Source organism: Triticum aestivum, chromosome 2D, assembly GCF_018294505.1.
Source record: "Triticum aestivum cultivar Chinese Spring chromosome 2D, IWGSC CS RefSeq v2.1, whole genome shotgun sequence".
Lineage (NCBI taxonomy): Eukaryota > Viridiplantae > Streptophyta > Magnoliopsida > Poales > Poaceae > Triticum > Triticum aestivum.
The window spans coordinates 2,873,022-2,936,836 of record NC_057799.1 but is presented as its reverse complement, the minus strand read 5'-3'; the positions used below and the strand labels follow the sequence as shown (position 1 = coordinate 2,936,836).

At 45.4% G+C, this 63,815-nt stretch overlaps 1 protein-coding gene and 3 pseudogenes across 1 annotated transcript; 1 reads left to right on the top strand and 3 right to left on the bottom strand.

Moving 5' to 3' along the window:
- Positions 1-9,872: 9,872 nt before the first annotated feature.
- Positions 9,873-13,272, bottom strand: LOC123048122 ((E)-beta-caryophyllene synthase-like). The gene is made up of 7 exons (XM_044471287.1): positions 13,140-13,272; positions 12,800-13,064; positions 12,274-12,637; positions 11,965-12,183; positions 11,717-11,852; positions 10,305-10,556; positions 9,873-10,212 (listed from the first exon to the last, which is right to left on the bottom strand). The coding sequence occupies exons 1-7, from the start codon at positions 13,257-13,259 to the stop codon at positions 9,922-9,924; spliced, it is 1,647 nt and encodes a 548-aa protein (XP_044327222.1). The 5' UTR covers positions 13,260-13,272; the 3' UTR covers positions 9,873-9,921.
- Positions 13,273-16,537: 3,265 nt separating this feature from the next.
- On the bottom strand, positions 16,538-48,797 carry LOC123048121 (desmethyl-deoxy-podophyllotoxin synthase-like; annotated as a pseudogene).
- A 651-nt stretch (positions 48,798-49,448) lies between these two features.
- LOC123048120 (G-type lectin S-receptor-like serine/threonine-protein kinase At2g19130) lies at positions 49,449-53,535 on the bottom strand (annotated as a pseudogene).
- Positions 53,536-57,030: 3,495 nt separating this feature from the next.
- On the top strand, positions 57,031-58,394 carry LOC123048119 (uncharacterized acetyltransferase At3g50280-like; annotated as a pseudogene).
- Positions 58,395-63,815: the final 5,421 nt, after the last annotated feature.

The window sequence follows — 63,815 nt, the reverse complement described above, 5'->3', positions numbered from 1 at the left end:
TGCCCTCTAGCCTCCATATTGTTGATTACTATAGAGGGAGCAAGATATGCAAAATCCGCTAGAGTTGCTCTAACCTAACATGTCAAGTGTTGGCTTAAAACCAATAGCAATTTGAAAAGACAAAAATGTTATTGTCGTGGCTAGCAACGAGCTAGTACAACTTACTCTTGCTTATATGGACAAACGAATGTGTAGAACCGAGCGCAAAAAATAGGGTTGTCTTAACTTATCTTGAATATTTATTTTTATATTTTTGTATGTACTACTCTCTCTGTAAAGAAATATAAGAACATTTAGATCACTAAAGTAGTGATGTAAACGCTCCTATATTTCTTTACATAGGGAGTATATTTTATATGATTGCGACTTTTGGTCAGAGTGGAACCATATGTTAAATAATGATGATGTCATTGATTACGTGATGGTATAATATCATGTGGAGTAGGTGTACGTTCACCAAGTCAAATGAAGGCTGGCTTCTTAAGTGTTTAATATGAGATATAAGAAGCTAATCACAGGGCCAAGCTAGGATCATTAGGCCAGTCATTTCCCCCGCCTAGCTAGGTATCTCCAGACAACTTAAATTACTTCCCTCGGAATAAATACATGATGATAAAGGACCCATCACTACTAGGGATAAGCCTAGCAATAGCGCGGGCCGGAGCGCTACTGCTACGGCGCTATAGCTAACTTTTAGCAGTAGCACGTTTTTCCCATGCCACTGATATTTGTTGGTAGCAGTAGCGTTTGTTAGTAAGACGCGCTGCTGGTAAGTGCTCGCTGATGCTAAAATCACTCCCCTCGCTACTACTATTAGTTTCTGGAAAAAAATTGCTGCATATTTCCTTTGTATTTGTAAATTGTTATACAAATTTTGATATAGTAGCAATTAAGAGATTGTTATATCATTATGATCATGTTGAGTTATTATATCATTAGGTGGAAGAAACACGGATTAGATTCATGTGACCAAAAGTTAGATTAGTCGTCCTACTAATCCAACTTTTGGTCAAATGAATCTAATCCGTGTTTCTCCCACCAATGATATAATAACCCAACATGATCATAATAACTCATCATCGTATTCATATAAGAACTCATACAACATCATCAGTATAATAACAACTCATCATCATAATCATATAAGAACTAGCTCATCATTCTAGCACAGTGCAACACATAGCTCATCATCATCCTCATGATAACAACTCATCATCATAGTTATATGAGAACTAGCTCATCATTCTAGCAAAATGTAGCACATAAGTACCTAAGACCCGCTACTCTCTCAAAGGTAAAATAGCATAAAACAGGTAAACCCCTGATTCTCCATTATGGGAGAGTACAGATGAACCTGTCTCCCATTTGTGGGATGCGCTTGATGTTGCCCCCATGTAGTTCTCTGCGATCATTCAGAACTTTTCTCCGCTCTTTGATTGTGAGGATGACATCTCTTCGATGAATCGTGTATGCACTGCGGTGAATCTTAGGCCAACTTGGCCGTAAGCTAACAACTCTCATGTCACTTTTCATTTGCATAAGACTAGGTTTACAATCCGTTGGGAGTTTCGGTTGAAGAACATCATAATATCATACTTAATTCCAAAATATAATTTAACATTGTGGCCGACATGCTAGCTACCCTAGTGGAGCGGGCCAAGCTGGATGGTCAAATTAGCGGGGTCATTCCACACCTGGTAGAAGATGGTCTATCCATTCTAAAATATGCAGATGACACGATTCTATTTATGGATCATGATCTAGATAAAGCAAGAAATCTCAAGCTGCTCTTATGTGCCTTTGAGGAACTTTCTGGTCTCAAAATTAATTTTCATAAGAGTGAACTTTTTTGCTTTGGAGATGCTGCAAAATCTGCACCCGAGTATGCCGACATTTTTGGATGCCAGCTCGGGCAGTTTCCGATTAGGTATCTGGGTATCCCCATACACTATCGGCGTTTAACTATCGCTGAGTGGAAGCATGTGGAAGAGAGACTTGAGAAATGTTTAGCCAGTTGGAAGGCCAAACTCTTGTCTTATGGGGGGAGATTGATCTTGATCAATTCTGTCCTAAGCAACATGGTTTTATACATGTTGTCATTCTTCCACCTGCCGAAAGGGGTTCTACAACGTCTAGATTACTTTAGATCCAGATTTTTTTTGGCAGTGCGATAACGAAACCAAGAAATATAGACTGGCTAGGTGGAGCGTATTATGCAGACCTAAAAGCCCAGGGGGCCTGGGAATCCAAGACCTTGAGATTAAAAATATCGCTCTTCTCAGCAAGTGGGTCTATAAACTACTCACTGAGAATGGAGTATGGCAGGAAATCATTCGCAACAAGTATGTGGGATCCAATGCAATTTCTCAAATTCATTGGAAACCTGGGGATTCACATTTTTGGAGTGGTGTCATGAAGGCCAAGGAATTCTTCTTCCAATTTGGGACCTTCTTGGTTAGGGACGGTGCTCAGGTTCGTTTCTGGGAAGACACCTGGCTAGGGAACACTCCACTAATGGTGCAATATCCGAGCTTGTACCGGATCGTCAGACATAAATTTGTCACGATCAAACAAGTATTAGGACAGGAAAACCCCGATATTTCTTTCCGTAGGGATCTTTTGGGCACTCGTCTGATAGCGTGGAATGAATTACTCACTCGCCTGGAGGACATTCAACTGTCAGATGAGCCGGACACTTTTCGATGGAACTTGCATCAGAATGGCAAATTTTCGTTCAAATCCATGTATGATGCAATGGTTCATTGTGATGTTCCTGTAGATAACAGGAAATTGTGGAAGCTAAAAATTCCCCTAAGAGTGAAGATTTTCCTCTGGTTCCTTAACAAAGGAGTCATCCTAACTAGAGATAATCTGGCACGATGAAACTGGCATGGTTCCAAGACATGTGTCTTTTGCCAACATGACGAGTCTATCAAACACCTATTTTTTGAGTGCAAGTTCGCTCGGGTAGTTTGGGCTATGGTCCAAGTAGCTTCGATTTATATCCACCACGTAGTGCACGGAATATGTTCGGCAACTGGTTGCGGGGTATAGATAAACAATTTTCTGCACATATTCTTGTGGGAGCGGCGGCCTTATGCTGGGCAATGTGGCTTACCAGGAATGATGTGGTTTTTAACAATAAATGTATCTCATCTCCTATACAAGTTATTCATGTTTGTACACGATGGCTCCGTACTTGGTCTATCCTGCAGAAGCCGGAAGACAGGGACATTTTTATGATGGCGTCTACACGGCTGGAGCGTACGGCCAGGGATGTTTTCTACCCCCATGGATGGCAGTGTGATTTACGGATAGGATCTACCGCTCCTTAGGGTGGACACGATTTATTGCTTGGCATTGTATCAAATTATTTTATTTTTAGGGTGCTCTGGACTTTTTGGCTGTGTGCATCTAGCTATGCAGAGGCCGGGCTTTCTTTCAATATGATTGTATCACCTCAATATATCTATTCAATGAAATGTCCTTTATCGAAAAAAAGTTCTAGCTAAGCGGCGTTGAACGATCTCTTGGTCAAAGAAGTTGAACAGTTTGGCAAGATGTATGGAGATACGGCGGCGCGAGCCGAGGAGGTGGTCAATTGGTGCGAGGAATGGGAAGGCGTCAGAGACGTTGGATTTTGACCACTCCTCTAGTACCGGCACTATGAGTCCCCTGAATGGTTGGGCCCCTGGCGCGCTCAAGTACACCACATCCTCGGAGAAGAGAATGTTTGATATGACATTGAGCACCGTGCGGTTCATGGCCTCCCTGATTATGACCGGCCTGCCACTGCCAGAGCATGCCCTCAAGTACTCGGTGAGACGCCCGGCCTGGCATTTCAAGATGGGCCGGATTGTGTCCAAGCCCCGGTTGGAGGAGAAGAGGGCACCCATGATGACACGGTCCTGCTTCCACAGCGGGTTGGAGCTGGGAAGGAAGACCATGGACGTAGCGCCGTACGACATGACGCGGACGGTGTCCGGCACAAGCCGGGACGCAAGGGCTGCATCATTCTTGGCAAGGGACTCGTGAGCGGCCGCGGCGGATGACACCACGACGATGGTGCGGGTCAGACCAAGACGGAGGGACAAGATAGGTCCATAGGTTTGAGCGAGGGAGGCGAGCGCGGTGTGTGGGTTGTTGCGGAGCGGGCCGATGACATAGAGCAAGTTACCGAGAATGGGGTGGCCGGCAGGGCCGGGGGGCCGAGGAGGAGAAACTCTCTTTCGGCTGTGTTTGTGCAGGATGTGCACCACATGAATGGTGATCACCGTGGTTACTACTATACAAGCAAGCAATGCCGACAACCACATTGTTGGCGCTAGCTAGCTGTATGGAGAGTGCAATCATGTGTTGCGTGTTTATACATGAATCTGCCTGCCCACTTGACAAGTTGGCGCACCATGTGAACCACGTCTCAGGCTGTTCCTTGTCTCCTAGTACCACTCACGCACTTGACAAATTGGCGCACCACGCGAACCACGCTTCACATTTTCTCTTTAATTTGATGATTCGGCGACAAGCAGCAGAGATATCTCCAAGCAAATCGTGATAACCGTTTTAGATTATGACACGTTACGTGGGTATAGTAACATTGAAAACAACCGTATGGAAAATGTTAGTGCAATTACGTCTTTGGCTTTTCTTCCCATATTCCTTGGCGGCTAGGGCAATTTCTAGGTTCGCCGCCGTGTCTGTGGATTCACTTCCCTCTACCCATAGCTATGGCGGCTGCCAACGAGGAGGGGTATCCCGACACCTCCCCTTGGTTAGTAGCTTTATGGTTTTTTAGTCCACACAGGTATGGTCACCACTTTAGATTATGACACATATGTGTGTACATTGAAAACGATATATATTGGAAATATTAGTGCAATTAAATTGAGTGCCCCTTTTGGTGCTCAGGCTACATGGACCCTTTTTTTTAACACATATAAAAATCAGATTTCAAAGATTAAAAAAATTATGACAAAAAATCCACATTGACATCTGTTTATTTCTGACTGGGCTACGACGGATCCATTCTGTGCTGTGCTGCCTGCGTCCTCTTGGCCCGGCTCGCTATGTTGTCCTCTAGCTTAACTCTCGATCCGTGCCGCTGCAATATGATAATCCATACAGGCAAAACACATAGATTATCCCTACGCAACAGAATGAAATATTTTTTCCCTATATAGTGTATTTTTGATATATTTTTTTCCAGTTTTGATGGATGCAGTGTTGAAAAAACTGGATTCGAACGGTCTACTCAGGTGCTCTGCTCCCCGTCTCTTTTCCCCACGAAGAAGCTGCTCGTCCAAGCTTGGTTACTGATGGTTTGTGAAACGGCTGGAAGCTGCCGTCCAAGACTGACCTTCCTCAATCCGTGCTCTCCAGGGCCCAGCATAGGGTGCAGCCTGCGCGCAACAAACCGGACAGTAAGCTCCATCATCACCTGTGACTGCACTGAGCACGTACCACGATGGTGATACTATGTTCAGGGGCGTAGCCATGATTTCGACATGGGGGGGGCAAGCCAAGCTAGTCAAAAACCCGATACGAAAAAAGACTTGCCTCCGTTCCTAAATATAAGTCTCTTTTAGCGATTTCACTACGAACTACATATAGATGTATATAGATATATTTTAGAGTATAGATTCACTCATTTTGCTTTGCATGTAATTCATAGTGGAATCTTTACATTTATGAACGAAGGGAGCATGTTGCATGTAAGTTTGGGCCAAGTGACACGTTGTTGGTACGTTGCATGCAAGTTTGTGTCAAATGATACGTTGTTGGTACGTTGCATCCAAGTGTGGGTCAAACAGAATATACGCATAATCACACAGACGTTTCAAGGCCAAAAAAGACAAACATGTTCTTTACCTATAATACTGATCTCAGACACAATCAGGGTTGGTAACGACGGAAATATGTTGTGGGCATATAATATAAAATTGAGAGGATAGAAACATATAAAGTATCTAGTTCTCAAACCTAAAAGTGTGTACTAAATCTGGGCTGCATATACATTTTTTAAATATTGTTAAATGGCATAGACGCATGCTTATCATGAAACCGTCTATCATATTATTATTTTTACGGCTGATCATAATATCTATCATCACGGTTTATTATGCCAGGTTGTGCAGCAAAGCTACAAAAACGTGCTTTCAATACCATAGTACACGTGCCTAGTTTAAATTTCTTCATCCCGACATAGAAACAAACACATACTCTCTCTGGCCCATAATATAAGAGCATCTTTGATGTGGATGTAGGAAGTAGTTCTCACCTTGGTACAACAAAAAACAGCCCGTGCATTGGGCTGCTTATCAGTTTTCTTTAGACAGCTTCTCAGTGATTAATTTGACTACTAACGGTTCATCGTGTTGACTATCCAATGCTATGGGCCCATTAGGCAGGTTGGAAGAAGCCCACAGATAACAAAATGAGCGGGGCTACGTGATAGTGTGTGCAGCCTAAACCAAAAAAAAAGGAAAAAAACACAAACCTTCCGACATCTTTTTTAGGGACCTTTCGTGGGACTGGAACCGTCGCGCGTGGGCCAAGGACCGCCGCGCCGCAGTGATGGCAGCCTATGTGCTGGGTCTAGTGCCTATGCACATGCTCGTGCGGGAGAGAGAGAGAGTACACAACTAAGAGGGCAGAAAACACGGTTTACAGTTTGCGGAAAACGCATTTTAAGGGTCAGTTTAAGCTGCGGCCGACAGACCCCTTAAACTTAAACTATAAAATCAAATATTCATGTATATTTATTTCTCACGGTCTTCTCCTTCCTCCCGCTGGTATCCAAAATCAGCTAGCTTGCTTCTACGAAACCATCGGACAGCGTATGAAGCGGCCAAATACGAAACCGCCGCCGTCCAGCTAGATCGAAACAACCAAATACGAGGACCCCGGCGACCAAATACAGCGCACCAAGCCGAATCAATCGATTGAATCAGCTAGCTAGCTAGCTCGTTCGTCCGCCGAATCGATCGATTCAACTAGCTAGCTAGCTAGCTCCTTTCGTCCGCCCATTCGAGCTCGTAGCTAGCTAGCTCCTGCGTCGGGCGGACGGCCAGCGGGCGTGGTGGCCAGGGCGGATGGCCGGCGGGCACGGCGGCCGAGGCGGACGGCAGCGCGGCGGCCGGGGACGGGCAGACGGGAGCTATTCATGAAGGTTTCGATGGCAGTTGGATTCACGCCAACTGTCTTTCGAGTATACAGCACCCTGTTCGATTGCCTTCAAAATCCTTATTTTCATGGGGTTGGTGGGGATGTTTTCCGCGCCCCTTAAAATCTTTTATGGGTCAAAGTTGATTACGGGTTCTATTTCGGTTACTTTTTCCGCCTAAAACTGTAAACTGACGATTATTTTACGGTTTTATGTTTTAAGGGGTCTGCTAGAGACCGCGACTTAGCTAATTCGAGTACTATGGTGGTGACCAACCAACCGCTTAGCTTTCCGAGCATGAGAGTCGATAGGGGCCCGCCCCCGTCACGATTTCTTACTTCACTGTTGTCGCAGCTGTGTCCGTCCGTCCACTTCAAGCGCCTTCCTAGAAACTACCAGGAAATGGCCATACAACAAGCTGGGTCTAGTACCATTTATTTTATGTGAGGACGCATAGTACATGCCACAGACACGCGTGTGCTCCCTGCTGCAATCCTCAACTCGTAAGACACGTCAAGATTCAAATCATAAGTTGCAAGATTTTGGCGTAAATCGAGTACTCAAGCAAAATAGTACAGTACTGCTAGAGAACAGTGCATGTCCGATCCATATCAGATCCATTTCAGGGCTAGATGAAATATAGATTGGCTAGATGAGATATCATGTGTAGACCAAAAGACCAGGATGGATCAGGGATCAAGAATTTAGAGATAAAGAATAGATGCTTGCTTAGCAAACGGCTATATAGACTATCTACTGAGACCGAGGGCATGTGGGTACAAATCTTGCGGAATAAATACCTATATACTAAGACTTTGGCCCAGGTAAATGCAAGGCCAACGGACTCACCCTTTTGAAGGGGGTTAATGAAGACAAAAGTAACTTTCTTCCATCGAGTGAAGTTCCTAATTGGTAGTGGTACCACTACTAGATTCTGGGAGGATACATGGCTAGGGGAGACGCCTCTGGCTTTACAATACCCTCCCTATATAATATTGTGCAACATAAGGAGAATTATGTCGCCATGGTATTAAACTCGGTACCACTTAACATCCAATTTAGGAGATCCCTCGTAGGGGAACGTTGGACTGCTTGGCCAGACCTGGTCCGTAAGTTGATGGATGTTAACTTTCAGACCAGGCAGATAAAATTAGCTGAAAGTTAACCACGAATGGATTTTTCTCTGTGAAATCCATGTATGTGGACTTAATTGATTCCGGGACATTGTTGTGGTTTTTGCACATATGGAAGATTAAAGTTCCACTCTGCATCAAGATCTTTATGTGGTTAGTTCACAAAGGAGTAATCTTGACCAAAGATAATCTGATGAAAAGAAATTGGGTTGGTAACCCCAGGTGCTGTTTTGTGATCAAAACGAAACGATTAAACACCTCTTCCTCGAGTGTCCACTTGCAAAATTATTATGGCGATCAATTCATATAGCTTTTAACGTTCATCCTCCAATGAGCATAAACACGTTATTTGGGAGACGTGGCTTAATGGTAGACACACACATAGCTAAACATATTCGGACAGGGATATGTGCATTATTCTGGGCTATATGGAACACCAGAAATGATATGATTTTTAATGGGGCAAAATTCACTAACTTTTTGTAGGTTATCTACAGAGTTATAGCCTGGATCTGTATGTGGTCGTTACTCACTCATGCAGACTACACGAAGCTTATGGTTATTGGGTGCAACCGCCAGGAGACAGTAGCACGGGCTATCTTCAGCCGATTTGGCTATCGTCGGATGTGGCGTTTTCTTGCCGGTTGTGGCGTTTTACAGATTTAATTTCTCTTTTTTGCTCGGATTTTGAGCATTCTTGGATTTCAAGACCTTGTTTACGATTTATAATAACATGGCTGCATGCATTGACTGATGCAGAGGCCAGAGGTAATCCTTCTTTTCCAAAAAAAGATCCATTTCAGGGATTCATAGTCGACCTAACAAGTTCACACTCACATATGTTAGATATGTCACGTTGTGTACAAGGGCCACTGGCCAAAGCAATATACTGAACCTAGTTGTTAGGAGGTTAGACTAGTTAGATCTCTCTCTCTCCCTCTCTCTCTCTCTCTCTCTCCCTCTCTCTCTCTCTCTCTCTCTCTCTCTCTCCACGCATTGTAATCTCCTGGTTGTTAGACTAGGGCTTGGCCGTGACTTGTAACACACCCAAATAATCAATATAAGCTTGCGGTTCTGCATGTTGAGGAGACTGAGACGCTTCCATATCGCCTTACAACATACTCTCTTTCTCTCTCAAGTTCATTGTCTTCTCCCCAGCCGGTGCTCCCCTACTCTCCACTCCCTGCCCCTGCTGCTCTTCACCTCCACCTCGCCCTCTCGGATCAGCACGGCCACCGCGGTTACCAGATCTTGACCAGCTGTATCGTACTGATGCCACATAATTCCGCGCTTCCATGTGCCTATTGGGCTCCACCCCTGATCACACATCCATTCCAAATTTAACCATGTTTCACGCTTCACCATTTTTTCCATGCACTTAATATAGTATTAATAAATAATGCCCCTTCACACAAATCTTAAGTCACAACATAACATTTATTTGAAAACACAATAGAAATTGCTTAGTTCTTACAGGCATTCCATTCAATCGTCGACCAATGCATGCATTTGGTAAGTGCATTATTGCTATGATACAAACACTACATAGGATAATATATAGAGTATCGTGTATTTTTTATATATAAAGACCATGCAAATATGCCACCATATATATGTTTAAATTAATTAAACATCCATTGGATGCACATATACTGAGTCCAATGTCCCTTTCACCGAATAGCCGAGGGTGTATCCGTCATCGTGCTTGTATAGGAAATCCGTCACCCGTGCGAGATTGGCCACTCTTGACAAGACTGCCAATGGATGAGCCGTCGGCTGGATGCAGCTCTCACAGATGTCCATCCATGCTTGCTCAACTACTTCATTAAGCTTTTCATTTGCCTCCTCTACCGTGCACCCGTTTTCATTCATGCAGGTCTGCACGGTGGATACCATATGTTCCGAAGCTTGTTCCCGCTTTTAATGGTAGAAAATAATATTTGTATAAGATAATTTATCTTATTTATAGTGCAAAACTAGTAATCATGTTTGCAAGACAAATTATTTACCTCGTGGGATACAATGTCATTCATCACACGGGCGATGATGCAGACGGCTCTTATGATTGTTGGGTATGCCCATGCCCATTGTATAGTCTCACTTGACGTGATGTCTCCCATTAATAGGAATGCAATGTTTGATATTTGCATACATATAGTGCTTGGCGCAGAAATTTTTAGGTGCTCTTCGAGGTTCGCTGGAACATACTTCTGGTCCCGCCATTTCACCTCAGCATGGTAGCAGTTTGCCGCATCAATAAACTACAAAAATCCACACAAAATTCTAATCTCAGTTATTTACATACAATACATCGAGGAAATCTATCTTTAATAGCCTTTTATGGTCTTACCCGCGCCACTCGATACCACAACTCTAACATTCTTTTCTTATGTTGAATCATAAATTGAACTTAATGCGCATCATCTGTTAACAAAGAATTGAGACATGACCTACATGTATTTGTTGCAAGCGTGCAAAACATATACTGACAATGACCACACAAAACTTAACACAAAAATCGTACTATTTGGCTAATATGCATGAATTGGCGAGGTGACATGGTTTGTATGGATAGATTAATACAAAAACGTGTAACTTATGGGTATATGCATGACTTATGATCTCACATAATTTCATTCTGTACTTATAAGAATCAAAATCATTTATGGCATCCAACAAAAAGGCAGCAAAATAATCTCATGAGAATCACCCACATCTGATCACAACAAAAATAAAATGGAAAACTGCAACATTCAGAAGTCGCCATTGACATATTAATCCCTCTATCCGGCTCCAAAAGCGACATCAATCCATGGTGGCTGGCAACATCTCTGACAAGGCTAGGTGGTGCTTCCTCTCCTCCTACACATTGCTACAGCCATGGAAGGGGTTGTGGGTGACGCCCCAAGCGGTCCAAGAGCTCAGCGACATCCGGCCCAACCTCCATAGTTGTTCGGATCTGGCTGGCCCCAGCCCCCAAGCACCACTGGTTGAGGAACTTGCTGGGACTATGGAAGTGAGAGTGGTGAGAGGTCAGGAACCAGACAACAGCTGGCCAGTGGGTTTGTGGAGGCTGCATGCCATTGCAGAATACGGGTGTACACCCACAACCATGTGTAGGAAAGGGATTGCTTTTTATTTTTCTTTTCTTTTAGGAAGGGGTTTGAGTTGAGTAGTGCAGGAGGTATGCACCCTAAGTGGAGGTGAAGATCTAGCATGTGGAATCCATCGACTTATCGATATTATTTCCCCATCAATAACGACCAACATGACTAACAGTTTGTACTTGCTGGAAACATATATACTATTCTTGTGATGAGTTATTTTATTGAAAGCTAGATTTTAATTGTGGAAGATATTTAGTAATTTTGTCTCACATAAAATTTTAATCAAGTGTACTAGAGATATGATATGTAATTACCAGTTTTTTCACCAATTCAGCATGTTTGTTTTCCTGAAGTTTCAGATCCTCTTCAATCTGATTTATGGAAGCAACTGTACCCTTGTAGAAAGGCCTCATGTATGCTGGGGCATGCTCAACTGCATGCTCGTCCCACCTATTGTTTTCAAGCCAATTACAGTACATATATGCTTACATATGGTGTGATTAAAATAAGTTACAAGTGTTCTAATAAAAATGGAATGAAAAGTATCGCGGCAAAAGTCAACCTGTTTATTGCTGTAGTGAACATGTTGCTTTCTTCTGTGGTGCTATAATTGTCGTAGAAGTCGTCAAAAACTGAGACAAGCGTAAACAGCTTTGTTAACACGACTCTTGGGTATGAATAATGAGGCTCAAAGAGAACTCCCATCATCCAAAAGTGAATCTCAACCATTCGATCACGCGCCCAAGTTAGGTGAGTTTGGATGTCAAATCCGTTCCACCATCTGTAAAACAACATGTGAATATGGCTCCAACTAATAATAGTTAATTCATAATATCTAAAGGTGTTACTTATAAGTACTGGAAATCCTTACATGGTAAGATCTTTCAGCTCATCGCAGTACAGACCTTGCACTAGGTTGTAGTCCAGCTTTGCAAACTCAAGTATGGTCTCATTTCTTGTAGAATTTTTTTCGTAGGCCGAGATGTAGCGCTTTGTTTCAACTCTGTTAGTCCCCCTGAAAAGTGGAGTTTCCAGGTGGTGCCTAATTTCGTCTGCAATTGTCGGGTCCAAATGGTTAACAATAGATTTTAGGATCTTCTTTGTGGAACTCATGGCAACGTCAAGTATTTTTTCTCCATGGGTTCTGAGGTATGCAGCATTGTAGAGGCCCAACAAGGATGTAGCATCAGTGCTTCCAATATTTCCGTTCTTGTCTATAAACTTAGAAAAGACATCTGCATATATATGATTACATCCAGATATTCAGGCAACTAAATAAATAATTGATTTTTTGCCAACAACATATTTTCCATTGCACGAATTTAAATTTGTAATAACATAACTCATATCTGCAAGTTCAATTTTATGTACCACAACATTTACCCATTTGTACGTACCGGAAGATACACAGTAACCATGTTTCCTGAGCAAGTAAAACTGCAGAGAAGCTGTACGAAGGTCCAAAGGTTCAATAATATGTCCATCGTATATATCACACAACAGTTCATCAATCTCGTTTCCATAGTGATAGTCAACCCCAATACGCTGCAATGTGTAGACAAGCTCCAGCTTCTGAGTTAGGTCAGAGCATTTGGCGGTGTCTATGATGATTTTCCTCACCTCTTCCTTTTTTGCTTCAGCCGTGCCCTCCATGGACCGATACTGCAGAGACACATTGCTTGATGAGATGAAAAGGACATAGTTTGTTGCGGAGTGCCTTTAAGAAAAAATACTTACCTGTTGTGGGGTACATGGCTTGTAATTGAGGAAGAAGTCACCCCATTGGCTCGCCGGGTAAGGTCGGGGTTTGTGCACGTCGTCCTGTACCAGAGGAGGTATAGAGTTATTGGTTACCATTTGCACGGCTAGGATTTGTCACTGGGTATATGGCTATGAATGTACTGATCCCAAGCTTTATATAGTGAAAGCACGTGAAGGGGTCAGTGCAGGGCTGAGAACAGAACAAATATATTCTAGCAACATGAATGGTTTTTTATGTTCCGTTAGTAAACATGCACAAGTACGACTTTGCAAAACCACCTTGCCCAGAGACCAGAATACAATGGTCACAATTGTTTTCTAGTTATGAAGAAAAAAAAATACAATGGAAGACTAGTCACGGATGGTGACGTACTATGGCTGAAGAAGATTGCTCTGGGCGCAATGGCTAAATTGTGGGTGCATGACTCCACACGCTAGAGTTCAAAAATCACATGATTCTTACATTTATTCTGTACATGCCTCTTTAGATTATGGTTCTTAGAAAACTATCCCATTGCTATTTCATCAATAGCTAATCATATACTACGATATTAATACTTCGCTCGCCGTATTCTCTTTCAAAGATTGCTGCAGACCACGCTCTCTCAAAGATCGCTGGAGACCATGCTGCAGTTGGCTATAAATCTATATGGACCAACCAATGTGTAGGGGTGAACGCAACAGATAGGGTTGTCTTAATTTATCTTTGTTATTTTATTTATATTATATGTACTCCCTAAAGTTAATACAAAGTTGAGCCACTTATTTTGCGACGGAGGGGGTACTATTTTATATATGATGCCACCTTTTGGTGAGAGTGAAACCATATGTTAGATAGTGATGATGCCATTGATTACGTGATGGTATTATATCACGTGGAGTAGGTGTACGTACATGGATTGACCACCATGTCAAATGAAGGCTGGCTGCTTAAGCGTTTAATATGGGATATAATTAGCTAATTACAGGGCCAAGCTACGATCATTAGGTCACTCATTCCCCCGCCTAGCTAGGTAGCTCCAGACAAGTTAAATTAGTTCCCTCAGAATAAATAGATGATGATAAAGCCGCTGGTAAGTTGGTGTTCTTTATCCAGTTGTATTTTTGTGCAAATAACTTCATGCAGTACAATTCCACTTTAAAACCCTGTGTTCGCTTGAAGGTGTAACCAAGTAGCAAGCTATCTCAGTATCACCATGCCTCCATGGTGGCACTTCCTGTTATCTTCGCATTGTCAGCAACCACCGGGTCTTTTCTTTTACCCCTATGACATGCTTGATTCGGTTACATTGCAGTTTTTTTTTTTACAGAAAGACTGTAAGGGATGCCCATATGAGAGAGTGGGAATGCATCAGGCCCTTTCCACCGCTAGGCTATGCCTTAATTAGTCCGTCGGTTGTATTGTTGTCATGCTGAAGTATTGTAGGATCAATAACCTCATATATTATTACCCTGACAGCAGGAATACTGCGGGTTATCATTCTTACCAGAAACACCCCAAAACTAGAAACACCCCAAAATCATATCTCACACAATATCATATCCAAGAAAAAACCCAGATAACCAAAGAACATCTCCAAGAGAATATCATACCTAACCCAGGGAACTCGGCAAACAGGCCCCGCCATAACGGCTCTGTCAAGTGTATCGAGGTTGGACAAGTGGCTACCTGTTTGACAAGCACCTTGTGATTGATGAGTGCCTTATTCCAATGTTGCCGAGTGTGGTGCGTTTGTCGAGTTATTTTTGTTGGCTCTCAACAAAGATAGAGCTATACCATGTCTTTGTTATTTGTTGTGTGTTTTTATATGGTACCCGGCAACTTTGCTGGGTACCCCTGGAAAACAATTGGCAAATAGCTGTACACTAGGCAAAAAAATTGATTTTTTTTCTATAGTGGTCGGTACTTCAAATGCCTCAACACATGCTTACATTGCCTCACGGAAGCTTCAAAGAGTTGTTGAGTACTATGATCCCATAATACAATCCATTGTTGTTTCATAGAAACAACATCTTTGGGGCAATGTAACACTTGTGAAATATCAACTTAATCCTGATATTTCAAAGAGTCTACCAAATTGCTGCCACCCCATACCGCAGGGAAACAATTTTCTGATCACCCCTATAGTGTAGCCATCCTAAAATCTCCCCGAACAAACCCAGGGAGAAGTTCTAGTGTAAAATTTCTCTCAACAACAGTCAAACAAGAAATGATCAACAGGTGCAAATTGACCATTATAAAATATAACATCGGGGTGGCTACTAGACGTCTTATAACATATAACATAATGGCTCCCTGTTAATATATAACATAGCGGCGGCTATTAGCCGCCTTATAACATATAACATAGTGACTCTTGTTGGTAACCCTCAAAACAAATGTTTTATATTATATGACGTAGGGGCGGCTATTAGCAGCAGCCTTATAACATATAATATAGTGATGGCTAATTAGCTCGGACAAGGAGCAAACATATGATTTTCTACTAACTCACACGGCAATGCGTCATCGATTGGTATGTATTCGAAATTTTCCTTGGTCTACTTTATGGTTGAGAATAGAAAACGAGCTTCTGATGGGTACTAGATGGGTGTGGTCGTGTTTGTGTTGCGAAATACTCTTTGACTAATTATTAATTATGCATGTACTTACAAACTTAAAGCTAGTTTACAGCTTGGTTTAAAATAGCGGATAAGCTACCTAACTGCTAGCCAATATGTTACTCAGCCAGGCTGCCCAGCTGAAAGAAAGTGTAGATCAAAGTTTACTAATTTTTGTTACACTTATTAGTAGAGGTGTAGAATAAGTTTGAACCATGTGCAGTATGCAGTAACTTCAAAACTCCGTCTCCGTCTCTAGATGGTATATTTCCCCGACAATATTAGAGACCACGTATTTTGTGCTCCCTTCTTTATATATTACATGATAGAAAAAAAAGAGCGTTGTGAGCTCTCGCTCTCAAGGCTACATGGCAGGGGCACTAAGCAAAAGGAAAAGACATGCACCCCCTCACCTGAAAAAACTACACCAAAAACTACCAATAAAATCCCCATCAAAAAACACAGGTAACAAAAGAAAATCTCCAAGAGAAGATCAGCGTCATCGCCATTAGTGGCACTAAAGAGCCCCACTTGTAGTACACTGAGGACCCACGCGACACATTTCATGTAGGCGGAGAGGCAGCCTGGCCCACTCGCAGAGGCACGAGCGTACCATCATAGATATGCTGTAGAGAGACCCACCCACAGCCTCACCCCTACTCCACGTGCTGCGCCGTCGCTCATGGAGTGGAGCTGGTAATGCAAGAATCATGGTGAGCAAGAAAAGTATGTGGTCTGCTATATAGTGGCAAACTTGCTCAGACCTTTTTGCATAGAGGTACTTGTAAATATTTATACAGAGATAATTCTTTACATAGCTAATGTCACTCGGAATAAAAGTTGAAAATAGTTTGATAGTGTAACTTTTCCAATGAGAGCCTTATTCTTATTACAGTAATGTATAGAGATACAGGGCAACACAGGCATCCTGGTTCAGTAAAGGCGTCGTTATATGCATATGCATTACCATGTCTATATCGAAATAGCCTTGGAACGTTTATATGGAATGGCTATCAACTGCAGGTCCAATTTTCTCCTTACACTGACCCCAAATTTCTCAGACATATCCACTGACTCTGCACTTGCCCCTCCAGGAAGCACCCAGTCAAAGTGGTAGAGTAGGTTTGCCAAGACAATCTCCACGGTCGACATGGCAAACAATATCCCAGGGCATTGCCTTCGCCCAGCCCCGAAAGGAATGAATTCAAAATGCGTCCCATAATATTCGACATTGCTGTTCTCAAACCTCTCCGGCTTGAACTCTTTGGGGTTGTCCCAATATTTGGGATCCCGAGAAATTGCAAAGACATTAACAAAGATATTAGTGCCTTTAGGCATGTTATAGCCCATGATTTCACAGTCCTCTCTCGTCTCTCTGGGGACGAGCAACGGAGCCGGAGGATGCAACCTTAACACCTCCTTGATGACCATCTGCATGTATCGGAGCTCATTGAGGTCGGTACTTGTGATGACATGTCGACCTTGGCCTAGCACTTCCCGGACTTCTTGTTGTGCTTTAGCCATTGCTTCAGGGTTGTTCAATAGCTCTGACATAGCCCACTCCACTGCAGTTCCGGTGGTCTCAGTAGCAGCTCCAAATATGTCCTGTAAACAACGATGGGTATTTACGATTTATATTGTAAAGAGAAAAATTTCAAGTTGAAACAAAATATGTCCTATGGGATGAACCACTGTGTATGTGTAAATGCAAACATAAATCGTTTCACCTACAAAAGTACCAGTAGTACCAAACTATTCGGGATTTATTTTGACTCTGCGTGCCAAGAATCTGATGATGCATATGACGTATATACTATATAAAATTGTAAATTGCTTCATGGCATGACATGGTCCATCTACTCTATATCTTTTATGTCGTTATATTAGTTGAGCCCATGTGTTGAAAAATGATTGAAGTCAACATCAAAATTTTCTACGAAATCCCCAATCAATAAAATTATTGTAGATTCTTGAGGAAAAAGTACTCACAAAAATGACGACTCCGATAATCTCTGAAGTTAGAGGGAAGGTCAACGAGTCATCTTCCTGCAGCCTGAGTAGTACGTCCAGTAGGTCCTCATCATTGGTGCTGCGGGCATGGCCACCGGCAGCTCGCGCAGCCTTGCGCGTCTCGATGATCTCAGTGATGATGTGCTGGATACGGCCATAGCTGCTCCTCATAAGGCGCTCACCATTGCTGAGCAACCGCACCAGCCGTGATGACGGGAAAAGGTCCACGAGGCAGAAGCTGCCCATAAGCTCGTTCACCTTGCTTAGCTCATGGAGGTACTCATCCTGCCGTGTGAACTTGCCGCCGAAAACTGCTCGCGTCACGACATTGCTGCTGAGTGTTGCCATCTTCGCGCTCACATTTACGGTAGCACCGGCGGCGGCCATGGAATGGAGGAGGTTACCTACCTCGTTGGCCTTGATGCCCTCCATACGCCTCACCTGCTTGGAACTGAGAAGCTCCACGATACAGATCTTGCGCATCTGGCGCCACCGATCCCCGTAGGGGCCGAAGATGATGCCCATACCGCCACAGCCCATGATATCCTGCAACGGACTGCGGGGCCGGCTTGCGAAGTCGAGGTCGTTGGTCTTCATAACCAGTGCCGCTGCCTCAGCGCTGGAGACGATTACTGTTGGGACCTCACCTAGCCTGAGATGCATCAGCGGCCCATGCTGGCGAGACATCTTCATCATCCTGCGGTGTGGGAGGTCACCGACGAGGTGGTGGAGGCTTCCGATGATCGGGAGAGTCCACGGCCCGGGAGGGAGTTGCTTCTTCTTGGGGTTTCTCTTGCTGCCAAAGAATATGAGAAACCAGAGGGCTAGCACCGTGGATATGCCTATGAAATACAAGCTTAACCAGCGCTCCATCTCCATGGCCAGCAGCTTGGAAGTGCAGTGATAAGATAACCAATCTGTTGGCTTCTTGCTGCTTGGAGAGACGTACAATATATAGACCAATTCACCCTCAAAAAAGAATATACATAGAAAAATAAATTACTGGACCTTTTCAACGGCCTATTTACGGTGGCATTTCATCTGTAAAATCTAGTGCCACAAGAAGATTGCAAGGGAATTGAGACTTGGTACCCCGATATAAGGGGTTCTCTCTAACACCTCCTTGGAACATATGAGACCATACAACAACGGGTGCAAGTGCTCACTCACCTCACCACGGCACGCCAAAGAGCGTGCGCTTTAGTTCACCGTGTGGAAAGAAAAATCAATTATTAAGATTATGAGTCACATACTCCCTCCATCCAAATATATAGCGACAAATATGTTCTTTTTTAGATTGCCTTTGATATTGATAAAATTATCAATATATGATATGTACGATATAAAATTTATATCATTAGAACCTACTTTCACATATGAATTTGACAGTATGCTTTGTGTAACATGCATTCCATATTTTTGCTCTAACCAGTGGTCAAAGGTAACCTTGAAAAATGAATTAGGCCCTATATATTTGAAGAGCGGGAGTATGTCTGCTCTCACATGCACCATTGTCATCATTTTTTTATTGGTTTGCTGCTCTCTGTTTTCCATCCCGGCGACCACGAACAATTTTTCTTATTGTATATAATTACCGCAGCAGGCATCCTAATCGTGGACAGAGCCGCAATGATTCTTGGTGCAGCTCGTTTGTCTGATCAATGGGGACAGGGATGCCGTCAAGGACGGGGACACCATCCGGAGATACATCATCGTCCTTGGTGTCACATTTGTATGAGTGGCCAACAATGATACAGAGTCCACATGCGCATGGCAACGATGCCCTGTCGCCCTGCGCCACCTGCGGGAGCTTGTTCTCCGCCTACTAGGAGGTTGAGCTAGTACGAGGAATTGTAACTGTAACGCAACAACATTGCAGGAAAGGGAGGAACAAGAGATGCGACGGATGGAAAGGGATAGTGGCCGGAACCGGATCTGGTGAGAGGGGGCTAGGGATTGGCTAGTGGGATGAGACTTGCCTGCTCCTGGGGAGCACGGATAGCCGTAGGATGAAGTGGGAGTACGGATGGGAGCATGGGGAGGGAGCAGGCAAGCCGGATCCTGGCTGGTGTGCCCTTACCTATGTCATTAATGGGCATTTCTAGCATGGGGAGAGGGCGGTGCATGTTGGGAAACGGGAAGGGTGAGATGGAAATGGTGGGGCCGTGAGCGACATGCCATTAATGTGGTAGCTTCTTACCGGTGGGGAATGGTGTCGGGGGGTTTATACCATAAACTGGGGAAATTGAAGAGGATACTAGAGAAAGATGTGGCTAAAACTACACTCCCACGCGTTGGTTGGATTGGGCGTGCTGCAAAATAGGCCCCCACATTCTTCAACTACGGAGTCTACACCCCATCTTTTGGAGGAGCGCCATCCGAAAATTATGGAGGCAAATGAGCTTATGATGGTTCTGTTGGTATAGGTTTTGTGCCTCTAGCCTCCATATTGGCAATTATTATAGAGGGATGAAGATATGCAAAATCAACTAGAGTTGCTCTAACCTAACATGCCAGGTGTTGGCTTAAAAGTAATAGCAATTTGACAAGACAAAAAATGTCATAGTTGCAGCTAGCAAGGAGCAAGTACAGCTTACTCTTGTTTATGTGGACCAACCAATGTGTAGAGGCGAACCCAAAAGATAAGGCTGTCTTAATTTGTATTTGTTTTTTTATATATTTTATTCGATGGCAACTTTTGGTTAGAGTGAACCATATGTTTAGTAATGATGATCTCATTGATTACGTGATGGTATAATATCATGTGGAGTAGATGTACGTTCATGGATTGACCACCACGTAAAAGGAAGGCCGGCTGCTTAAGTGTTTAAATGGAATATAATTATTTAATTACGGGCCCAAGCTAAGTTCATAGGTCACTAATTACCGTTTAGTAGCTCCAGACAACTTAAATAGATGGTGATAAAGCCGTTGGTACGTTAGTGTTCTTTATCCATTTGTAGCTTTGTGAAAATAACTTCATGTGGTAGAATTGAACTTTGAAACCTTCTGTACGCTTGAAGATTTAACCATGCAGCGAGCTATCTGACTATCTCCATGCCTCCATGGTGGCACTTCCTGTTGTCTTCCCATTGTCACCAACCACCGGTTCTTTTCTTTTTCCCCTGTGACATGCTTGATCCGGGTGCACATTGCTACCATCATGAAGTACTGTAGGATCAATAACTTCATATATTATTACTCTGACAGTAGGACTACTACTGGGATATCATTTGTACCAGGAACACCTCAAAACCATTTAATGTGAACATTACTTATTTTTCATTTTTGAGCAATATCAGTTTCCAGTGCTCAAGCTTTCTAATCTCCTATATTAAATAGACACAGTCTGCGTTCACACCAATTACCAATTTTGTAACACCTGAGTGCCGGTTTGTGTTTTTGCACACAAGCTATAGGCAATGCATCTTCTGAAATCTAGAAGGCCTCCATTTATCGAGCACTACTTTGTTCTGTCTTTATTCCGAGTTTAATGATTACTTTCGTTTATTACTGTTAAACCGGCACAGCAAAGGTAAGAAGGAGATTATGGGTTCCTGTCTACTCTGAGTAGAGGCACATTATGGAGAAGGTTTAGATGCTAGTGGAATTTTTGAGGTATGACTGCAATGGAGAAGGTTTAGATGTTGGTGGAATTTTGGAGGTATGACTGCAATGGAGAAGGTTTAGATGCTGCTGAACTGCCCGAGGCACCGAAAGGAAGATAGAACGGCACATAAGGACTGCCACACACTGACCCGAGGACTCCCACAATTAATTTGTGTGCCTAGAATACTGCAGAATGTTCAGTAAACAAGGCCCCAGTGAAGTGCAACTCTGTGAGATAGCTACATGTTTTTCAGCTGAACTGGAAGTCTGTTTTTCAGCTCTAAATGGAGGCAGAACAAAGTAGTAGCGTTCGGCATCACCAACGTGTGTCCTGAACGTGTGCTCCTGCTCGCTGTCGGGAAATAACTTGTCGTACAGATGGAAAAAATTCATTGTCGGTGTGCTTCTCTGCTGCTCATTCATGTTCGTGTGGGTGTCAGTGTGGGCATGTTTGGTTACCTGCACCCTTTTTTGCCACATTGCATACTTCTCTCAGTTGGGCCTGGCTGAGCATATGGAGGCTAAAAACCAGCATCTGCATGTTGATTGGTTGCCTACATTGCATCAAGGCCCAGTTGGGTGCAAGTTCTTTGGTTGCCTGTTTTTGTGCTTCGGGTGTGAGCAGATGCAAAGCACGGCTGTTTGATTGTGTGCAAGTACTTGATCTGCTCACCCCTTTCAAATGTGGTGGAGTTACCACCCATTTGACGGCACATAACACACAGGGGATGATCAACACAAGAGCAGCAACGAAGAATAGAGCACAAAACATGAAAAAATGCAGCTAAGCTAGTCATAAGTAGGATAATACTATGTATAAGTTTAAAGAGCAAGGCATCCCATGCCCCTGCTCGACCCGAGGGGTGCTGCTCCCTGGGCAAAATATTCACATGTTCACAGCATAATAGTCGTTCAAACTTAATAGTTCACACCTAACTATTACGGATCAGACTTGACAGAAGAACTAGAGGGACTGAGTGATGTCGCTGACGCAGCTGTGCTTCGTGCACCGGACCGTGCAGATGTTAGAGTTGTTGGTGTTGTAGATCTGGACCTTCAGCCCTAGGCCGGAGAGCTTGAAGACTACAAGGTCGCCGGGAAGATCTTGTGTCGGTCGCAGAAGTACTCCCAGCCACGCCCCAGCACCATTTGCCCCCTGAACATCTGGACCTACACCCAAAACTCGCACCACTTGTTAGCGAAGAGGTTGACGACGCGAGGAGGGCCGGTGACCAGCCATTTCTTCATCACCGACCTGAATTTACGCGGGATGATGAGCATGGCGATGTCCTCCTGGTCAGCGATCAGCACGTAGAACTTGATAGGTTCCTGAGCACCCTCCTCATGGTCGGTCCTCGGCCTCCTACCAACGCCCAGCGGCATCCTCATGAACTCCACCCTGCCAGGGAGCACTACCCTCTTCAGCCACCGGTTGGTGGGGATGAGGTCCCCCGCCCCATCTACGCCAGTGGTAACCTACGCACCACCGCCGACAATGTCCCACTCCGCCTTCATTATCTTCTCAGCAAGATGGACATCAATTAGAAACACTTATGACACATGATCAAAGCTAACAAGTAGGACATCATCTATGCTCACTAAACACAGCTTAAAAAGATCACTACTAAGTACTAATACATGCATGATCAGTGGTACTCTGATCAGTGCTTATAGTTATCGATGCTTAAAGTTATCAGTTCTAACACTGATCAGATGAAGCCACCACTCACATGTCCTATTTGCACCTACTATTTTTTGGCATTCAGGTATGTCCTAGTTGCATGCAACATGCACTCACTTACCCTAGCAACAAGAGCAAGGTAACAACAGTAGCAAGAAGAGTACCATATACACTACTAACAGCAGTAAGAACTAACAACAACATCAAGAACAATAGCATAGACACTAGTAATAGCACTGAGAAGTAACAATGTGGCAGTAGAAAATAACAATGTGCCATTACAAACTAACAATTTGACAGTACAAAGCAACAATGTGGCACTAAAACGATGCAAACTAACACTGCATTATGAACAACCTAGCCATGTGGGATGAACAAAAAGTAAGCATCACTACTGCAAAACCGGGATTTATCACCGGTTCGTAAGGGCCTTTAGTGCCGGTTCCGCAACCGGCACTAAAGAGTGGGGACTAAAGGTCCCCTCCCTTTAGTACCGGTTAGGCACGAACCGGCACTAAAGTGCACCCACGTGGCACAAGCCAGCGCCGGGGGCGGGGAGCCCTTTAGTACCGGTTGGTACTACAATATTTGAGGGGGGTTTTGGTTTTATTTTTTATTTTTCCTTTAATTTTGTTTTTTTCCATTATATTTTTTGTTTGCTGGTATTTTATGATACTACATATTGTACACGTTATGCATATATATATATATATAAATATAATTTCTCGTAGGCAAAATTGTGTCTACCATAGCTTGCTGCAGACACACCTATCACAGCCGCATGTCCTGATTCTAAGATTCGTGCACAGCGGGAGGTGGGGAAATTATGGATGGGTAATGGTGAGTTTTGGCAGCTCGCATGACAGGGAAAGGCTGCGCGCGAGGGACAGCACTTCTGGTGGTCCAACTGAGGTGCACATGGCTGAGATGGGTAGAATTGGTGTGTGAAGCTCACTTTTGGAGCGATGGAACCTCTGGCCAAAACGGATAACAGATGCAGCGGCCGGTAGACCTTGTGTCAGCATGTGGTCACGTGACAAGCCCATTGCCATGGTAACAGATTGAAATAGTAGCGCACGTCAGGTGTGAGGCGTCCTGTACGGATGTACAAAAGATAGTACATGTTGTATTGTATATACAAGCAAGATTACAAACCAAATCGGTTGACTTCGGTGTTAGCCAAATACGTACACATTAGTATGTTTGGAGATGGGATTGAAAACATGAGGGGCGTCCTAGTGTGGTTTCGGTCTAATTTTTCTGTAATTATAGGATCATTTGTAATGTGGGATTCAAAGAGCAAAAGTATGCTTTGTCTCTTGGGAATGTTATATGGCTCAACGCTTTACCAAGTGGTGATGGTCAACCATGCATGAGTTTTGCATGGCGACACATCGACATGTCTGCTTAGTATGGAAAATGTGCATGGTGTTGTTTTGACCGTAATGGTTATCTTATCAACCGGACGTGGAAGCATGGTGCATGGTGTCCGTTTAATAAAACTAACAACTGCTCATAATGACAGACGTCGCTGATATACCATCAGTCTAAGCAATAGAAAATAATTCAACTCATACAAGAAGGACTAAACGCATAAAAGAACTGAACAATATGCCCATGGAACCGATAGTTACAAAGTAGAACCTTCGCCAATGAAAAGAACGAGATGAAGTCAAAGAACCAACCACCGTGTTAAAAGATTATGTGCGTACATGAGAAGGACTAACCCTTGGAAGAACCGAACAACATGTCCATGGAACCAATGGTGACAAAGTAGAACCGTCGCCAATGGAAAAGAACATGATGAAGTCAAGGAACCGGACACCGTGTTCAAAGAGTCAAGTTCCAACGAACCCCTATATGTCTTGCACACGCAGAGCCGAATTATGAGAATGTAGGGAACTGGCAACCAATGTGAGGTAGAACCGATGGACATCACGACAGAACCGAAGTCTAAGAAATTAGAAATAATTTAAACGATAACGTGCGTACACGTGAAGGACTAAGCCACGAAAGAACCGAACAACATGTCCACGGAACCGATGGTGATAAAGTAGAACCGACGGTGAAAGAACCGAAGTCTAAGAAATTAGATTATAATTCAACCAATAGCGTGTGCACACGCGAAGGACTGAACCCATGAAAGAACCGAACAACATGTGCATGGAACCGATGGTGAAAGAACCGAACAACATGTCCATGGAACCGACGATGGCAAAGTAGAACCGTCGTGAATGGATAAGACCGGGATGAAGTCAATGAACCGATGGATGTCACGATGAAACTGAAGAGACAAATTATTATTTTTGTGTTATGAGTGGACATAATATGTCTTTTTTTGCGGGCGGTGTGTCGTTTAAAATTAAAGTCTATAAATAATTTAAAAAAAATTGTGAATGAACAGTAGAAGACAAGCTCGCAATTTTTCATGCACGTCCTTGGGTGTATGAAAAAGCACTTAAACATTAGATTTGTAAATACATTTCCCTCCAAAAAAAGATTCGTAAATACACCATCATAGGTAGGGACAGGTACAACTCAATTCCTAGCAAGTACGATGCATGCACAAAACACACACACACACGGTATAACAAACGCAGAAACGATTGCATTGATTACCTTTGGTGTCGCATGTTGCTCAGGCTTCGACCAGCTGTGTCGTTCCTCTGCCCGTACGCACGCGTGTTTAAATTCACACACCGATGAGACGTCAGCTTCGCATCACAGACCAACGCAAAAACACGAACACACAAGAAAAGTCTGTCCGGTTCCATGCATGGCGGCTGCAGGCTCGAGCGATAGCTGCGTTTGGACCCGCCGTTTCAAGTGGACCGAACCTACTATGCGTCCACGCCGGTGTCACGTGCAAGAGAACGGGGCTGTAAGTCCTACGCAGCGGAACCTGCGAGAGTGCTTTTTGTTAACGTGTGGAACTTCAAATAGACACGCTCGTGAAGACAAAACGGCAGCAACACAGAGACCTGGCCCATAGGTCACAGTCCTTTGTCAGCCCATCACGAATAAAGCGGTCAGACCAGGCCTGCCATCCACATTCAATAATTCAACAAACGGGCTAGTTATGGACCTGGACCAGACTACCAATTCGAATCACGAGGTGCTACCGACGGTTCTGATAGCTATTTCCCCATCAAGCTACGATAGAAAATCCTATTCCTATATATATCATCGAATCGAATGTCTCACAACCACCATTATAATTCACACATACACATGCATGTACAATTTCTTCAGGTATATATACAATTTCTCCTACATGTTGCCTTCCTGCCTTCGGAGCACGATGACAAGTAGTTCATGGGGCGGTAGCGGGTAATAGTATTCTCTTTTGAGATCTATAACCTGGTCGAGCAAAAATCCCGCTATTTCCTCTTGAAGTGCTCATATGCGCTCCGTTGGTAGGAGCATCTCCCGCACGTCATGAAACTGTTAAGAAGGAGATTAATATCGATAATCATGTAAAAATTGTGAATAGTGTTCTGTGAAACGTACCCATTGCTGTCTATCAGATCTGCTCCTTTCAGATGCCATCATGTGAATGTTCTCGCAAACGTAGAATGCACACACATCACGCCCCGGCGCGTGCTTCAGGGCCTTTACGAGAATTGAATTTAATCAGGTAATAATTAATCAAGCATGATAATTAATTAATGATATTGAAATAAGAATTAAAGAGATGGTAGCTAGATAGCAGGTACTACTTAATTACTTACCTTGGTTCGATACCAAAACAGCTTTTCTGCCCATTTTCCTGGAGTCACCTTGATGAACTTTGCCCAAGCCCTGCCCGCCGGCAAAGAAAATTAATAAAGGGGTTATTAAATAGTTCATATCAGGAAATGACGAACCTAAATAGGCCGAGATATAGTTAAGAATGATTGAAATTACCTGTTGACTATCCCCTTCAAGATGGTGTAGTCACTTTCTTTTTTAAGTAGTGAGTCCAGTACTTCAACTTTTCTTTCGTCAACTTTAATGTCTAACAAGATCCAGTGGAAACTGCATGCGCACACGTTTGCATGTCTTAATTAAGCGGGCATGTGCACAACACTAATCAATTACCCTAAACCCTATACACTTAATTAATAACAGCTAGCTAGCTAGTAAGCAAAAACAAAATTTGTAGTACAAGACAGTGTGACTCACAGGAAGTTGTAAGAAAGTAGTATATCTTCATTGGTATTGAGGCGCTTCAAGAACTCTAGCATGCTTTCCTCTAAACTTGCTCGATAACTTGGAATTTTCCATGTGTATTCATTAATGGTATTTGGGTCAATGAACCCAATGCCATAGCGTCCAGATTTTTTCATTTCATACATCTTCATCCTGCATAATACCACAGAAAAGAATATAGTGAGGATAATTACAGGTAATGATTGATCAAAATGATCACCACAGCTAGCTTGAGACTTAAATTACAGAAAGAAATCACTTACAGACAATAGCAACTGACGATAGATTTGTCGAGTCCATCTTGATTGAATAACTGAAATAGTTCTGAATACTCAACGGACACAGCTTTCTCATGGAAGTAATGCTCCTCCTTGACATTCACCATGAGGGACTCTCGATTGGAAATCTTGGTAATGTTCATGTACCACTGATGCAATTCATACATTCTCGTTGGGAGGTTCTTGACCTCGTCTGGCTCGACCAAAGGTTGGCCCCGGACATATTTCCGTTTTATTTCCTCCTCTCTAAGCGGAGACATGGGCTCGATATCGAGGAGTTGTCCAACAGTGATATTGAGCATTTCAGCCTGCATTATATGCTCCTCGGTTATTACCACATTGCCTAGCTGGGGAACGTTAACGGTTTGCCCACATATATATAGGGCACAACAAGCGGGGGGATCGATTGCGCCGCCTGTTCTCCCAGCTTGGGAACAGTTTTCCCGCATTTTTTGACAGCTGCTTGTTGGCTCGAGCTTGAGCTCGCTTCTTTCTGTAGTCGTGCTCGATGTGCCTTCCTGTTTTGGCGCTCATAGTCTGAGTCAACAGGCTTGGGAGCTGGTTTTCTTGCCATATGAATAAAGTGGTCAATAACTTTCTCAGGCACTTTCTCCCTTGGCGGCAGTGCCGGTTTCGGTCCAAAATGGGCATCCACTTGGGCCCGCACTATGGCTTCGTTTTGCTCCTCGGTCATGTCGTAAGGCCTCTGAGGAAGAGGAGCGAGGCTTGGACCATATTTATATCGCTTGTCTCCGCCTGTACCTCCTGTACTACCTCGACTCGTACCGCTACGCACCATAGATGCGGCGTGTCTCTTCTGCGATTGCTGAGGTGGCGGAGACGGCTGACGTGGCTGAGTTGGAGCAGGAGTCTGCTCATGCATTGGTGGACTTGGAGGAGCGGAAGTCTGCTGACACGGTGGCGGACTTCGAGGAGGAGTTGGCTCACGCGTTCATGGACTTGGAGGAGCGGGAGTCTGCTGACACGGTGGCGGACTTCGAGGACGAGTCGGCTCAAGCGTTCGTGGACTTGGAGGAGCGGGAGTCTGCTGACTCGGTGGCGGACTTCGAGGAGGAGTCGGCTGACGCGGTGTCGGTGGCCTTCGAAAGATGATGCAATCCTTTCTCCATAGGATGATACGATGTATGGCCTCTCCCAGTGTGTGCTCGTCGTCACCTCCAGGAATATCAAGCTCTAGCCCCGAATATTGGTCCACCACCTCATCAACCAAGACACGAGCATAGCCCGCTGGAATCGCGTTGAATGGATGGTTGCTTCGGTGGGATTTGTAAAAGCAACGGCGTTCGCCACCTTCATGGATATGTTCTTCATTTTGAAGTGTAGCTCACAGTTAGTGTTCTCTATGATGTCATCCACAGGGTATCTATCCAGCAGTGCGTCGCCCGGGGCGGAACCAACGCTGCTTCTCGGCATGGATGGGACGATGCTATCCAATGCTGGACGATCATCCGCTAGCTGCTCCCACAGCTGAGACCCCCTTTCCTGGCTAAGTGAGTCGATCTGCTGCTGCTGCTGAAATTTGAGTGCCAAGTTCGCGTGCCTTGCTTATAGGCCTTGAAGGCGTTCTACGTCCTGCTTCCTCTGCTCCTCCTCCAGCTTCCTCTTCTTCTCCTCCTCCATCTTCTTTGTTGCACGGCACCTGTAGTCGTCGTTCCATTCCGAAAAGCCCTCATACCAGGGAATAATGCTCTTACCTCGTGTTCTTCCCGGGTGTTCAGGATTTCCCAGGGCGCGCGTAAGCTCGTCGTTCTCTCTGTTGGGCGTGAACACCCCCTTTCGAGCATCTTCTATTGCGTCAAGTAACTTTTGTTCGGCTCCTTTTAGACTTGCCTTCTTCGAAACCAGGCCTGTCTTCGTGTCCAACGCCCCCCCTGCGCATAGAACCAAGTTCTGCACCTGAGGGGCCAGCTCCTAGTAACCGGAGTGACCCCTGCATCCTCATCTCTTGCTTAGACTTATCCCACTTAGGCATTGCCACCGCGTAGCCACCTGGCCCCAGCCTATGGAACTGTGTCTTTTTTGGGGCATTGGCCTTTTTTTTCTCGACCGTTCCTTAGATAATTCTGATTCCTTGAATTTCATGAAAGCGGGCCAGTGTTCTCTTTGCTTCTCCAGTGTTCCCTTGAATCTGGAGTCTTCCTTTCTGCAGCGACGTAGTTGGCCCATACAGTTTTCTTGTGGGTGTTGAATGCAATTGCCATCTTCTTAAGAGCAGCGTCCTTGACTTTCTGCACATCTGCATCAGTGAAATAATCTCGTAGGGTGAAATGTTCCATCAGAGATTCCCAAAGCTTTTCTTTTGCTCTGTCATCGACCCAAGTAACATCTGGACGTTTAGTTTTTGGCTCTTTCCGTTCTTGAATGGAGATCGGGAGTTGGTCCTTCACAAGAACTCCGCACTGACGAACGAACTTGTTGGCAATGTTCTTAGGCGTGAGGGGTTCGCCACTAGCTTTGATGGAATCGATGTTGTACTTTACACCCTCCTTCAACTTTTTGCCCGGGCCTCGCTTTGTCCTGCTGTCTGTAGAAGCAGATTTGCTCAATCAGGAGGGCTGAAAGAAGAAAGATTGATTCGTTAATATATCTTAAAATAAAAAAAACATGTGATGATCACTAGATGCCTGCTTATATAAATATACCTCGCCAGTAGTCTTTGTTATTTCAAGATCAACATTGTCTACATCATCATAATCATTGTCTGCATCATCATAATCATAATCATAGTTCATGACTTCATCAGCTCGGTCGTCGAGATCGAATACCTTATCATCACCCTGCCCGGTATTGTTCAGATATTGGGAGCCGTCATCTGCTTCATTCAGATCATCTGGCCTATTAGGGCTGCGTATGATCTCGAACATGGCCTCCTCTCCCTCTCTGCCGGTATTGTCCGCCATAGCTTTTAACTAATCCAGAAGAAATATAAAACAATTTAGTATTAAAACAATCTCGAATACATCGTCTTGAATAATATAGAATCTCGAGTACATCGTCTCTAATAATATATATAATCTCGAATACATCGTCTCGAATATTATATATCGAATACATCACTGGCTAGGTAGCTAATAAAGATTGAATACTACAGAAGAATCTAGGCCACTCGCGGTTCCTGGGGCGCGGGCGGTGGACACCCAAAGAGAAGGAACCATCACAGGATCATATCTCCGGTCATCTGCCCAAAGAACCTGCCAGGTATTGGAGAACCTGACATCCATAGCAGCCATGTAGCGATGGACGTGCTCGTCCTCCTCCTTGACACGGCGACGCACCACCTCCGGCGGGGCCGGCTCCCTCTGCACCGAATGTGGCCCACGCGAACGCCACCAAAGAAGATGGGACCCGAGGCCGGGTTCCTCACCGAGCGGTGCGCCCCTCCAGGTAGCACCTCCCAGTGCCAGCCCGGCGGAGCCCAGTCCCGGACACGGGTCAGCCGGACGTCGTCGCGAACGGGTCGACAGCGAGGATGCGGGCCGTGCATCGTCGAGAACAAATACTATATGCCCGCAAAAAGTAACATTTTTTAAATGATTGGATTGTGATAACTAAAATTCTATATGCAAATTCTAAATTTTTCTATAACTGAAATTATAAGAAACAAAAAAAACATCGATCATCGTCTAACAATTTGACATTAATCTAATTCATCTAGCTAAGACTAATTCTAAAATTTCTAACATTTCTATATAACTAACATTTCTAATATTTCTATAACTAAAAAACAGAAAAATTGCTAACATTTCTATAAATATTTCTATAACTAAAAAACAGAAAAATTATAACATTTCTATATAACTAACATTTCTAATATTTCTATAACTAAAAATCAGGAAAATTTCTAACATTTCTATAGATATTTCTATAACTAAAAAACAGAAAAATTTCTATAACTAAAAAACTAAAAAACAATGTGTGTGTGTGTGGACACATGGCGGCCGGGGCAGGAGCTCACCGGCGAGGCGAGACGACGGGGGGCGGCGACGGGCGGTGACGACGGGGATTGGGACGGGGCGGCGACGACGGGGACGGCGACGGGCCGGGCGGGGACGACGGGGCGGGGCGCTGCGACGGGGATGACGGGGACGGCCGGGCCGGCGATGGCGACGGACGACGACGGGGACGGCGACGGGGGCGGCGACGAGGGGCGGCGGCGATGGGGCAGAGGAGAAGAAGCAGAGGGAGAGATGAGAAACTGAATTTTTTTGAAGTGTTTTCTTATATAGACCCCCCCCTTTAGTACCGGTTGAAGCCACCAACCGGTACTAAAGGTCTGTTTTGGCCAGGCGAAGCGGCGGGAAGCGCACCCCCTTTAGTACCGGGTGGTGGTACCAACCGGTACAAAAGACCCACCCTTTAGTACCGATTGGAGCCACGACCCGCTACTAAAGGGGTTGCGCTGGCGCAGGTGCGGTGCGGCAAGTTTAGTCCCACCTTGCTAGCCGAGAGGCGTCCGCACTGGTTTATAAGCCCAGTGCGGTAGCTATCTCGAGCTCCTCTCCAAAGCAGGCCTACTGGGCCTACCTATTCTATGCTGCCCTGTGGGCCTACTAGGCCTTTGCGGGCCTGCATCCTGGCCCGACAACACGTTGGGTTTCTAGTCGTATGCAGGCCGCTGTGGCGCAATAGGCGGGCTTTTTTATTTTCTTATTTTTTTTGCTTTATTTATTTTTGTTTTATTTATTTTTGAGTTGTTTTTTGCTGTATTTAGAGTTTTTTTGTGAATATTTTTGCTTTAGGTACAAAAAATTACAAACTTTCTGTTAGTGCCGGTAGTTTTCAAATTTGAATAGTTTAAATTTTGAATTATTTGAAATTTGTGTGAATAACTAGTTTGTGAATAACTTAACTTTGAAAATAGATTTTTCAGTGATTCTTTTTTCTTATGTTTAATATTAGTGTGTTTTATCATTATATTCAATTTGGTAATGCTTAGGTTATTTAAAGAATGAAATGCCTTTGTAACAAATAAGTTTTCGCCCGAAACCCTGATACTTCGAAAGAGATTGTCCATTTTGTACACGAAGTGCATTCAGTTTTTGCGGTAACCCTCTCTACTTTTTTGCACATGCTATGTGGGTGAAATTATGATACCATGCCAACTTTCAACCTTTTCTGAGTTCATTTGAAGTGCTTTTCAATTTCAGGGTCATTTAGCTGAAAAAATCAGTAAATGCATGAAAGAATTTGTTTGCACATAAAATTTCTTCGCGTTTCAAATGCCAAAACACATAACTACCCTAACTATTACAGAGATTCCCTCCTGGGTGTGAAACACAGAAGAAAGTGATGATAGTGAAGCCGATCACATCCCAGATCTTTGAGTGTGAAACTTTTTCTTTGCGTGTGGCCCTTTGCGCCGTAGCCATGGAAAATCTTCATCATTAAACTGGATGCTCAGGTCAATATTCACTGTGAATGGAGCAATTTCATCAAACTTCTCATAATCTTCTGACATGTCTGTCTTGTCATCCACTCCCACGATGTTTCTCTTCCCGGAAAGAACTATGTGGCACTTTGGCTCATCGTATGGTGCATTCGCTTCCTTATCTTTTCTTTTTCTCGGCTTGGTAGACATGTCCTTCACATAGAAAACCTGTGCCACATCATTGGCTAGGACGAATGGTTCATCTGCATACGCAAGATTGTTGAGATCCACTGTTGTCATTCCGTACTGCGGGTCTTCCGTTATCCCGCCTCGTGTCATATTAACCCATTTACACCGAAACAAAGGGACCTTCAAACCACCTCCATAGTTAAGTTCCCATATGTCCTCTATGCAATCATAATATGTTTCCTTTCCCGTCTTGGTTGTTGCATCAAAGCGGACACCATGCACTGTTTTGGTTGGTGCTCTTCTTATCTTGGGCGATCATGTAAAATGTATTACCATTTATCTCGTACCCTTTGTAAGTCATTATATTCAAAGATGGTAACTGGGACAGCAAGTACAGGTCATCTTCAATAGAGGCGTCATGCATGGTACGTGTCTGCAACCAGCCGGCGAAACTCCTGGTTTGTTCACGTGTAATCCAGTCATCAGACCGCTCCGGGTGTTTGGAGCGTAGAAAATTCTTGTGTTCGTCCATATACGGAGCCACCAAAGCGGAATTCTGTAGAACTGTGTAGTGTGCTTCAGTGAGAGAATGTCCGTCCATACATATTATTTGATCCCCTCCTAGCGTGCCTTTTCCATCCAGTCTGCCCTTATGCCGCGATTCAGGAACACCAATCGGCTTAAGGTCAGGAATAAAGTCAATACAAAACTCAATGACCTCCTCATTTTCATGGCCCTTGGAGATGCTTCCTTCTGGCCTAGCACGGTTATGAACATAGTTCTTTAAGACTCCCATGAACCTCTCAAAGGAGAACATATTGTGTAGAAATACAGGACCCAAAGCGCTAATCTCTTCGCATAGGTGAACTAGGACGTGCGTCATGATGTTGAAGAAGGATAGTGGGAACACCAACTCGAAACTGACAAAACATTGCACCAAATCATTCTCTAACCGTGGTATGATTTCTGGATCGATTACCTTCTGAGAGATTGCATTGAGGAATGCACATAGCTTCACAATGGCTAATCGAACGTTATCCGGTAGAAGCCCCCTCAATGCAACCGGAAGCAGTTGCGTCATAATCACGTGGCAGTCATGAGATTTTAGGTTCTGGAACTTTTTCTCTGCCATGTTTATTATTCTCTTTATATTCGACGAGAAGCCAAACGGTACCTTAATACTTAGTAGGCATTCAAAGAAGATTTCCTTCTCTTCTTTGGTAAGAGCGTAGCTGGCATGACCCTGATGTATGCCGTATTTTCCATGCATACGTTGCTGGTCCTCCCGTGCCTCAAGTGTATCTTTTGTCTTCCCATACACGCCCAAGAAGCCAAGCAGGGTCACGCAAAGATTCTTCGTCACGTGCATCACGTCGATTGCGGAGCGGACCTCTAGGCCTTTCCAATAGGGCAGGTCCCAAAATATAGATTTCTTCTTCCACATGGGTGCGCGTCCGTCAGCGTCATTCGGAACAGGTTGTCCGCCAGGACCCTTTCCAAAGACTACCTCCGAATCCTTGACCATATCATGTACATCAGCACCAGTACGGTGGCGAGGCTTCGTCCGGTGATCCGCCTCACCTTTGAAATGCTTGCCTTTCTTTCTTACGGGATGCCTGCTCGGAAGAAATCGACGATGTCCCAGGTACACATTCTTCCTACAATTCTCCACATATATACTGTCGGTATCATCCAAACAGTGCGTGCATGCGCGGTATCCCTTGTTTGTCTGTCCTGAAAGGTTACTGAGAGCAGGCCAATCATTGATGGTCACGAACAGCAACGCCTTTAGGTCAAATTCTTCCCCCATGTGCTCATCCCATGCACGTACACCTGTTCCATTCCACAGCTGTAAGAGTTCTTCAACTAATGGCCTTAAGTACACATCAATGTTGTTGCCGGGTCGCTTAGGGCATTCGATGAGCACTGGCATCATAATGAACTTCCGCTTCATGCACAACCAAGGAGGAAGGTTATATAAACATAAAGTCACAGGCCAGGTGCTATGGTTGCTGCTCTGCTCCCCAAAAGGATTAATGCCATCTGCACTTAGACCAAACCATACGTTCCTTGCGTCATCTGCAAACTCCTTCCCGTACTTTCTCTCGATTTTTCTCCACTGCGACCCGTCAGCGGGTACTCTCATCTTTCCGTCTTTCTTACGGTCTTCTCTGTGCCATCGCATCGCCTTGGCATGCTCTTTGTTTTGGAACAAACGTTTCAACTGTGGTATTATAGGAGCATACCACATCACCTTGGCAGGAATCTTCTTCCTGGGGCTCTCGCCCTCGACATCACCAGGGTCATCGCGGCTGATCTTATAACGCAATGCACCGCATATCGGGCAAGCGTTCAAATCCTCGTACTCACCGCAGTACAGGATGCAGTCATTAGGGCATGCATGTATTTTCTGCACCTCTAACCCTAGAGGGCAGACAGCCTTCTTTGCTTCATACGTATTCTCGGGCAATTCGTAGTCCTTTGGAAGCATATTATTTATCATTACCAGCAACTTTCCAAATCCCTTGTCAGATACACCATTCTCTGCCTTCCATTGCAGCAATTCCAGTGTGGTGCCCAACTTTTTCTTGTCAACTTCGCAATTCGGGTACAACAATTTCTTGTGATCCTCTAACATGCGCTGCAACTTCTTCTTCTCCAAATCACTTGCGCAGTTTCTCTTTGCATCGGCAATGGCCCGACCTAGATCATCACCGGCTCATATGATGCCTCTTCTTCAGCTTCTTCCCGCATTGCCGGCTCAGCTTCTTCCCCCATTGTTGTATCATCGTATTCAGGGAACCCATGGCCAGGATAGCTGTCGTCGTCCTCTTCTTCTTCATTGTCTTCCATCATAACCCCTCTTTCTCCGTGCTTCGTCCAAACATTATAGTGGGGCATGAAACCGGACTTAAACAGGTGGACGTGAATGGTTCTCGACGTAGAGTAATTGTGATCATTCTTATAGACAGCACATGGACAAGGTATAAAACCATCCGCCCGCGTGTTTGCCTCAGCCGCAAGCAGAAAAGTATGCACGCCATTAATGAACTCGGGAGACCATCGGTCATCATACATCCATTGTCGGCTCACCTTCATTACACAACACCGAAAAGACCACATTAATACAAGTTCATACATAAAGTACATACATATATAGTTCATACAACACTTAAATGCAACAAACAAATAACTCTCTAGCTAAAGCATTTAAATGCAACAACAAATGCGATCAAGATCGCAACTAAGGTAACAATTGATCCAACAGAATAATGATACCAAGCCTCACTATGAATGGCATATTTTCTAATCTTTCTAATCTTCAAGCGCGTTTTCTCCATCTTGATCTTGTGATCATCGACGACATCGGCAACATGCAACTCCAATTCCATCTTCTCCCCCTCAATTATTTTCAATTTTTCTTTCAAATACTCATTTTCTCTTTCAACTAAATTTAACCGCTCGACAATAGGGTCGGTTGGAATTTCCGGTTCACATACCTCCTAGATAAAAATATCTATGTCAACTTGATGGGCATAATTTGTCATAAACACGAAATGCAATAACTAGTTTTAAAAGAGAATATACCACATCCGAATCATAACAAGGACGAGGGCCGACGGGGACGGATATCAAAACCATGGCACTATGTATAACAAACAACGTACGGGTAAGATAATTATACGAGTAACTATATATCCAAATCACACAAACATCAAATTTGTTAATGTAAAACATCCATGAACAAGAGGCTCACCACAAGCTAGGTGGTGCCGGCGACGGGACGGTGCGGGCGATCGACGGTGGTTACGACGGAGATATAGAAGGCACTAAGTAAACCACACCTACATATGCAAATTAATTAAGTGTTATTTTTTACCTCAAATTGCATATAAATCAAACACTAGCAAATATAATTCCTCCCAAATTACTAAACTCACAAATTAATCACTATACAAAGCATTGCAAGAGCTAATCTAGCAATGAGAGATGAAAGGACAAAGTTGCTAACCTTTGTGATCATTTGAATGGATGGGGGCCTTCAAATCTTGACAAATTTTGGGCAAAATGTGTGATGAGCTCGAGAGGAAGACGGGAAGAACAGAGAGGAGAGGGGAAAGGGGAAGAATAGAGCGAGCTCGGGTGGACGGAGGGTTTATGTAGGACGACCTTTAGCACCGGTTCGTAACACGAACCGGTGCTAAAGTTGCTGGAGGGGCCCCAGACTGACAACATCCTGCCACCACTCACTTTAGTACCGGTTGGTGGCACGAACCGGTACTAAAGGTTCGCCACGAACCAGTACTAATGAGAGCGGTCGGCTAGCCGTTGGAACCGGCACTAATGGACACATTAGTGCTGGCTCAAAATCGAACCGGCACTAATGTGCTTCATATTTGACCCTTTTTCTACTAGTGCATGCACTCTGGTTCATCCCCAAAGCAGTGGATTCTGATCGAATCTGGCTGAATCTAGTCGAATCCAGCCGAATCAGATCGAGTCGGGTCTAATGTACGGGCCACAATCTAATCTAACACACTTAGAACTACCCTAAGAACCCTAAGTACGAAGCAGAGGCAGATTTGAGAGCTTACAGTGGGGGTTGCCGGTGTAGCATACGCCAGCCGTGGTGAAAACCCTGGTGGGTAGAGGGGTGCTGCCGCCACTGATGGAGAGGACCCGGCCATTCCGAGGGCCGTGGTCGCGCACCTCGTCCTGTGCCAGCTCGAAGATGACGCGGCATCCTAGAGCTCCCCTCTCCTTGCACCAGACACAAACGAGAAAACCCTCTTATGGGGTTAAAAATACCCCCATGAGAGGGGCCTGCAAAGGACGGCACAGGCGGGTATTGGACCCCCGCCAGGTTCAAGCCGATGGAGAGGACAACCGGCTCCGATGACGGAGCCGGAGCGACCGGCGCCGGCGTTGCATTGGCCCGGTGCAGCGGCATGGTGCAGAAAGGGGAGGGAGCTTGCAGTGCCGCCGCCAGATCTACTCCGGCTGCAGAGAGGCTGGCAATCGACCTCTCTTGGATGGGATTGATGCCGGCGATGACCGGAGTGGGTGGGGCTTGGCGAGATGGCGGCGTGGCCATTGGAGAAACCGAACGGGCGGTGAGGTGAGAGAGAGGGAGTGCGTGTGAACTGGCAAGGGAGGTGATGAAGAGGGCGTGGGGACTTATGAGCCATCGTGTCATCTCCCGCGCGTCCTCAGGCGTGCATATGCTCGCCACGCGTGGCTAGAGCGAGTCTGGCTTGCAAAAAATGGCCGATTCGACCGTTCCTCCAGAGCCAGGCCCTGGCTGCTTTGAGGTTCGTGTAGGCCATGAATTGGATGCGACTCAGGCAACCAAATAGGCCAAATTCTTCCCGCGCGGGCCTGGCCTGACCGAATGCACAGAACCAAACACGTCCTGTGTGACAACGAGAAGCTACATATCCAAAATCTCCTCTTACTGCTGCATCTCAGGAATTATATTATTGTGCACGAGAAGCCCGATTGTTGTGTTGGTCGACTTGTTATAGACAGAGCTATGTACTGTCTTGCTGTACATGGATGGGATGGGAGTGCATCACTCACCTTGATGTGCAAAGGAAAGAAACCAGCCTTTATGCTGAGCTCGGTTCAGGAAGGCCATCAGGAGCCGTGTAACAATGCCAACCCATCGTCATATGGAGGGATAAATCATGGCCATGGCTAGCCCAAGGTCAATAATGATGCCGCTTTTGGAGCGGCAGGTGTGGGTGCCATGCTGCATGACTACATTGGCAGTGTTTTCGATATCAGAATCAAAATCGTGTGAGAGTTGTATGGCTTCTTTTTCTGGAAAAGGAGGTTAAAACCCCGCCTCTGCATTAATTAATGCAGACAGCTATCTTTATTAATTTTTCAACAAACTTCTGACAAGAACATATATCAAACTATCCGAAGCCATCACTCACACCTACAAACTCGATAATGTGGAGTGCTCTTATTCCTCGTATCTAAAACCGGTGTCGTCACCGATCCCATTCACAGAACGTATCGAAACCAGCAACCGGTGCAGCAGACCTAAAGTGTATACCACATGCACAAATTTTAGATGTCGCCATCATCGTCGAACCGCTGACCCATCTTCAAGAGAGAGATCCGCATCATCCTTGCCAGTCCGGCCATCCGACGACGCCACCACGACGCCCAACGGCACCACTACCCTGCGCTCATGCATCCAGACGCGAAGACTGTAGAAGATCTGTCATGCGTAGCACCTGTCGAATAGGCATGACACATGTAGCACCTGTCGGCCAAGCATGACTTGGCATCTCCACGGAAGCTCCGTGCAAGACGAAGCCGCTCCACATCCTGCCTCTATCTTCCGACGCTGCTCCACAAACGATGCTCCCAAGAGAGAAACGGCACCGCAGTGTTGCCATCGTCCGATCTGGAAGATCAGACCTAGGGTTTCCCCCAAAGCACCACGAGTGAGTCAACAGTAGTTACACGATGAAGCTTTCATCAAGGTAACTGCGCAGAACACCGCTATCGCCCGCCATCGGCTCAGTTTTCACCGGCAAATATGTCTCCCGACTCGTAGGGACTAGATGTCGGATCTGGAGATCCGACCACCCAGCCCCAGGCCGACCACCTCCGACGGAGCAGATGGCCACCACCGCCAATCCCAGGGCCACACCGCATGGCCAGTCACCCCCCGCCGCCGCCTTGAGCCGCCGCTGAGCCCTGCACTCGTCTGTCGCCGCTGCCTGGATAAGCCACCGCCAAGCAGCAGCAAAAATAGGCCCCGTCGTCGGCCACCACGAGGGGCTTTGACCCGAAGGCTCCGACCAGCGGCGAAGGTATGGGAGGGCGGGAAGGAGGGGAGGGGTGGGAGGTGCGCACCGCCGCCCGGGTCGCCCGCGGGGGGTGGGGGCGATGGGGCGACTCGGATCTTTTTAAAATGGGAGATAGTTATCATGTGTTTGCGTGGGCCATGTGTGTGGAGTGTGTGGGTTATCTAATGTGCTACTGTTGGCACGGTGATGCATTGGTGATGAGATAGAACTTTGAATCCGAGCCGCCCCTTCTCTGAGCTCTCCTCCACGATGCATTGGTGATGAGATAGAACTTTCAATCCCACCCGCCCCTTCTCCGAGCTCTCCTCCCATTCTTCCCTGTCTTCTTCCAAATTTCTTGTTATCCGTGTGTGTGTTGATCTGATGCTCCCTAATCGTAGGTTTGGTCAACGGTTAGTATCATAGTTCATTGGGGTTTAGTGTGGAAATCTTCGATGGCGGCACGGCCTGGTGTTCATGGTCTTAGGAGTTTCTACATGCTTTTATGGACGTTTTCTTCTTCGGGGCAGCGATTTGCTTCGCAAATTACGGCTTTCGGCATCTCCTCGCCTGCATCGACGACTTTCCGGCAGCTAATTTCATAATCTAGGCAGAGGCCCAGAGGCGGCATTGAGCTATGCTCACGGCATGTCACCGGTAAATGCAGGGGGAAGAAGACTGCAGCACTTCCATCTTGTATTCACTTCGCGGCACATACTTTGACGAGAATTTTTTCTCCATTTTCAGTAGGTACCTCCGTCGGCTCCTTCATCACCGATGGCCATCGGTGGCCCCTCGCCGGCCCCATGCCACGCTACGCTGACGGGCTGCTCTCGGCACGCCTCCTGGCTTTGAGGCATGCCACGCTGCAGCAGATGTCGCCCAATCCGTGTTAGGTTGATCTCTCCACCAATGGGCCCAACGGCTCATTGGGCCCTTGATCCACGCCCTGATCGGGGGCATCCAGCCCAAGCAAGGCTGGTGGGCCCCTGTCGCACAGTGCTATAAAGAGGAGGTGGGGACCAGGGGCACAGGGTACGAGGTTCGTCACCGCCACTGTTCCCCACTCCTAACCCTATCCGATCCAGAGGGAGGCACTGAAGCGATGGGAAGCTCCACCGCTGCCACTGCCCACACATCACTACCGCCGCCATCCACCATGGCCACCCATCGGGCTCATCAATCCAAGGAAAAGGTAAAGACTATTGTGAATCTTTAACCCTAACCGATTAGAGATTACAACAATGGTATCAGCCATGTTTCGGTTGAGGATTTCGGTGCAAATCAAAGAACTTTCCCCTCCCACAAGAACCCTGAAGTTATAGGGCAAAGAAATCACCGGAGAGGGCCTCGTGCTCGCTGGCAAAGTGCGCCGCCGCAAGGCCGCGCCGTTCCTCTCGATCCCCACACGCATCGGCAAGCCGAGGTGCGGGGAAGAAGAACACAGCCTCCCCAAGGGGGCAAAAGGGCACCACCACCGCACCGCTTGACGGCGGCGCGCTCTCCCACCGGAGCTCGCGCACACCGGCAAGGGGGACAGAAGGGGCACCGCTGCTTCACGCCGTCGTTGTCCTCGGTGACACAGAGAGGAGATGCGGGTGGTGGAGAAACAGAAAAGAAGAGGGAAAGAAAGGCTTGCGGCGCGGTGGCCGTCGCCGACGATTGCGAGCGGCGCGGTGGCCCGGCGACCTGGACAGAGACCGTGGTCGCGAGCGATAAGGATGAAAGAAAAGAAGAAAACAAAAGGGGAAAAGGAAAGGAAAGGGCTCGCGCCGGCGCGGTGGTGCGTCGCCGTCGCCGGCGGCCGGCGAGGCCCGAAACCCTCGACGAGGGAGAGACGAAGGCGAGCAGCGCGCGAGGGGAGGAACTGGTTTGGTCGGGGGGATCGACCCTTGTTTTCTTCCAGCGAAATGCGCGCGTAGCCGTCGGATCAACTTGAATGGCCGAGATTGAAACCCTAGCTCATGCCGGGCTTTTTGGGCCCAAAGAGCTGAGAGGCTGGAAGTGGCGAGCTGGGCCGCTGGACCGTGGCCAGCCACAGCGGGCGCGTGCGCCGCGCGCTGGGCCGAGACCGGGCTTTTTGGGCAAATTTCAGATAGTTTTTCTATGCAAATTTTTCCAACGAAAATTTTTGTTTAGAAAATAGAAAAGTAAACAGAAAAGTTTATGAAATGAAAATAGAAAATTTTCAGAAAAGGAAATGTTTATGAATTTTATAAAGAAAATAATAAAGTTCATGAATTTTTATTTAGTGAAAGAAAAGTTTCTGTAAAAATAAAAAGTTCATGAATTTTTATTCATGTTTTCCACTGCAAAATAAGAATTGTTCTTTTAAAAGTGAATAAAACTAAAGTAAAAGATTAAATTGTTGCTTCTCTAATGCAATTTTGAACCAACCGGTTAAAATTGTTTAGAGAGTAAAAGAGTATAGAATTTTTTCTGAGTAGAATATTGTAAAGTTTCCGCTGCAAAGAAAAAGTTTTATTCTCCAATTAAATTGGAACCAATGGGAAAATTTAATTGGAAGAACTGTTCTTAGCAATGTTTTCCCTGTGGGTGAAATAAGATGCAGATAGTTTCTGTTATGATAAAAGAAAGATATTTCTTTTAAAGTTAAAATATGGTATTGTTATTTTCTGACCAACGTTGATGATAACAGTACTATAATTCTATGAGTCTTATATGTTCAAAGCTTAAATCTCTGATAAATTTTGTATCAAAGTGATCATTTTTTTAGAGAAGAGTTAAAGATGAAGAAATGCTCTTGAACTAGAGGAACGTATATTTCTTATTTCCGCTGCAATAAAGTTGATGATGATGATTATTTCTTAGCAAAGTTGTTTAATAGAAATACTATCATCACATTGTTTATGAGTTATATGCATTATTTCCATTTTCGCCCAACGGTGATATGGAATTAATGTAGAAGAATGAGTTTTATTCTAATTCTACCACAACGGTGATTTAGAGTATAAAAAGGAAGTTTTACAAAAGTTTAATATGCATATTTTTTTTAACCAGACCAACGTAGGGTTATTTTTTATGCTCGTTATTGTTGATTATTGGCTAAGTTTTCTCAGACTAAAAGTTTTCCATGTTTTCATTCGTGAAAGCGAATGGCTGGGTACTCGTTACCCGAAAGATGACCAAGAAAGGTCATAACGAGGGAGTATGTTCTCTCTAAAGAATGGCTTCAAAAGAAAAGAATTTTTGGATATTAATCCAAGAAAAGAAAACAAAAAGATCATTGAGAGTCTTGGTTGACGAATGTCTTTCATGTATTCTATATGAAGAAGACTTTTCAGTCAACACGATTTGAGATGAAACAAGCAACATGCGTGTTTAATTTGACCAACGTCGGATTAAGCATGTGTGTCAAAGAGCGTTCGGATTTATTTCTGAATTTCATGATTGCATATGCAGTCAAAAGAGCCAATTCTGGCATTTATGTTCCTTACAGGGAATTACCCGCATAGCGGGAAAAGAGGATTATGATAAAACCCGCATGGCGGGGAAAAGTCTTGGAAAATACCTGCGTAACTGGGTAAGGTTGACATAGTATTATGTCAAAAATCCTATACGTCAGGAGAAATTTTGGCTAAGACTTATCCTGTGTGACAGGAGAAAGATATGATGACTCATGTGCGTTTAATGTGTCCCACTCTGGGAGAAAAGTATGGAGTAGCTATTATGCTTTCCTAGTATCGACCGTACACCTTATGTGCAACGGTCATTAAGCACTCAATAAACCAAAGAGAATAAAAGTTACAGACGAACCTAAAGATATGATATGCAAGTGTGACTTGCAAAAGTACTAATGATAAAGAACTATTTTTGAGTTTCCGAAATGGAATGAGGAATAAGGAAAAAGTACTCCCATACCGTTAACAGATAACTTCATTACATATGAAGTAATCAGATACATGAAGTAGATACTCAAAGTTTCCTCAATTCACAAGAGTTGTGAATGGTTTTTCGAAATTGTGGCAGAAAAGTTCTTGCCACATTTCGAGGGGGAGAAAGAAATATGAGATATCCATTAATGAAGAATGTGATCATCTGGGGGAGTACGACGATCATAATAATACCCCTAAAGAAAAGAAATAGATGTATTCCTGGATCTTTTACAGTTCCGAAAGCAGACTAAGGAATACTAAGACGGTGCTTAAAGTGCCATAAAGAAGAAAGTTTTAACAGAATAAATCCAAATAATAAAGTTTAAAGATACCCCATTTTTAGTAAAGATGGAGTAATCTGGGGGAGCATGGTATGAAAATACCTAAGACTCGAATAGATTGTATCTGGGGTGCATGTTGTATGACTTATACAACACCTGTTGTTAGCTCCATAAAGGAGGAATGAGTAAACATGGATCTTGTGATACAGGTCCTGTAAAACCTATTGCCTCTTGGAAGTGAAAGACTACAATTAATTTGCCTCTTGGCAATGACAGAGCAATAACAGCCCCATATGAAAAAAGTGCCAGTACCTGAGACACAGATGGTCTCAAGGAATGAGAAACTCAGATACTTCTGATTACTATAAAGTCTATGGTAGTGAAATTCAAATGGAGGTTGATCCCACCTCATTTAAAGCGCTCAATCGAGTTTTGAGAAGTATCTGCTTATCTAAATGATAAGAGACTATGTGAGATGAAATGAAATTGGTGAATTCTGAAGATGTTCGGGACTCATGAGTAATTTCCAATGGAGCCAAAACAGTAGGCTGTAAAAAGTCTACAAGGACAATGTGACTCCAAAGGAAATATGTAAAGGTGTAAAACACGACTAAAATCGAAAGGTTTTTTGCGCATTTTACACTGAATAGATTACAATGTGTGTTGGTAGCACATCATGATCTGAGTTACATCAGATGAAAGATATTATGATCTGAGTTACATCAGATGAAAGTAGAGAACACAGGGGATACTGCCTGAAGAAGTCTTTTATGGACTAAAGCAATCAAATGTTGTTTTGGGTTAAGAAAATGAGAGGACAATTGTGTTTGTATAAAGTTATAGAATGGGAATTTCATTTCCTATATCTTGTACATGCGGATAACATTATGCTTGTTAGTAGTGATGTTAATTCGACTGCAAGAGGAAAAGAAGTTCTTGTCCTCAAAAGTTTAAAAGAATGTCTCTCGTTATAAGGATCGAGATTCACCGAGAAAAGAATAAAAGGGGTATTAGGTGTGTCGCATGGGCATGCTAAGGAAAGTTTCTAAAGTATGCATGCGATAAAACCTACGCCTGTTCTTATAGTAAAGGTAATGATTTTGGGAACTTTAGTGTTCCAAGAGTCAATGTGAAATAGACCAAATGAATATGGTACCATATGCTTCAGCTGTTGGAAGCTTTATGAATGCAAAAGTGTAACATTACCGTGACATAGTTCACATATCCGGGTTGTTTTGGCAATGTCCAGTACATATTTAAATTGATGGAATGGAGTCAAAGATATTGGCCTCATGCTGAAAGAAACAAGTGCTCTCAAAAGGTTGTGAGTACAAAGATAAAAACTTGTGAAATGTACAGCGAAATCCACAATTGTCGTTGACCATCACATTAGGAGTTTTTGTGTGGAAGAACTCTATAGAATGAATCATTTATCATCAATGTGATGCAAATATAAAATATAGCATGATATGAGGCTGAGGGACAGGCAAAATCGTTATGGAAACCTGTACCCGGAATTGATAATGGTTGACAACAGCGATAACCATTTTAAGTTTTTCGCTGCTATGACAACGAGTCAGGTGTTGATGCCAAACACACTGACACAGAGTTATGCGTTGTGAAGGAGAAAGTCCGGAATCATGTAGAAATGCTTGAAGCATAAAAGTAACAGACAAGTGTTTGCAGATCTGCTTATTAAAGGCTTGCCGCCCAGTGTGTTCGGGAACACACAGTCGACATGGGTTTTATGGTATAGTCTAAGATTTCCGGACAATAAAAGGGCCCAAGGTTAAAGAATCTGTTTCAAAACAGAGGAGTGTGTTGTAGGTGTTGATTCTATCGGGAATGAACCGTGATGATGAGACATGCTCTACATGCAAATCTGTGATGGAACAAGTACTTTGAAAAGAGTTATTTCGAAGTATAAAGTTAAAAGTATAATGATGAGATCAAGGGGGAGAATGTTAGGTTGATCTCTCCACCAATGGGCCCAACGGCTCATTGGGCCCTTGATCCACCCCCTGACCGGGGCGTCCAGCCCAAGCAAGGCTGGTGGGCCCCTGTCGCACAGTGCTATAAAGAGGAGGTGGGGACCAGGGGCACGGGGTACGAGGTTCGTCACCGCCACTGTTCCCCACTCCTAACCCTATCCGATCCAGAGGGAGGCACTGAAGCGATGGGAAGCTCCACCTCTGCCACTGCCCACACATCACTACCGCCGCCATCCACCATGGCCACCCATCGGGCTCATCAATCCAAGGAAAAGGTAAAGACTACCGTGAATCTTTAACCCTAACCGATTAGAGATTACAACAATCCGCACTTAGTTCGGCTGCCACGAGAGCGAGCTTGGACTTCGGTTCGGCTACCATGGCCGCACCTTCAGCGGTCGGTTCTGCTCCCATGGCCGCCTCTTCACCGACCCCTCCCACGGCCTCCCCTTTGGCCAGTCCTCGAGCTGTCTCGGTGGGCTCCCCGTCGGCCTCTACGTTCGGCCCGGATGGTTCGGCCGATCCTTCGACGGCCGCGACGGCCTCTGCTGATTCGGTGCCGACGGGGTCTTCACCGCCCGCTTCCTCTGTTGCACCGACTCCTCGCATGACGACCCGGTCTCAGGCGGGTGTTCGTTGCCCAAGCACACGGTACTTGCCCGCTGAGTACCTCCTTGACGCCGAGACGTCCTCATCGTCCCCTCTTCCATCGTTAGCTCGAGCCGCTCTTTGTGATCCTCACTGACTCGCTGCGATGCAAGAGGAATTTGATGCTCTCCAGCGCAAGCAGACATCTTAGCTTGTTCCTCGACATTGGCATGCCAACGTCATTAGCGGCAAGTGGGTCTTTCTTCATAAGACTCGTCCTGATGGTACCCTCGAGCGGTACAAGGCACGCTGGGTTGTCTATGTTTTTTGACAACATGATGGAGTCAACTTCACCGACACCTTCGCATCGGTTGTCAAACCCAGCACGATCCGAACGGTTCTTCAGCTCGCGGTCTCTCGCGCATGGCTAGTACATCAGATGGACGTCTCTAATGCTTTTCTGCATGGCCATCTCGCCGAACAGGTCTACTGTCAGCAGCCCACTGGTTTCGTCGAAGCCACTCACCCTCACCACGTGTCTTTGCTCTCGCACTCTCTCTATGGGCTCAAATAAGCACGACGTGTGTGGTACTAGTGGATCTCCGCGTTTCTCCAGCAGCTTGGGTTCAGTGTTCACATCTGGTGCTTCTTTGTTCGTGTATCACCATGGCGTAGCGACGGCCTTTCTACCGCTATATGTCGATGACATGATCCTGATAGCATCCTCAGTTGAGCTCCTCCACTAGCTCACTGCTTGTCTACGTGACGAATTTGTTAGTAAGGATCTAGGCCCCTTGCCTTACTTCCTCGCGATTGAGGTGATTCAACATATGCTGATGGGTTCTTTCTACTCAACAAAAGTATGCCCACAAGTTGCTCGAGCGGCTGGCGTGCTTAATTGCAGGCCCGTTTCTACACCTGTTGATATGAAGGCCAAGCTCTCTGCCCATGATGGATTACCAGCATCGGATGCTCCCTTTACCGTTCCATTGTCGGTGCACTTCAGTATTTGACGCTCACCAGGCCTAACTTACAGTATGATGTTCAGCAGGTGTGTCTTCATATGCATGCTCCTCGTGACTCTCACTGAACCTGGTGAAGCGGATTCTCCGTTACATACGAGGCACTATGGCTCTTGGTCTCATATTGACGGCATCTTCATCTACGTACCGACATGGTTGCCTACTCCAATGTTGATTGGGCCGGCCACCCTGACACTCGGCATTCTACTTCGGGCTATTGTGTCTACCTTGGTCCTTCCCTCATATCGTGGTCGTCCAAGAGACAACCTACGGCCTAGCGTTCTAGCACGGAGGCGGAGTACCGAGCCGTGGCTAATGCCATTGCGGAGTGTTCTTGGCTCCGAGAACTTCTTCAGGAGCTGCATCACGACGTTTCTTAGGCTACGGTGGTATATCATGATATTGTATTCGCCGTTTACCTCTCCGTCAACCCTGTTCATTATAGCTGGATGAAACATATCGAGCTTGATATCCACTTTGTGGGCGAACAAGTTGCACTTAGGCGCATCCATGTTCTCCATGTTCCGACAGCATAACAGTTCACTGATGTGATGACTAAGTGATTGCCTACTTCCACCTTTGAGGAGTTTCGGTCCAGTCTCTTTCTTGCTACCGACGCTTCGACTGCAGAGGGGTGTTGAGCACGTCATATTGCATGTATATTGTGTCTTGTACACCAAGCCCACCTCTCTAGTTTTCCTTGTATAGATTGAGGTAGAGGACCACCTTATACATCATATATACGTGCATATTGCACATGATCAATACATTGTGCATTGCAACATCTTACAGTGCGTCTTGAGGACCTCCCCGGCGGCCTCGGCAGAGGAGACGACCAGCGTGGGCACGGCCCCGAAGCGGAGCAGCATGAGCGGGCCATGCTTGCGAGAAAGGTCCCGCAGGGCTCGGAGCGGCAGCTCGCCGTGCCGCGGCAGCAGGACGTGGTGGAGGCTGCCGATGAGCGGCAGCTGCCATGGCCCGGCGGCAGCCGCTTTCCTGTGTGAGACGACGAGGTGTAGATTTTAACGAGGAGCAAGAAGAGTAAGAAGATGATCAAGGGGAGGACGGAACCGAGCAACGGCAGTGCTGCACGCTCCATTGTAGTTTTGTGTGCCTCTCTCTTCACATCACGTACGTCCTGAATTGAATTTAAATGGCTCGATCGGTGGGTCGCAGCTGAGAGTTCTTGTTTATTAGTACAGTAACGTACGTTTTAGAAGTTAAAATAATCCATCGTTGATCTTTCTCATCGTTATCAGCCTTCTCGAAAGCATAATGCCAAGTCAAGTTAGCTAGCAGCCATGGGGTTTCCCTTACTTCCCTTTTTTTGCATGGTTGGGATATCTCTTACTTATATTGGAGAACACTCACGTACCGTGTTGCTTGCTTTCTTTTTCAACAAATACAATCAAAGTTCGCCCACGTACACCTACCATATTGAGATTGACAAATCACCAAATGTGTCTGGTAGTTGATAAGAACGTCTCCACCCACTGAACATGCATCACCAGAAATCCTCAAATAAATCCAGAAATAAATGCGAGCACCCGGACTTGAACCCTGGTGGGCTAGGGATACAACTGTCCACCTAATCATCCACGATAGATCGTTGTTTAAAATATTTATTGGTTTTTCTTAGAAAATAAATACGTGAATAGATCGTTGCAGAAAAAATAGATAAGACACGTGATTTTTTTAACGAGGTTCATCATCGTGGCTAATCCCTAGGGCATGATTACGGCGCACACTCCTATATACCAATCACACGATACAGATCGACAATAAGTTCTGGAGGCCACCAGATAACACTCCGACCACCCTCATCATGGCCGATCCGGCCACCCCTACCAAGGGTGTCCGGATTGTCGCTCTTGTGATCTCTGTTTTAACATACAACTTATGTCTAGTCTATTTTGGCTACCCGTGGTGACCTTATATAATAGTCGAGGGTTACACATATCCGACTCAAACACCCAACGCTCCGTGTTCTCCAAGTCTAACTTTAGCCCAATACACACAATTGACACAAATTTAAGAGTTTCCAAATTAGTTGCTCCCCTTACCATTTTAATGTCATTGTTCCTATAGTATCAGCATCCCATACTAGCGCCACCCCCTCTCTTGCTTGTTTGCTCTCGCAGGCTTCGTCGTCATCCTCCAAGCACACTAATTCAGGGCAGGCAAGCAGAAGAAGAAGAAGAAGAAGGTTGAACTCCTCACCCTCCAGCTATCTAGATTCACAAGTTGATGTGCCTCTGTGTATACAACATTTATCCAATTTGACCAAAAACATTTATTCAATTTGACCAAAAGAACATCTAGCTAACTTGACACGCCAAGGGGCTGGCTTACAAAACAACAGAATTTGACAAGTCAAAAATGTCATTGTTACAGCGAGCTAAAGCAAGTAACAACTCTCTCTTATTTAAATGAATCAACCAATGCGTAGAGTTGACTGCAGAAAATAGCTAGGAATGCTACATGTATATAAGACCACTTGGTTAGAGTGAAAGCATATGTTAAATAAATGATGTTATTGATTAAGTGATGGTATTGACCAGCAAATCAAATGAAGGCTGACATTTTAGTAGTATGACTTTGAAGTTCAAACGCCATATGGCAAAGAGGTATTCCAAAACCGGTGACACATTGGCGGTTTACCCCTTCTTTCCATTTTGGTTTGTATAAAATGTCTTTGGTTTTGAAAACATGAGGGACTAAAAGTCGCCCAAAAAAGATGACGGACAAGATGTCGACTTCTTGTAAACTTGAGGGACTAAAAATATACTTTTCTCATAGAAAATACAAAAATAAGGAAAAGACAATGCAATTCTCCCCTGTAGTATCTATCCCGACCCCTTTCTAAAAGTATTGTGCAAGGTCTCGTGTCCCCACGCAGGTGGCCATGGCTGGCAACGAGCTGCAGCACTTGTTTGAATTAGTGGGCTTGGCCCAAGCTATGCATGGATCACAATAAGCATGAGGTACAATTAAAGATCCATACTACAATTAAAGATCACAATAAGCATGAGGTACAACTCAAATAAAACTTCAATGATGTTTAGTGTAATAGAACATCTACTAAACTGGGAGTTTTTGGCTTTCACGCGGCCCTTGAGGGAAGATTTGCTCCATGGTTGTAGGTTGTGACGGATCTTCCTACAAAGTGTGAGCTTCATGATGTGATGCACTTCCTATGAAATTTTGCAGCTTCTCCGCCTCTTCTGAAGTTTGATGCAGCTAAAGATTGGCTAGCACACATATATAGAAATACAACACAGTTAGACTATTAGGCATGCTAGCAATGCTTCCGATGGTACTATAAAAAGGCAATAGCTGAAAGTGTTAGCATCTTTCCTGCATCTATTCTCGGTATAACAATCTATGTTGTATATATAAATAAAATCTTGCTTACATTCTGAGTGAGGATTCCCTGCAATAGCTTGAAGAAACCGTGGCACTGGGGGTATGTCAACTTCAAGAAAACCTTCCAGATATTGAACGACTTCGGCCATGCTAGGCCGATCAAACTCATGATCTTGAATGCACCAACACGCAACCTTGAAAGCTCTTTCCACCTGTTCCAAACTGATATCACCGTGTAAATTCTGGTCCACCAAACTCCCCATATCTCCCTTATGTAGCTTAGTTGCAACTAGCACAGGGAAATAAACATCATCAATATCAGAAGTACTGTTTCCACCCGAGTTTCTCCTTCCAGATATGAGTTCCAACAAAATCATGCCATAGCTATAGACATCAACTTTTGCTGTGATCACAGTTCCGCTAATCCATTCAGGCGCAAGATATCCTACAGTTCCTCTCATTGTCGTGAGAACTCGACTAAAATCCCTTCCAAGAAACTTTGCCATCCCAAAATCTGCTATTTTTGGGACAAATGAAGCATCAAGAAGTATGTTCTCAGGCTTAATATCACAATGTATAATGCAATCTTGGCAACTATCATGCAAATAGGCCAATCCTTTAGCAACTCCAAGAGCTATCTGATACCTTATGGTCCATGTCAATTCCATTTCTGTATGATTACTCTCAAATAAATGACAATCAAGAGAACGATTTTGCATGAGTTCATAGACAAGCAACCTACTATCCCCCTCAGTACAAAAGCCAATTAGTTTAACTAAATTGATATGTTGAATGATTCCAATTGATCTCACTTCAGCTCTGAATTGCTTCTCTCCTTGATGAGAACCATCGAGCCTTTTAACTGCTATGGCACAAGAATCATTTAGAAACCCCTTGAATACAGAACCAAAACCACCTGCCCCTAGCTTCTCTGAGAAGTTTTTTGTTGCATGTTTCAAGTCAAGGTATCTAAATGAAGTAATGCCAACACTATCTTCAGGAAAAATCATCCTGTGAGCAGACGACCTCCTTCTTCTCCTAATCATTAACAGAAAGAAGAGTGACAATAGACCAAAGAATGCAAAACTTGCACCAACAGATACTCTAATGATCAATGATCTTCTATTGTTGTTGTTGTTGTTGTCCAAGCTCGTTTGCATTTCTTTGGCGGCAAGGCGAAGGTAAAGAGTGGCTCTATTAGTATTGATTGTACCATTGCATTGTTTTTGTATCACATTTATTAACTCGCCATTCCAAACAAAGCACTCATTGTTATCATAGGAGTATGCAGTGCAAGTGCAATCTCCTAGACAAACTTGTGCACATTTGTCTGCATTCCTAGCATCCTCTATATTGTTGCCATTATTGGGTAATACAACGCAGGCAATCGGGTGGAACATGTCTTGTATACTTATGGTTTTGCTGATCCCACAATTTAATGGAGTATCTCTCACACAACCTCCTGTTCGTTCATCTAGCTCCCAATCTTTTGGTGATCTAATGGAGAAGCCCTTCATACAGTTGCAGAATGGAAGTGTATAATCATTACAAGTGGTGAAAGGTCCGCAAACATCAAACACATCACACTGAAGCATGGGGTGAGCATAGACCATTCTCCAACCCTCTGAGCTTTCAACCCAAATGAGTGACTTTGTTCGACCCGAGACATCCAGCACAGTATGATAGTAACCAAATAACTCATGTGATACGTCATATGTGAAGTACTTCTCTTGGTCATTGTTGACAAGTGTAAATTTTATATAGTTTTTGTACGTCATCATACTCATCACCGAGGGGAAGTACTGGCCGTTCCATATCCCACTCGACCAATATGGTATGGATGAGTCCCTTAGTGTATATATGAACTGATCCGTACCATTTGGGTCTAACTGGTCGATGTATCTTCCCGGAGCTAGGTCAATGGAATTCTTCCTAGAAACTAGACGACGGTTCAAACCAGTGACTTTGTCCCAACCCAGTTTCATGCCAGGGAGGAGAGTATCAGTGGGGTAGTCAAAGCTCTGCCACAGCACACTGGATGAGTTTGAGGAACTCTGCAAGATGAAGTTGCCATTGTTCAATAGCAACGCAATGGTGTCGTTGGTTGTGGCATTTGTTCGGGCAGACCAGATTGTGGATTTGGTGGCTCTGTTCAAGATGACAAGATTGCCATCACTGATGATTGTTAGCACCGATGAGGCGGGGTCTATGATTGGGTTTTCACCATTGGCGACCCATACTGGAGTTAGCTTGGGGACCTTGTTGAACCATATGCCTAGATACCAGTTGAGGGTGTGTTGGGAAGACTTACTGCCTGTGTGGAAGAAGCCAAGTGCAAATTTGCCGTTGCTGGAGACAATCGTGTTGTTCCCAGCGAGTGCTTCTCTGGATGCAATGGTGTCCGTGGCAGCAGCGCACGGGGAGAGATGCGATGACAAGAGAAGGCCGAGAAGGATGATGACGAGAGACATGCTCAACGATTGGTGGAGGCAGTATTGTGAAGAGGTTTAGGATGGATGCTATGTTTTGTTCAGGAGTGAGGGTATAAATACACCATGAAGCCCAAAAGGTCAGCACTACGTGCCATCAACAACAGATAGTTAATTAGTGCCAAAAAACAAAATGTTGGTTGTATGACGCTGGTCAATATTCCTGGTGTACTAGTGAAGTGGGGGGCATATAGCTTTTAAAATCCAGCCTTGCTGAAGAAGGTGTAATAAAGGGGTGTGGTCAATGATTCTAAGTGCTAGCCGGCTGTAGGATTACGCATTTTGCGGCTACTATGCATATTTTAGCTTCGTTATTAGTTTCAGGCAGCAGTTAGAATGATTCTAGTCGTCTAAGTACTATTATATGATTACGCATGGCGGTAGTTATGCCTTATGCATATGCTAATACTAGTACGAATGGACGGCTAACACTGTTTAATTTCAGCAGTTGACATCTAAACCTGCAAGGCGTGAGAATGGACAGCTAGCCCGGCCGCCGGTGCACAATCTGTCTGTTGACCATTTCAGACGCGCTGCTCTCACACCGTGTTAGAGGCTGCCGTAGCGGTGCAGGTGCGGTGGATGAGCTGGAAACACAAGTCCGACGATGTGCCGTACGTTTCTCGTTGGCAAATTTTAAATGACTTGTGCAGAGCCGATGATGCTAGAAAACTTTCTTCCCGAGTCCCTACCCTGATACACCTTGCCCGGCCATACGCGTCTTACAAAAGTTCTACTCCCTCCATCTTATAATATAAGAATATTTTTTAATGTTGGGGACCTTGGTGTTGTCTTGGGGACCTTGGTGTTGTCTTGGGGACCTTGTTGCACTACACTAGTGTCTAGGGTTGGGTTTTGACCATTGGCAACCCATATTGGTGTTATCTACGCCCTCCTCATAACATAAGAGTGTTTTTGACACTAGTGCGCTAGTGTCAAAAATGCTCTTATTTTATGGGACAGAGGGAGTATCTGGGCCTCGCGACCCGTAACAGGGTTCGTCCGCCGATCTGTGATCGGCTGTTCTGGTGAACTTTTTTCAATCCCTTGATCGGTTTTCTCTCCGCTGGTCACTTGGTAGGTCTTCTTTTTTGGTTCACCGATAATAGATCGGATTGCATCGCCCATCGCCGTCGTCCTCACGTGCCTCTACTTTGACTTGGGCGTCGACTCTAAACCGACCAGCTCGCCACAGACCGTCCGGCAAGGCCGGACGCGCCGCACAAGGATTGCCTTCATGCGTTGCTATCGACCGCTTGTTCGCATCGTCTCCATCACCACTCCGTCTTCTTCTACATGGTCTCCATCGCCCGAGACATCACCGACAACATCGCCATCGACTCTGGTCTGCGTGTCTCCCCCGCCATGGCGCGTACAGCGCCGCCGTTGGTTTGGTCGGTCTTCGGCTCTTCGCCAAGCACGCGCCTACCACCGATCGAGCCACGGGTTGCCGTTGCGTCGTCCCTTCATACCGCAGTGTCACCGCCCCGAGATCCTTCCCATGGCTGCCATGACCCGCATGCCGTTTGCGTCGTTGACCCTTCGGGTCATCGTGCAACGACACACGGTCCACGCCACTACCCCGAGGTCCTCCCCACAGCTACCTCGACGCACACACTGCCATTGCGTCGCCCCTTTTGGCTGTAGCGCCGTGGCATGCGGTCCACGCGGCCGCCCCGAGGTCTCCCCCACTGTCGCCTCGACATGCGCGCTACCGCTACGTCGCCCCTTCGGGGCGTGGTGCTGCGGCACGCTGATGTGGAGCGAACCTCGAGGCGAGGGTCGGTCCGTTGTTGGCCCGATCTTTCACGACATAAAACTCCATCGCAGCAAGAACAAGTCGCGGGTTTACGAAGATGTTCGTAAATCCCACGGAAACAACACGCCAACCCCTCAATGTGAAGGAATAACGTGGACGAACTGTATAGGCTCAGCTTGTAATCCCCTAGGCGTCGCATCGCGGGAACTCACACGTCAGTAGAGATTTTTGACAAGAATTCTCCAAACTCGATAATGGCCGACGGCCGAAACACAAGCGGTGTCTAATTCATCATAACATAATCTAACCCCTGTTACATGGCGGCACCATGCCTTTAAATAAGCTGACTAAACCTGGCCTAAGGCCCCTAACATAAAATAATAGAGTCCAATCCTTCTACATCTCAGATTGGGTTTTCTAGCTAATTTTTCCTAATTAACCTTCAAACTTTGGTGCGCCATCTATCTCTGATTTATCCTGGTGGGCCCCAGCCTACTTCCTTTTTTCTATTGTTCATTGTTTTTAAGATAGCTCCACGAGTTGAATCTTCTACCTGTATACGACTGATATTTTTGCTTGCATGGTAGGAATAAATACATCATACGTCGCCTTGTCTTGCATCCATAACTACCAAAACCACGTGATCTCCTTTTAATTTTGCAACTCCAAGAAATCTCCTTCCATGCAAAAACGTCCATGGCTTTCTAATTTTTATTTGGTGGAATAAAATAATATTCATCTCTCCCATGTAGGCACGCATCAACTTTCTTCATACTAGTCCATCGTGTGACCTCCATGCTTGCTCCCTTAGTCAGCTCAAGTTTGATATTCTGATCAACACATCGAGCATCACATCAAGTACAACAAACAGCAAGAAGGTTCAAGTAGCCAAAGTGTGAAAAAATTAAAAAAAATAAGTCTAGTGGGGGCACATCGCAGAACACCCCTACAAGATAAAGAAGCTAATCTGGCTCAGGCGGCGGTGGAGGAGTTGGGGGAGCAAGACGTGAGGCGATAGACTGGAGCTCGGCGAAACCATACATTTTATACATTGCGTCAGCCGCACGGAAGGGGATCACATGTCAATTACCAAAGGACAGGCCGCGGACCTGGGGGGGGGGGGGGGGGGGGGGGGGGGGCAGCTGAGGACCTCCCGAAACAACCACCCAGAGCCTCCCTAAGGCAACTCCAGAGGAAGTGTGCCGGAAAAGATAGGAAAAACAATGGGGAGAAAGGAAAAAATAGGTTTACGAGCGGATGGTGTGTCAGACTCCGCAAAACAAAACCACAAGGCGCATGCTGGTAACTCCTGACTTTCCGTAAGTTTAGAAAGGAAATGATAAATGTTTGTCGAGTTTTCGTTGGGGGGCACTCGCAAGTCTTTGCCGTCGTTGGTCTACGTGGGTCTACTTGGTCAAGTCTTTGCCGAGTTCTTTTTTTGTCATATTTTAGCTGGTTGCTTCTTCCTTGAAGTGGCAGACCGTTCTCTTCGCCGTCGCCGAGTTTTGTATGTTTTTCTACCTCGCATTCAACGAACTGCTTAATTTCATATTTTCTTGACGTGCTTTGTATATTCATGTGCTCCGGATCCCTGCTGTCCACATGGGCTAACATGGCCTCCCTTAATGTATCCTCGGTACTATATCCCCGACCCCAACGCACACAAGTCAGAACACACGCACCATCGAGCTCCTCAAATTCACATTCCGGCGATCAAAATGGAAGGCGGGGGTGTCCACATCATCTCCAGCCGCATGGTCAAGCCGGAGTATTAAAACAGCTCAGTGCCGCCGGAGCTTCAGACCCTCCACCTGACGCCATGGGACCTGCGACGGATCACCGTGGGCTACATCCAGGAAGGAGTCCTCCTGCCCAAGCCTCCCGCCAGCGCCGTCCAATACCTCGCGTCCTCCTTCGCACGCGCCTTGGGCCGCTTCTACCCCCTTGCCGGCCGCTTCGCCGTCGCTCCGGAGGTCAACGCCGGCGCTCTGCCGGGTTTGACGATCTCGCTCCGCTGAGGGGATGAAGACGCCGAGCTCATCCACGCCGTGGCGCCCGGGGTCCACGTATCTGACATCTCCGGCCCGCTCCATGTCATCCCGCCCGTTGTCTCCTCTTTCTTCCCTCTCAACGGGATGCTCAGCACGGACGCGGCCGTTGACCCCACCGGGCCGCTGCTGGCCGTCCAGGTCACTGAGCTCGCCGACGGCGTCTTCGTCGCCATGTCGCTCAGCCACGCGGCCGCGGACGGCACCACATTGTGGGACCTCCTCAACACATGGTCGGAGATGAGCCGAAGCGGTGATGGCAACATATTCACAGCGGCGCCATTGCCGTTCGAGAGGTGGTTCCACGACGGCTGCCCCGTGCCGATCCCTCTACCCTTTGCCAAGGTGCAAGACATGGCGAGGCGGTTTGAGTGCCCGCCCTTGCAGGAATGCTCGATCCATTTCACCCCGGACAGCATAAAGAAGCTCAAGGCTAAAGCGAACGCCGATATGGCCGGCACGGCCACGTCCACCATCTCCTCGTTGCAGGCCCTGCTGGCACACCTATGGCAAGCAGTGTGTCGAGCCCGGGGGCTGGCGCCGGACCGGGAGACGAAGCTCGTCCTCCCCGTCGGATGCAGGACACGGGTGAAGGGTATTCCACAGGGTTACGTGGCAACGCGATTGCAGGAGCGGCTACTAGGCACCCAGTCGGCGAGATCCTAGGGGACGGCCGGCTGAGCTGGACGGCTTGGCTACTGAACCGTGCTGTGGCTTCGGTCGACGAGGCGGCGGTGAGAGAGGAGCTCGCGTCTTGGTCCAGAAACCCCAGCTTAAGATACGCGCCTGACTTATGTGGGGATCCTGCCATTCTGGTAGTGAGCGGCTCGCCGCGGTTTGATGTGTATGGCAATGACTTTGGCTGGGATAGGCCACTTGGCGTCCGGACCGGCCCGGGAAACAAGCTGGACGGGTTGATCACGGTTTTCGAGGACGGCGGAGGGGCAGGGGGCATGGAACTGGAGGTCTGCCTCGCTCCTCATGTTCTCCCCAGGCTCATCGCCGATGAAGAGCTGATGAACCCATCGGTCTAGGAGGGCAGAGATGGTCATCATGATGCCCTCGCCGACGGAGAGTCTGGTTCCGGTGCTTCGTTTTCTTCCTTCATATGCCGTGTCTGTGCTGTGGTAATAATCCTGATGCCGAGCGTAAGGTTGCATTGTTTTTCTTTGGTGGCAGTTTTTTGTTGCTAGCTTGTCAGGAACTCTGGATGCACTTTTCAGTCTGTTTACGTCTGCATATTATCCAAAAAGGCTTTCGCCCCGCTTTACATTATAAAGCCAACCGCACCACAAGCATCCAACAAGGTCCAACACAAAACCACGCACACACACAAAAGTCCACAGGAACAAAAGGTACAAGAAAGGGTCAATGCTGAGGGCACAGCACAACAAGCCCTAAACCCAAAACACACACGCCAAACAGCCGTCAGGCGGACTAGTCAGGCTCAGGAGGAGGAGGCGGCAGCGGGGGAGCCACGCGGAGCGCCATCGAGCGGAGATCGGAGAGGAGGGTGGTGATGACGTCCCGGTCATGGGGGCGGCTAAGCGGCCACCAAAGCTGCAGGTAGCCACACAATTTGAAGATTGCGTCAGTCGCACGTTGGAGAGGCACCTTCTGAATAACAAGCTTATTGCGAATGTTCCAAAGCGTCCAGGCGAGAACCCCAACGCACAACCATCTAATATGGCGGTAGCGAGTAGGGGAAGCGTTGAACTCGGCAAGCAGGTCGGGGAAGTTGGTATTACACCACTGTCCGCCAACCGTTTCGCGGAAGCAGGCCCAAAGGAACTGAGCCGAGTGGCACGAGAAAAAGATGTGGTTAGCATACTCAATCGTGCCACAGATGGGGCACATTCCATCACCCGGGCCATTACACTTGAGGACTTCAAGCCCAGAGGGGAGGCGTCCACGGATCCATTGCCACAGGAAGATCCTGATTTTCAGCGGAAGTCGGATGTCCCAGATCAGGCTAAATGGTTCCGGGGCCATCGAGGGAGCAATGGCGCCGTACAGGGACTTCGTGGAGAAACGGCCAGAGGGCTCGAGGCGCCAGGAAAGAACATCCCGGTCCTCCTCGACGTTAATCGGCATAAGTGCGATGTCTTGGAGGAGGGAGTCCCAGGCGGCCACCTCGAGGGGGCCAAAGGGGCGCCGGAAGGCGAGACGCCCTAAGTCAATAAGGGCCGTCTCGACAGAGACCCGAGGGTCAGCCGCAATGGCAAATAGTTCTGGGAATCGCGCAGCCAGGGGGAGTCCCCAAGCCAGCGGTCGAACCAGAACAAGGTCGAGGCCCCGGAGCCAACCGAGATGGATGTGTCGATGCGTAGTACGGGCAGAAGCTGGATCACGGACTGCCAGAACTGGGATCCACCCGTACGTTGGCAAAAGGCAAGAGGTTGGCCACGGAGGTACTTATTACGGATGATGGTGAGCCAGAGGCCTCCCTCCCCATTGGCAATACGCCACAGCCATCGGGTCAGGAGGGCAATGTTCATGCGTCGGGATGACAGGATCCCAAGGCCACCCTAGTCTTTGGGTTTGCAGATGTCGGGCCAGCTCACCATATGATACTTTTGCTTGTCCCCCTCACCAGCCCAGAAGAACCTCGACTGGTATTTGGCCACCTCCTGATGGAGGGTCTCATGAAGGCTGTAGAAGCTCATGAGAAACCAGAGAAGGCTGGCAAGCGAGGAGTTGATTAGAATCACCCTGGCAGCTTTCGACAGCCAGCGTCCCCTCCAGGGTTCAACCCTGAGCTGCATCCTAGTCACCGTCGGGCGGAGATCCGCGACGGTGAGTCTGGAGTCACTAATGGGCACCCCCAAGTAAGTCGTGGGGAAGGAGCCCAGGCGGCAGTTCAGCCGGTCCGCAATGGACAAAGCATCGTCCGGGGGTAGTCGAGGACCATCACTTCGCTCTTGTCGAAGTTGATGGTGAGGCCGGACATCTGTTGGAAGCACAGGAGGAGGAACTTCAGGTTGGCGATGTCGGACGCGACGTCTGCATATTAAAATCAGCCCAGCGTCGTCTTAGTGTGTATATATGGGTAGGAATAGGTTTCTTGGGGTCGCCAAGTTGGAATTTGCAAAGACTTCCTTTGTGCATTGTTTTCGTGAAGCGAATGAGGAGCAGATAGCCTAGCTAGAAATTCTCTTACCATTAGATCTTCGGGATTTTGGGATAGTTCTATCCCGGACTTTATTTCTCCTCCTTTTATAAATGACTTGTCTATTATGTGAGGAATAAAGTCTATTCTCTGTCAAAAAAAAGTTGGGGATGATGGCGGCATCGCGTCAGAATAAATCTTCTCCAGATTCTCATCCACCTCGGTATCCATGACGTCACCGGAGAACTGGGAACTTCGTATTCTTGCTGGTGTTGTGCGCCGGTGGGATTTGTGCGTCCATGCGTGGTCGCTGTCTACCAAAAATGCTTTTTGATTTGTGCGTCCATGCGTGGTGGCGTCCATGCTTTTTGATTTGTGAAAAAAATCAAATCTACCAAAAATCAGAGAGCTGTTTTTTTTAGCCAGCGGTCGCTGTCTTTTTGTTAAGCTAGCACCATGAGAAAAAGTGCAACCATGCATGCTAGCTAGCGATGTGAGAGAAGCATGAGAACTAGCGCTACTAGGCGGAGGTTTTTTTGTTGTAAACATTGACATATTTTTTGCTTAATTGCAAAATTTCATTGACAATTTTTTTGCTTAATTGCAAAATTTCATCATGGAAGACGTGAAAATAATATATTGATGCTCCAAAAATGTTATTTTCAAAAGCATTATGGAGCATCCATTTTTTTGCCATGTCTTCCATGAAAGTCATTCCATGTTGAAACTTTGCAAGCAATCAAAACATTTGTGAATGTTTGCTACAAAAAAATCATAATATTTTGTTTTTCTTTATATTACTGTTCACCCGAGCTCGAGATGAGAAGAGGACTTTCGCTCCCGAGTTGTCAAATTGTTCCGCAAATACATAGGGGCCGCCTCATGTGCTAGGTCCCAATAGGAGGAGAGCATGAGGGTTTTCTTCCGAATCAATTCTTTTCCATAGGTTTCATAGCAGTCTGTCTGGTTGGGTGTTTTTCTTTCTGTTTGTTTCATAGGTTTTTTATAATTTATACTATTTACCTTTTTTCTTATTCTTTGGAGTTTCAAATCTTTTAAAAAATGTTTACTTTTTTCTCGCAAATGTTCATGTTTTAAAAAATTCAGATTTTAAAAAAGATTCATTAAAGTTATAAATTTGTTCTTGTATAATTTGGCAGACACTTTTTATATATTCTTCATGCAAGTAAGTAACTGTTCACATTTATTAGAACACGGTTTTATGTTAAATACAGATTGGGGAATGTATCGGGTGCACCCGCACTTGTGGTGCTACCGGTGCACCGGATGCCATAGAATATTTTAAAAAATTTGAATAAATTCTAGCATGTTAACACAACATCAATATATGATGTCACAAAATTCCGTATAAACATTTGAAATATTTTTTTGAGATACAAAAATGAAAAATTTGACATCAGTGTGATAATGGGCCAAATCTTATGCACACATTATATTATGTACTATTCAGTGTTGAATTTGTCATTTTTGGTTTTCGAGGTGTGTTTCGAATTTTGACTTGAAATTTTATGAAAACCTCCATTGATGTTGTGTGAGTGTGCTAAATCTTTTTCAGAATTTTTTGAACAATTTAAAAGCACAATGTGAGTTCGGTGCACCGTAGCACCACAAGCTCCAGTGCACCAGATAAACAGACTGACCGACGAAAAGCAAAGTAAACCCCTCAGTACATAAACAATCGCAAATGAACAAAAGTTTTGAAAAGCAAAGTAAACCCATCAGTTTTATGTTAAATACAGACTGATCATGAGTGCGGAGACATGTTGCTAGACATAGGCGGCTGGTAAGCAGCAGCGATGTGGCAGCGTTGCTAGTGACTGGCGTCGGGTGGCGGCGCGACGCGGCGGTTACCAGAAGGGTCCGCCCCACCTTAAATGAGTTGTCGCTACTTGAATTACTTTCTACTGTTTTCTTGTCCTCTTGCTTTACTTTAGCGTTAATTGAAGTTACCTTTCGTTCTTTGTAATGGGTTTAAAACCCCGGATCTATGTGAGAGCCCTGAAGCTCATCTTCCTGTACGTGGGGCAAACTCTAGCCGCCATGGACTGGCTGGCGTAAACGCGTGTCCTTAATTTATAACTAACTATAGTTTGTGGTGTTTCAGACACGGAGTTTGGAATTTACCTCACGATGAATATGAGTTGCAGTAAACCAGGCCTAACTGACGAATTTTTTTTGCGGGCCTGACTGACGATATATATTGTTGCTACTGAAAATCTCTAAGTACCAGCGTGGCAGTATTGCCAAGGTCAGTGATCACATAAGGTGTGATGTATGGCAAGGGACAGACAGAGAAGCTCTGTCTGTGCGCAAATGTGGATGGGGCGCTATGGTGACTTTGGTGTGCTCTGTTTTTTTTCTGTAGTAGTATACGCTCTGCTCTGGTGGATGCCTATCTGGAGATCCACAAGCTTTACGCACGCGCGAGATAGCAAAATCTACACAGCTCAAACAAATAATGGTGTGGATGCTACCTGCTTTGGAGTACCATTTGTTTTTTTTTTTTTTGATACAGCGGCCCGCCTATGTCCACTTTTAGCGTATTAGAAAAAGAAGGTGTTGACGTACTTATGATAAATGGTTTGATTGGGATGGTTTACCTATTTTTGAATGTCATGAACAATATTTTTGAATTTGGTCATTTTTTTGGAGTTTCAAACACATTTTTTTGAATTTCATAAATACATTTTTTGAATGCCGTGGACAATATTAAAAATTGGGAACTGTTTCGAACATCATGAACAGTATTTCAATTTGGTGAATTATTGTTGAATATCATGAACTTTCATATGAATTTTGCTGAAATATATTTTTGAATTTCGTAAACTGTTTTTGAATTTGATGATTTTTGTTTGAATTTTAAGAACAATATTTGATTTTTCCGATCCTTTTTTGAATTTGGTGAGAAATATTTGGATATCGCTAACAATTAGGTCTTCCTTCAACCAACTCCTTTGTTTAATTTCTTCAATCTTTTCATATTTGTTTCTTGTTATGGATGATTTATAGGCGCTATGCGAAAAATTTCCTATATGAGACCGCAAGTTATAACAACAGCCAAACTGAATTATCCACAGTGAAATTATTCTTATAAAAAAGGTTAGTTGTGTCCTTCTATTGAAATTATTTTTTTCTTACTTATTTCCCCCAACCTTGTTCATAACAATAATGTTTCTTCTATATTAGCTTCTACAGGGTTACCCGTTGTTCAATGGCTCCTTCTCTACTGCAAGCTTTTTACAGAAAGTCCCAAGGTACTGATTGTTTCATGTAACATCACAATGGTCACTGTTGTGTCCATGATTTTTTTGAATCATTTTATTAC

Excerpts from the sequence above, each read along its gene's own strand:
- LOC123048122 (XM_044471287.1), bottom strand. The coding sequence starts at position 13,259 with ATGGTAACCAATAACTCTATACCTCCTCTGGTACAGGACGACGTGCAC. Across the intron at positions 13,065-13,139 it reads AGCCATGTACCCCACAACAG|TATCGGTCCATGGAGGGCAC; the intron begins GTAAGTATTTTT and ends GTGTCTCTGCAG. Across the intron at positions 10,213-10,304 it reads ATGACATTGTATCCCACGAG|CGGGAACAAGCTTCGGAACA; the intron begins GTAAATAATTTG and ends TACCATTAAAAG.